Here is a 58322-nt window from a genome sequence, read left to right as displayed (position 1 = left end):
GCGCTTACTTTCTAACACCCAGTTTCTCTTTCACTCTTGTTCTGTCATTCCTCTTCACCCTCTCCCCTCTCCCTACCCCCTGCCCCATCCACTCTGGGCAAGGAACCTTTGGGCCATCCCAGAAGCAAGTCACAAAGTGCTACCTGGAAAGTATATCTAGACCCCTCTGAAGTAGCTGTGGTAACTAGGCCTTCCACACCCAAATTCCAGATATATAACTGCAAGGACTCCGAAAAGAAAACAACAGTAATAATCAGAATCTGAGCTGGATGACTGCCACGTAAGAGGTACTTTTAGCACAAGCTGCACCATCCTTGCTCTTGGCTTCTCCTCATGATGTAATGGCAAGTGCTGACCTGAAGGGCACACACGGCCCTTGCCGACAGCCCAAGCCATCAGCGCTCCCTGCTGCAGCAACAACGACCCACGAGAATGAGTGTGTCAAGTGTCCCTTTTTCCAGCATTGGATGACTCCACTTATCTCTCAATCTTCAAGTTCATTAATGCCTCTGATGCATCACTGCCATACTTCAAGTGTCCCCTTAGGCACAGTAACCCTCTTTTACTGATGGCAGAGGTTAGAACAGAGACTGCAAAAACTTAAAAAAAAAAAATCAAAAGTTTCCTTTGAGTTCATTGATACATATTATCAATTCCCTTAAAACACCACAAACCTTAACTTACTGATAAAAAGGAAAAAAGTCAAGAATAATTATCCAAAAGTCACACCAAAAATGTTCGGAGCTCAAATAAGTTGTCATTCATTCATTCAGAGATTAGAGAGCCTACTGATGCTCTCTGATGCCGGGCATGTTGGCAGCGTGGACTCTTTCTGCACAGTCCGGGGGTGCGTACAGACCGGCAGCCACATGCGCTCCACAGTGTGACGAGTGCTATGACACAGGGTGACAGAGGGGGTGACGGGAGCAGAGGCCACGCCTAGCGTGGAGCTGTGGGTACAGGTATTAGCAGGCATTTATAACCTAAGGGTTGCAGCCTGAAGGATCAGCAGAAATCACCTAGGGGAAAGTGGAAGCCCCACAAGGTGGAAGAACTCTGAGAAGTTCTGTGTGGCCCTGCAGCAGGTGCAGGGGTGTGGGAGGGTGACAGTGCAAGGGGAGGATGGAGAAGCACGCAGGGCAGGAGAGCGGGGGCTTTGTTGGGCATGCGAAGGAAAATCAGGGCAGCTCCAGACTTGAGGACACAGACTCAACTCGGAGTAAAGTCTAGGCCTTAGGCTGAAATCAGGGAGTTAAAGAAAGTTTGCTGAATTAAGTGAGGGGAACCCCAGCTCACTTCCCAGAACACTAGCTGGGGAATGTAGTCTTTATTTTTTGGACAGTTTTGTGTTCAGCTAAAGCTTAGAGGTCTCTTTCTAAGGAAAGGGGTGTGAGGGGTATTAGGGTAGGAAACCAGCAATCTACCACAGTCAGGATGGCTTGTCCTATTATTCTGTTGTTGTTGTTGATCTTGTCCCATGTATAGTCCAAGTGCTTAGACAACTGCCTGTACATAGCGCTTAATAAAGAATCATTGAGATAATAAAACAAAAAAACCTCATTTATGTCCTCAAAGAGATAAAGTTAGGGGAAAAAAGAAAGACCAGGATGCCATGCTAAAAAGTAAAAAGAGAGAGAGAAAGGAAGGAAGGGAGGACGGGAGGGAGGGAAGAAACGAGAAAGAGTATATCAAAATAACATTTCAAAAAGAATTTAAGATCCAATACTTGATTAATTGGAGTTTCAGAAAAAGAGAACAGAAAACTAAATGATGAAGCAATAGTACTACATAATACAAGATTAATTTCCCAGACTTTAAAGACACAAGTCTCTAGGTTGAAAGGGCCAACCACATTATGACATTTCTCAACACTGGGAGTAAAGAAAACATCCTAAATGTTTCCAGAGAGAAAAAGATGTCACATTTAAGGAAAAATCAGAAGAGTCCTAGACTTCTCAACATCAACTGAAGGAACTAAAATGAAACGGCATAACAGCTCAGAAGTCTGATGAAAGACAGTTTAAAACCCAGCCACGTATGTAAGTATAAAAATCAAGGATGGGGTTAGAATAAAGACATTTACAGACACATAAAAACTAACAAAATTCTCATGAAGTTCCTGGTGGGATGTATTCCGTGAAAGCAAGAACATAGAAGATAGGAGACTATAAAAATAAGGGACCCAACACTGAAAACAGCCAAGGGAGGTCTCAAGATGGCAATGCACAAATACCTAGAAAGTGACCAGTCCAGATTGGGGCAAAAGGTCAGAGGACTCAGTGGGGAGTGGGCTCCAGGAAAAATATGAAACTAATGGATTAACTGATATACCTGACCAGGGGTAAAAATACTGAATGGCAGATAAAAACCAATGGGAGAATTAGGAAAAAAAACCTTAAGTACATACACTGAACAGTTTTTTGGTGTTTTTTTTAAACTGGGCAATTATTATTAACTGTACAAAAACCCAGAAGTTATATAAGAAAATAATCACGATATACTACCTGGATCATAAGTGGATCATATTTATGCACTAGTAAGTTAGGAGTGACTACTGCTTTAACACAAAATTTTGATGTAAATATATTAGAACTGGGGAGGAGATACAGGACACAAAAGTGGGGTTAAGAGACCTAAATCGTCCTCTCCCATAACAGAAAATCCTTAAAAAAAAGTCTAAAAATAGAAAGTCAAGAAATAGCATTATTAGCAAGTGAGTTAGAGCCAGGGGAATAGATGCCATGAAAAGACAGTTATAAGAGTTGAATGTGTTCTCCTTGGGGGAACAGAATTGGCGGCGAAGGGGGCAGGTCTAATTTGCTATAAACCTTTGAGCACTTAATTTTACAATTTAAATTGCTCTGAAAATAGGAACAACAGCCCTGAACTTACTTTCCAACCCAAATTTTTGTAGTAATTATGCAAAATTCAGTTCAGAATGACTCAGGACAGTTGGTCCCTTGTAAACGACCCATAGTCATACCCGTATCGAAGGTGGTTTACTGACTGGCCATGCGTTTACTTCCGAAGTGACACAGAGCCGGCATGATCTTGTTTCTTAATTCTTGATTATGACCCTAAGAACAGAATTGCAAGAAACTGCAAAGTGTGTCTTTGCTAGTTTAAGATTTTTTGCCATATTCTTGCTCTGATTCCACTTGTTCCTTCTGTTTTTCCAAGATAAACCAGTAATGAATTCCCTTTAGCAACTTGTCCACCCATTTCCTCCCATCACGAGCTCTGGTTTCAGCAGGACACAGATGCACTCATGGGCTCTGCTCCAAACCCACCCCTGGGGACAGTGTGTGGCTTATCAGAACTTTGAAGACTTCATGTGTTCACTGCTTAGACAGACACTTACGGAGAGGGAGAAAAGGGCAACAGGAAGCAGATAACAGAAGAGATTTAATAAGAGGTATTTTTAATATCATGTGAGAGTGCAGAGGAGGGAAAAAGGTGGTTGCTAAAGAAAAAGGCCCAGCTGTCACCAAATCCAGAAGTTGCTGTTATCCTGAAACATATTTTAAAATATTTGCAGACCATATAACTTTTAAAGGGACAATAATGTAACAACACTCTTTCTCTATTATTATAGTTGTATGAACCCAAGGCGCTCTACATGTAAAATATTCCCCCCCAAAAGTTTTAGATTACGTTTAAAAAATTAAACTTATTTTGTGAATGTCTAGCTGATAAACGAAGGAAACTTACTAAACAGCATTTCACAAAATAGGGTCTATGTGTTGCCCTTCGTTTAGCAAATAATATCTATCTCTTAATAACTGAGTACTGAGTAAGAAGAACATACTTCTAAAAGGAAATTGCTAATTTTCCCATACTGTCAATATATGTGCATTTACATAAAACATCATTATTAAATTCATTGTTCTTCAAAAGATCTAAAAATCTTTAGAATATTCTGCTTAAAAAAAAAATAAAACAACACATGCAGCTCCAAAATTTAGATCCATCGTGACTCAAGGTCCAGGACTCAACCACTTCTGTACCTTACTGCCTTCAATCAGAGGTCAGCAAACAACAGAGAAAAGATAGAAAGACCAATCCAGAAACTGACTAATACAAGCTCCAGAAAGAGATACAATGAAGGAAGGGGAGGGAATTATCAAAGCAATATGTTGTGAAGAATTTCCAGGATATGAATTCAAAGGACATGAATTTCCAGATTGAAAGAGTCCGTCTCTAACACCCAGCATAGGCGTGAAGAGAGGCACATCAAGACACATAATCATGACACTTGAGAACAGTGGTTCCAAACCCTTCCAGAGAGAAGAAAACAAATCATAAAGGATGATATTGATTCTCTCAACAGCAATATAGGAAGAGAATAGTATAGCAACGCCTTCAAAATTCTGAGGGAAAATGGGTCTTAACCAGGGAGTCCCTATTTAGTCTAATTAGCAATTAAGTATGATGACAGAATTAAGATATTTTCAGATGCAAAGCTTCAAAAAACTGTATCTCCCAAGTTTCTTTTCTTAGGAAACTACTAGAGGATAAGCTCCAGCAAAAAGATAGAGGAAATCAAGAAAATGAAGATATAGGATCCAGCACAGAGGACCCAACACGGGAGAGACGAGAGAGAATTTTAATAATCCATTGACTTCCTGGAAAATGAAAGGGTCCAGGCTTCAAACACTCCTTCTAACCCTCTCTCTTCATTCTTTCAAATTAGTCATAAAACAACACTATAAACAATTCAGAAATTAGTATTTATATATATATTTTTAAGTATTAACTTATTTCTGGCTGCGTTGGGTCTTCGTTGCTGCGTGCGGGCTTTCTCTAGTTGCGGCGAGCGGGGCTACTCTTCGTTGCAGTGCGTGGGCTTCTCATTGCGGTGGCTTCTCTTGTTGTGGAGCACAGGCTCTAGGCATGCAGGCTTCAGTAGTTGCAGCACGCGGGCTTCGTTGCTCCGCAACACGTGGGATCTTCCCGATCCAGGGCTCGAACTCATGTCCCCTGCATTGGCAGGTGGATTCTTAACCACTGTGCCACCAGGGAAGCCCTAGTACTTATATTTTTAAGACATTCTGCATATTGTTCTCAGCTGAGCCAACTGTATACGGTGACTAATTTTCATCATTATACAACTTTTCCTGTGATTAACTGCATCAAGTTTTTCCTGGAACTGAGTCAGAGTATGTAATAAATCAATTCCATTCCCCACCCCACCCCACCAGACACATCGGTCTGAGAGCCCTCCTCTTCCTGCTCCAGTGGGGACTGAGTTCTCCAGGCCTTCTGCACGTCACAGCTACTGGACCAAGACTTCCTTTCCCATCATCCTGGGAAATACTTCTCCTTCTCTCCTGTGTTGGGTCCCCTGCTTCCCTGAGCCAATGTCATCTTTTCTGGATTTACTCCTTGAGCTGTGGTGGGAATTAAGGAGGTGGAGACTGAGTTCAGACTATTCTCCTTAGACGCCTGCTCAGGAAGAGAAGGATGAAGAATAGGGGCAGTGGGGGGGGGGCAGTATATTTCTAAATACACCCTCATGAGGGTATATTTAGAAATACAGAGGCAGACACCAGAAGCAACCAGCTAAAACAGTTAAAAGCAGTTACCGCAGGAGAGGTATAGAGCAGAGGACTGTTGTTTTCCATTATAAGCCTCATGGTGCCAATACCTTGCATGAGTAGCAATTCACTAGGTGCAAGGTAATTGTTGGAAGACTAGCGGGGAAGGGCCAGTTCTCCAGGCAGAGGGAAGGACATGAGCAAAAGCCCTGCCAGTGTTTCCACTGCTGGAACATAAGGTGAAGGTGTGGTGGGGAAGCGTAAGCACGGGGTAGAGAGAACTCCCCAGTTTACTCACTTACAGAGTCTAGAGTGGCTGTGGAGAATGGTCGAAAGACTCTGATATTTGGGGGTAACTTGAATGGCTGGGGTATCGCTTCGGCAGATTAGAGGAGGGTAAGATTAGAGCAGGGAGTCTAGTCGGAGACCAGGGTCTGTTACAGGCAAGAGATGATGAGGTCTGAAATCAAGGCACTCCTCCGGGTTAACATGAAAGATGGAAAAGAAATAGAATCAACAGGTCTCAACTACAGACTGGGCTGGATGTAAGGGGATGGGAGTAATCTAGGATGATGCCTAGGCTTCTGACTTGGGTGATGCTTCCCCCAAATTAGAGAACCTGGCAGGTATGAAAGGGGAAAAGTGAGTGAAGTTTGGGACAAGCGTGTGGGATGGGAAGGGATCATCTAATAGGCAGTTGGATTGAGATCTGAAGTTTTGTAATGACAACTGGCAGAGATAAAGATGTGTGTCGGCCACAGCAGAAACTAAAGGCCAGGAGAGTAGGAAAGAAACACCTAGGAAGAGGGAGAAGGGTAAGAGATAAAGGGAAACACTAACAGGAAGAGTGGTCACAGGCCTCAAGAAGGGAGTGGTTAACAGTGTCAAATGTCATAAAAGGTCAAGAAAGAGAACAGAATAGATCCCATGAGATGCGGGGCACAGTGATCTTTAACAGAGCAACTGAGGAGGAGGCCTGGTGGAAGTACAGGTCTAGCTTGTAGTCAGTTACAACCCCCGTTCCTTGAGTGTGGGCTGAACCGAAGGGGTGAGCAAAGTAAAGAGGAGGCAGTAGAGTGCAGGTGACTCTGAGAAGCCTGGCTGTGAAATGAAGAAAGAGCAGGGGCACTGGGGAGTAGCAGAGTGAGTTAAAATTCAAGGGTTTGACTTTTTTACCCCAAAGAAGCGAGAGATTTGAGAAGGCTTATATGATTCAGAAAAGTTGTCAGTACAGGGAGAGTGTGAAAATACAGGAGAGGCAAGAGTAAACAGCCCTACCATGCAATCCAGCATCACACTCCTAGATATTCCCCCAACTAGTGTACAAACTTACGTCCACAAAAAACCTGCACACAAATGTTCATAGCAGCTTTATTCATAATCGCCAAAACCTAGAAGATGTCCTTCAATAGGGGAATGGCTAAACAAACTGGTACATCCAGGTAATGGAATAAAAAATGAGCTATCCAGCCACAAAAAGACATGGATGACTCTAAAATGCACAGGGCTACATGAAGGAAGCCAGTCTGAAAGGCCGCGTACCATATGACTTCACTACATGACCTTCTGGAAAAGGCAAAACTATGGAGACAGTAAATAGAGGAGTATCTGGCAGGCATGGGGGAGGGGAGAAATCTGAATAAGTGCAGCACAGGGCATGTTTTTTTATTTTTAGGGCAGCGAAACCGTTCTGTATGATAGTGTAATGTAATTTACAAATTAAGCATTTGTAAAAACCCATAAAACTTTACAGCCTGAAGAGTAAGCCTTAATGTATATAAATTCTTACAAACTCATTTAGGAGGTTGGGGGATCCCAGGATGAAATGAAGAATGGGACAAATAAATCTAAATATATTACAAACAAATAAAACAATACTACTGAAGGTTGGGGTAGGGGAATAAAGTGCTGAGCTAAGTAACTTTGGAAATGTGTGGAGTCTGTAGGACTAAGGGCATGATAAACTGTACATAAAGCACTGTACTCTAGTTGATAGAGTTGTTTCCCACAGGGCATGGACGAACGATTCTGAAGGTGCTGGGTATGTATACTGGAATTGAACAAGTAAGTGGATGGCAGAAGTGGGGGCTTCTCCCCGTGGCAGTGTGAAGTTACTGTTGAGCAAGTGGAGGAGGCTAGAATAATCAGATCAGACATCAGTATGAACTCATGTTTACCTTAATATAGATACAGATGGTTACATATCTACACACATATATTTCCTTGCTCTATCAGATGAGAGGGCCTAGATGCAGTGACACCCCATTAGCAATGAGCACACCTAATGCCCAGACCTTGGTTCCTAATACCACTCTCCAGTAAAAGGAACCATGGCAGGAAACAGACAAGGTGAGCCTGGAGCATCGTGTAGTTCCAGAAAGTAAGGAAGTGCTAAAAAAACAAACAACACACAGCAATGGGACGTCGAAAGCTAAAGGGATACAGCTGCCAACTGCAAAAGCTTCCAATTGCCAAGGCTGGAACAATTTGAGCAACAACATAGAGTAATATTGGATTATAACCCAAAGTGTAAGATAAATAGCCATATGTTCATACTGATATAAATGGCTGAATAAGTAAACAAATAGATAAAACTTCCATGCAGAGCTCCAAATAACTTCCATAGCTACGCCACTCTAAGGAGGTGGAACATACCTCCTACTCCTTAAGTGTGGGCTGTGCACAGTGACTTTCTTCCAAAGAGGAGAAAGGAACCACTTCACAGTGGACAGGCCTGACAAACAAGACCTCAGCCAGGTGACCAAGTCAACATGAACAGGGATAAGTTGTGTTCATAGTGTGCACCCTTGATACAAAGTGATGGGAACGCACTTCACCTCTGTGGTCTTCCTCTCCCTAAAACATTACCCCAGTCTAACCATGAGAAAAACCCTGACAAATCCCAGTTGAGGGATGATCTACAAAATACTTGACCAGTACTCAAAACTGTCAAGGTCATCAAAAAACAAGGAAAGTCTGAGAAACAGTCACAACCGGGAGGAGCCTAAGAAGATAAGACTATTAAATGTAATGTGGTATCCTGAATGGGATCCTAAAACAGAAAAAGGACTTCAGCTAACAACTAGAGAAATTTGAATAAAGTACATAATATGCTAATACTATATATTCTACAGGTATATAATAACGTGTCAATACTGATGCATTAATTGTGACAAAGGTACCACACTAATATATCAGTAACAGAGGAAGCTGGGAGTGTATAAGGGAAATCTGTATTACTGTCAAGGCAATCTATAAATCTAAAATTCAAGTTATTTTTTAAAACATGGGAGAGGAATAACTAATAGAGCTGGGGATGTGAAATCCGAACTAGCCCAAGGTCAGAAGGCAGCAGTGAGACAGACGGGGTCACGCTGTCACTCCTCCATCCTTCCCCTGCAGTTCTGTCTGGAAGCCCCCCTGTTGCCTTTCCAGAGGGCAATGCCTCTTCTTCCTTCAAGCCCCAGCACACATCCCCTCTCGTTTATTGCCATCTTGGCCTTTGCCACACCTAACAGATCTGCTCGGTCATCTATGACCTCAGTACTTCACACACAGTCAGCAAATTTACTGACAATTTATTGTATACCAGACACGTGCTAGATGCTGGGACTAGTGATAAGTGCCATCCACCACAAACAGCTCAGTCGAGGGGCATCTCTGAAGTTAGCCTGTTTCACCTTGCACTGCTTTTGCTTCTCTCTCTCTGAAATAAACTGTGAACTCTTTGAAAGCAAGGATTACTACCTTGTTCATTTTTTTCATTGTCAGTGCTAAAAACAATACCAATATATACACAGCAATTCACAAAGAAATGCTTGTTGAAACGAAATGAAGACCTGAATTCTCCTTCAGTTTAGATACGGATAACTTAGAGGAAAAGCAAACTATGAGAAAATAACAGTCTGCAAGGTTTTATACTCATAGGTGATTTTTTAATTGTCTGCAAAATAATCTCCCCCAGCTTTTGAATATATTACACACATTGTGGAAAGCAGACCATCAGCGAGAGGTGGATGTACCTACAAGCAACAGAGAAACCACGGGTCCAGGGGCTCACGTGGTTTTCCCCCCACAAGAGCTGCACCCAGGGCTGTGGCAGCCCCTCACTGCCCATGACCAGGACTCCCCTTCCCACCACGCTTGGCATGTTGGCCTCAAGTTCACCAAATGGTTGCCTTGGCTTACTTGGAAAAGTGAAAAGCATTTCTAAAACTACCTCAATTGCCACTTACAGCTCATTGGTCGGACACATGGCCACCCCTAGTTCCACATTAGAGGTTCATTTTTTCCGGCCTTTAAAATAGAGGCCTAGGAATGAAAGGAGGAGCTTGGGAATAGGCGCTGGGCTATGCAGTGTCTGCCACAGCCAACCTTTTTGGCTCCCCACGAAGTATACATTGATCATCCCGTACATACACTTTAAAAGCACTCACCCCATCCTGAGGAAGACGACTCCGGTCTCTTGCTGTTGACTCCAGTCCAGTCTCTGGGTGATGTGTTTTCTCCATCAGGTCAAATGTGGCCCTCCATGCTGCGCAGCTATAGCTAGAAAGCCAGGCCATCTGCCCTGGACACAGTACCCAACACACGAAGGCTGGAAAGGACCAGGACACCGGCACATGCCAGGTCTGAATGAACAAGGACCTTACCTGGACGGTCTTTGATCTGAGCTCTTCGTCTTATAGCAGCTGGTCTCCGGCTGTCCAGTCCCTCCCATACCTCAGTGGCTACTATCTTGGGGCAATTCAAACCATCACTTGAAGTGGGAAAGCAACACCTTTAACCCCGTTTTGCAAGACCACAATCTCCAGTCTAAACTGCTGAGGCTGCTGCTGGACCCGTTGGTTGAGTCTTAGTTCTGGTAGGTTTTCCCAAACCAGCAGTACTCTAACTGTGGAACTCTCAACTGACTCGGACTTCAGGCCGCAGGCAGAGAAAGCTTCTCTGGGTGAGGCTGTATTTCTTCTTCACTCTGCTGTGGAACCAGCTCCCTTTAGTCTGATTTGATGGTACTCCCGCAGGACTTCGCAGCCTGTGTGTGTCCCGTGTCCTGTGATGCTGCTTCCCACGTATGGCTTGTTTAATCCTCCTGACAACCCTAAGAAGTGGGTATGATTATCACTTCCATTTTCAGCAGAGGCACCTGGTCACACAGCGAGTGAGCAGAACCAGGGTTTGACGCCATGTGACCTGGCACCGATACCACAGCTGCCTAAGAGATGACCAGCCCAAGCCAACGCCCTGCAGATTTCCCTATCCTTCCCCTCAACGTCAGTCTTGTCTGGACCCTAAAGTACAGTAAGTTTGGCAAAATGTTTTGCCACCAAATAACTCGGTTCATCAACTTTTCACCAACTAACCTAAGATGGTAGGCCCTCCATTCTCCATCTTTTAGGATCTGTCGTTTGCAATTCCAGATATCAACTTTTTTTTTTATCAGTTCTTGGTTGCAAATGAGAGAATTCACTCTGGCTTGTTTAAGCAGAAAAAGATTTTACAAACAAAAACAAAACCTAGGTAGCAAATGGAATCTCCAGACAGGAAGGCCCCAGTCAAGTTTGGAGGCTTTTACATAAAGAAAGAAAACTCCCACACCACACCTAGAAATTGCTCCAAAGCCTACCCTTCCACACAAGTGGCGCCGCCTCAAGACATGCCACTATGGGATAAGGTCTCTGCCCCCACCGTCCCAAAGGCTAGACAACGCTGGGCCTACTCTCGCCAGTGTGAGGATAGCTGACGGGAAGAGCCCAGGGCTGAACCCCTGCCCCTGCTGCCAGACAGGCTGGGAAAGCAAGTTCAGTCTCTACCTCAGGGAGGTGGTAGAATGCGGGGGACCCCCAAACACAGGAAGGGCTTTCAGATCACAGGTGGGCCCAGAATGACAAATGTCTATTACACAGAACCTTTCTAGTTATATTGTAGCTTCATTAATTTTCAATTTACACTGAAAATTTTCCATTGAAGTTACTTTGAATTTTAGTTAATACTGAAAATTAATTTCAAATTTCTCAAGCACTACATTGCAGATTTTAAATTATTCTAATGTTGGAAATTCACTGCAAGTAATGTACTAAGTGATTACTGCAATCATGGATAATTTAATAATTAGAGAGATTGGGGAGAAAGATATTCACTAAGTTGTACCCATGCCAATAAAAATCAAAGTAGTGCAGTCACTTGCATTTCTGTGGTTGATCATGAGAATGTTGGGAAAATCGACCTAAATGCAAATAAACAATGATGTTATTATAAAGCATAACAATAATAATGCAGGTATCAAAGGGGTTGGAACTTAAACTTTAAAACATTAGGGTTTATACAAATTAAACTAAGCCATCATAATAAATACTTAGCGTGAGCACATTTAGGTACCGGTAAGCCCAAGCCAGGCGCCATCACTGGTATTCTGGAGCTAAGTCCGCAGGTAGACCTGTTCTAGTTTCAGGCTGGCTGTTGATTCTCACATCCTACAAAATTCTGTCCAATTATGTAGTTCTTCTACCTTATATTCTTTAACCCAAATTTATTTCAGGGTATGTGCACTTTTATTTCAAAAGCAGAGTCTTAATTCACTTTTACTCAGTAAAATAATACCACAAAAGAGAAAATGTTATTCTTTTATTTATGTTAAATAAAAACATGAGAAAATCCTTTTTTAAAAAGGGTCAGAATATTCCTTATGTCTCCAAACCAAGTCCATGGATGCAAAGAAATGCTGAGTACTTTCCTCCCCCGCAGGGTCACAAGACGCTCTCATGTCATAAAGACCTAAAGAGACAACACAGGCGCACGTCCCGCAGCTGCCGCTTCAGGTAAGTCACATGCAACATTTGGGCAAGCAAGGAACAGAACACAGGCACAAGTATATTCTGGAAACACTTCCTGCTCTGGCCAATGAACCGTAGTGCCAAACATTTTTATCTGCTTTGTTTTGGGCCCTGCTAAATGTTTGAGCCACATACACCACTGCACTTCAATGATACAATTTTTCACAATTCCATAATTATATTAATCGCCAGTACAGCTTAAGTAACTGATGTGGCTGAATTTTATACATTTTAAAATTATGTATGAGAACTAACACTACTGCAAATTTTGCCAGTAGAAATGTGACCCCAGGGAACCACCATTTCCAAAACATAATCGGGCACACATTTACAATGTACCTGCGAGGTTTTGAATTAACCGGTCACTTCTGATCTACGCTAAAGACTAGGCTTGAATATCTGAAAACAAAGGCTATATTCATGATTTCTATACCCAAATACCCCTAAATCCATCACATACTCTATAGTCTGACTTAGCTTAACCGAAAATGATTCATCCAAACAGGTCATGGTAGGCTCACAATTCTTCAACCTTAGTTTAGGTCATAAAGAGTTTTTTCTACGACTGGAGTCAATAAGAAGAATTTCTCTGTTAGAGAAAGCAGAAATTTTCACCTTTGGCAGACTGCCAAGATGATACTTTATTATAGAATTTATGAAGCTACAGTTTAGTAACTTGCAGGTTTTATTAAAATGAATCAAAAAAAAAAAAAAAAGAAAGAAAAGCAAAGGGTAACACAACCCCATATCCCAAAACTTTCTAGATTTTTTTAGTGCAAGAAATGCCGTATCACTGAAGCACTTGAGAATTATCATGAAATCCTAGCAAAAAATGTAATCACCTCAGAAGTGGTAATAAAAAAGAGAAACAACCAGAGAGGCACACAGATCGTTTTTTTGTTTGTTTTTTTTTTAAAGGATTTTTATACTATATTAAAAAACCACAAAATAAAAAAGGGATCAGTCAACATATATCTTAGAAGTCCTTCCAGAGTCTCTGTACCCACAGCCATGCAGGCTGCCTGTCGCCTTGCTCTCCTCTGCTCAGTCTGTGGCTTGTTGAAGGATCCTTGGAGATGACTCAGGCTCTAGTTCTTACAATCACACTTGTTCTGCCAAATCCAAGACCCTGAATTTATCCAAATTGTAGAAACATGCTTTGACCACCCGTCCACCAAAATACCTCCCATTCAGATCAACAACAGCTAAAAGGCAAACAAAAAGACAGTCAGTTAAGGCAGGTATTCCATCAGACATTACAAGAACATGTTTTAATTACAAAGATTAAGATCACAAATTCAACTTTTTAATTCTTTATAGTTAGCTGTACAACTTACCTTTAATTGCTGATTCAACCCTCTCAAATTCTAAAAATATTCGTACTGCTTCATCATCAGGGGCACCAGGAATCTGGAAAAGAAATGAAAGCATAGTAGGTAAAGATATCATCAGAGATATCACTGAATGTGAGTTTTCTCCCATAAATGATTTTTAACAGAGTAAGTATTCCAATTATCATCATATACAGATAAGCAACGGTCAAATACCAAGGAAATAAGTATAATTCATTCATCATCAAAATCTGCTGAAGGTCCGTTGATGACAGGTCTTGTGTTAAGTGCTGGAACACACAGCCAGGCAGGACCTTTGGAGGTCCTATGCCATCTGACACATAAACAAATAATTATGCAGTCAACAGACAGCAACATGATATGGAGGAGAAGCTCAAGTGAGCAGAAATGAAGGCAAAAAGACCCGTATGCGTTATAACCGTCTTTCATACGAGGCCAAGCTCCTTGGTGGAGCTTTCCAGGCCCCGCTTCCATAGCCCCACTGCCACTGTATAAGCGCGGCTCCTGCTGACCCCCACTACGCCCAGCCACTCCATTTTGCAGCCCTCCTCGGTCTCCCAGAAGCCGTGACCCTAGTCTGAACACCCGTTCTCTCCTACCCGCTCATTCCAAAGCTTCGCTCACATCTGATACTGTTCACAAAGCCTCCTCTAACTATTTTGTGTGGATCTAATCCTTCTCTCACCTCCTGTACTTATAAGTCAACATTACAGAGTCTAGCAACTGAATGTTCTCTAATTTCACGTGTTTGTTTTGTGGTTTCTTCAACTGAACGTTATCACCAAGAGCACAGAATGTGTTTCCCCACCCACAAGGCTCTCAATGCAGTACTGGGTATGTGGGAGGCACTAACAAAACACCTGCCAAATGAATGAGACCAGAGGCACGTCCAAGTCACTAAACTACTGAGCACACTGTCATCAAGTCTAAACCTCAGTCACAAAATGAAATGTTTCTTCACCAAATAAAATTTGAAGTCCTTCTTGTGTTTATGTTTGAAATTGTAATAACTGAGTAAAAGCAGTGTTAACTAACCAACATCTGTCACCTTCTATGGTATGACAATATGTTACTTATAGCACACTCTGTCTCTATAGAAAATGTTTTGTAGTCTATCAATTATAACTTGGGTTTATAAACATCAAAAGAAACCCCTCTTACTTCAAATATCACACATTTTCCAACTTTGCCATATTTTTCACACTCTTCCTTGGTTTCAACTTCCAAGTCTTCATCTACCTCTCCTGCACCAACCATGTTCTATAAACAAAAATAAATACATAAATTCCACTGTGAAATATAATTTACAAATATGTAAAAGAGATGTATAAATAACTTTTTTCCATGATGGCAAACGTTCCTAATCCCAAATGACACGAAGAAAATCTTCATCCCTGAAATACCCCAAAGTTAGTATTAAAAAATATATAAAAAATAAAAGTATACTTTAAGCTTCATAAAGTGTTATAAGAGCAACTGTGCAAGCATCAAAATATATAAACCAAGTTGAACTTCTAACAATTTCAAATATTTTAAAGTAATTACTCACTGTAGTCTTAAATACTGTGTTTAGCGAAAAAGCATTAGCGAAAAAGGAATCTAAAAATCAGTCTTATATGGAATCTATCCAAAAGTGTCATTTTCAGTTTTCTTTAACTGTTCTGTCATCGGGGCGGGGGGGGGGGGGACTGCAAGCATGCAGGGACAGGTCAAGGTGGAGTAACACAATTCAAAGAGAGCAAACAGGTTTCCTCCTTCTGCGTCTTACCCTTAGTAGGACCACTTTAGTAGGACACTTAAGTATTTCAGTTAATGGATTTGAATCCGACTTCTTGGCTGCATCTGTAAGAAAACATTATCAGACATAGACATGTTACAGCACTGAGTCCACGTTACAATGAATAATTTAATTTCAATAGCAATCCCCACTATCTATGTCCTAGAGCCATCTATAAGCATCCACACAGTCTCTCAGCAAAAATGCAGCCTTATCTGGCTGAAAGCATCACTTTGCTTTGGTATAATTTTTACCATAATTTCTAGAACTTTTTAATATCCCCAATTACCTGCATTTTTGCTCAGCTCGCTTCCAAAAGGGCTCACAGGGCACAGTGATCACAACCCTCAGAGGTGAGTCTTGGCTCAGGCAGTGGCCGAAGGTCCCCAGCCCAGTGTAACAAGCAGTTAACTAGCCAGCCCCTAGCTGACCAATTTCAGACACTCCCACAAAGTCGAGCGACTGTTGGTTTTTGGTTCTAGCCTGTGAGGCTCACTGCTGCTTCCTAAAGCTGTGCGTCGACAGGGCTCCCAGGAAAGTTCTCTCCCTTCTTTAGGAAAAGGTGTTCAGCTAAGCTGACTCAAAACCACTCAGTTCCACTTAAAATGCTAAGTCATGTTTGACTCATTCCAATACGCCCTCACTACAGAACAGGCTGTAACAATCAAATGAAAATAAAACACCAAGTAGGCATCACCTACCAGTAGACTGCAAAATAACATTAGTCTCACAGAGCGATCAGTCAGTAAGAAAATTAGGATGAAAGGGCAGAAAAAAGAAAAGAGCAGAGAACCTTACAGGATGGAGATGTAGCAGACAGAATCACCGATATACTGTGTATGGCTCTGTCTTGCTATAAAAACATAACCATGGTTTTATCAATTGTAACAAGGCTCTCTGCTAGTAGAAGCAGGCATGACATGATTTTCTGGAGTCCTATTCATTTCTGCCAAAGTCTCTTGTCTTCTTTTTCTTCCATGGGCGTTCCTATCTGTCTGCGTGTTCTGAACTATTCGTAAAAACAGGTCTCAGGATTCAGTTTCCACAACGCAGAGCTGGAATGCATCACAATCAGGATGGCCTGCCTCCACCCTGCTCATCCCCAGGGACCCACCTTTCTCAGTGGCGTCGCCCACAATGATCTTGCCTCCCCGCTTGCTGGTCTTCTCCACTGACAGCGCTGTGCTCAAGCCCTGTTCGTGCTTCCCGAGACCCTGGCCTTCCCGGAAGCCGTACTTCTGCATGATTTTATGTGCTACTGTGCCACTGTGGGGAGGAAAAAGGGAAAGGTACTTGCACTCAAGGTCATCAGCTACAGCATAATTGGATTTTACATCACAGTAATCTCCTTCTGGAAAGAGAAAGTGTAAATTGCACAAGGGCTTCGATGAGGTCACATATAATTACCAACAGGCCATGAGATGGAAGCTGTGAAATGTTCAGGAGAAAGATAAAAAGTGAACGCTGAAAGCCTGGGCATCCTGAGATTACCCCTGAGATGAGGGGAACACTAGTTCCCCTAGTGAGATTTCCCCAGGGCCTGTTAGAAAACACTAGACTTCCTGTGTGCTCCAGTATCTGCTCTGCTACAGGGCTCATAACCAGTTTATTTTAAAGTGAGCCTGTCAAAAAATATGTATGGTTTCACATAATGAAGATGATTGCATTTTTCTAAATAGTACAGCAGAGTTTCCAATGACTGACTTCATACGTGAAAGGACACTTAGGGACCATCTATTTCAGAGCTAGAAATGAAGAAACTGAGGCCCAGATGGGCTGATGAGCTTAAGGCTAACTGAAAGCAAAGCAAGACACCACGTGAGAATTATTTCTGTAGGAGTTAATGGTAGGATTGAAAGTGTAACCCACCACTCCGGATTCTTAGTCCACTGCTCTTCCTCTAATCCCATGACAGTTTTCAAACTGCACCGTGAGGAGCCTCCTGGGTCTCAAGGGTGCCCCTACTGACCACTGCTACTTAGGGCTTAAATCACAAAACGCTGCTTCAACCAGAACTGTACCTACAGTATTTCATGTATGTAATTTCCTTAAGTATTTCATTTGAATAAGCTGTTCTAGGGCTAAAAAGACTGAAAACTGATGAACTGTACTACACTGTATCTTCCTTAGGCATAAAGATTTAATTCCTGTTTAAAGGGGATTCAGCAAAAGTCAATTCTTACCAGCAGAAGGTCAATTTTTTCATTAGAAGAAAAAAACAAACAAAACCACCCCAATGGCTTCACGTCTGTCCCCCTCTAGCATACACTCTAGGGCAGGCTTTCTGCAGTGAGGGAAATGTTCTCCATCTGCACTGCCCAGTACAGTAGCTGTTAGTCTGGTGAGCACTTGAGACTAGTGTGACTAAAGAAATACATGTTAAATTCTATTCACTTTCAATTAATTTAACAGCCACGTGTGGCTAGTAGCTACCACAGAGAGCAGCACAGGTCTAGAAGACGGACACAAGATGAGAAACTCCAAATCCTCCTGCAGTGTGCAAACCCTATGGTGGAGGACCCACCTCCTCCAACTCTGACTAGCCCAGCTCCGAGGACGCTAAGGATCAAAGCACGTGCACACAGGCGAGGGCAGACCAGTGTCACTACTACAATCACAGCATTGCCACCAGAGGCAGTCCTTCTAGAGGACACAGAACAAAAAAGGCCTTAGTGCAACGCTGCTTCACCCGACAACCCCTCAGAGCACGAGAGGAACAGAGTAAACAACATAAAACACTCTTTTAACCAAAACGCATGCCAAATCCAGTGAGACTTAAAATCCACAAGCCCCACCTGAAAGTCAACCTTAAAACTGATTTTCATACACCAACAAATTTCTAATTATAGTTAGAACGACTGAGAGTTTTTAGACCAAAGGTATAGAACCATGACCTTAAAGCAAAGGTCATTTTATCAAAAAAAAAGATGTCATTCATCTTTTGGACATAGCGTAAGTCAGCACTAATTCATATGACCTATTTGCAAATGTTATGAAAACAAATATAATGATCACAAACTATTCTTAACTAGAGAATATAATGTTCAGCATTTAAATCTTTCAAAATTTCCATTAGAAAGCTTTATGTTTTGTACAAAACATAACAGTGTCATGCTGGGATACCCTCCATGTGACTTGAACCCTGATCCTCAAGAAGGAGGCTGCGTGACTGAGCGCACTGAGCATCTCCCCATAAACCCAAAAAAGGCCCCATCCCAAAACATGCTGCACCTCCTGGAAGGGCTGACAGTGCCTCCCATTCGGCCCCGCCCTCCCTGCACCTGTCGAGGTGAGAGCACCCAGACCATTACCCCATGTTGGCGAGGAAGGAGTTGCCGGGGCCAGTCGGGGATCTGGGTCTGTCTTGTTCCTCGTACACTGGGGGAGGGATAGCAGCTTTGGAAGACTGTGAGCGAGGTCTTGAATCCTCTTCATAAGGAAAGTCTCGGGGTACTGTTGGATGAAAATATAATAGGTTTACCAAAATGTGACAAAACAATTCTGAACTGCACTTGGACCTTCCGTATGTTCCAGGAGATATGATCAACCCCTCTTTTGACTCCCATAGCATCCTGTGTACCTGTCTTAAGACGCTCATCTTACGATCTTATTACCCTGGCAGACAATAAAGGTCTTTGAGGTTAGGGACCATATGCCAGTTCAGTGATCTGTAACCCTAGCTACACATTAGAATCAACAAGGAAGCTTGCTGATCCAGATGCCTGGGCCCCACTCCCAGAGACTGGTTTCAACTGGGGTTTACGGTTCATCAGGTATTTTCACACAAAAGGTATTTAATAATTTTTTAATTACCTTCTTTATAAAAAGGTACCATTCATGGTGCAACAGGTATTAAAAAGCACGAGGGATGACTATATGTTCTTGGGGTAGTTTAGGTATGGTCCAACCCAGAGGGCAGGAAGATGAGCTTCATGACTCCTCAAAGTCCAACTCCAACCCCAAATTCTAGAACAGATCACTGGGAGAAGACTGGGCAATCTGAGTAAACGCACACAACCTGTGCACTGACCTAACCCAGGAAGGTGCTGCCACCTTGTGGAGGGTCACAAATTTAACAGCCCCTAGACCACTGAGCACAAAAACTCAGCTACTGTTTGTTTTTTACCTAACTCCAAATAACGAAATGCTGGAGAAGACAAAATGAATTATTTTTAAAAACAAACAAAAAAAAGCATCTCATGAGAGAAAAACCCACGCCTCAGAGCCTGGTATTAAACTTAAGGGTAGAAGGGAGCACTTGGCTGAGGGTTAGAGCAAGGCTTCCCTGCACTCAGGACACCTGGCTGATTCCAGCTAAGACTTCCCACAACTGGGTTAAAGATGTGTATCTGAACAGAGAGGGGAAGAAACAGGTACGTACACTCTTTGTCTTTCTCTACAAGAGAAGTGGGTGGTGCGATGGCAGCTCCGCCCATACCTGCAGAAAACAGAAATTCCACCAATTAAAGGAGGGAAAGCATTTCAGATGCCGGATCCTCAGGAATGTGACGCAGGCCACCTGTCACATCACACCACCCTCCAAAGAAAGAAGTAGGAAGGGATGCTACTCCATCCCTCCCACTAACATCTGAAGACTTCAGTATTTGAATCCAGGATCAAAAATACAGAAGTAGGTTATCACTGCTTCCATCTTCCAGATGAGAAAATAATCACGGGAGAGTGAACAGGCAGGGACAGAATGAAACCCAGCTCCCTGTGAGGCCAGAGCATCCCCCACAAGACAGCACCCTTCTTTCCAGGATGCAGACCACTGGGACTGAACACCTATTTGGAAGTGCCAGTAGTTCTGGTTACAATCTGTTTCGTGTTGTCACCATTCCTGCTCATGTTTCCTGGACAGAGAATGGTGGACACGAACAAACCAAAGTAGACTCCATTTTCTTTCAGACAACCAGAGGGAAAGCATGAGCAGAGAACATAAGGAATTTTTCACTAGGGAGAAGTGCTAACATATGTATTATAACCTCCTCATCAATGAAACACTCCAAAAAAACCGATACATTGGAAAGAGACCAATTACAAAACCATGCTGCACCAGCACACAACGTTTCACAAAAGAAATCCCCCGAAGCCAGTGTATGTGCATAATGATTAACAGGCCTAGACTAGAAAAAATACTTACAGAGAAATATGAGTCTTAATAAAACTTCCATGTCTTTTGACATACCTATTATCATTTTTCACCTTGCCACTAAGACCTAAGTGATTATTAACTGATTCTGAAAAGATCAGCTCCAATGAGTTTAGTATACAAAATTCAGGTTGTTTACTGAAAATTTGCTACTAATCATGTTAAAATATGACCATCAATATTTAACAGCAGTACACATAACGGATATTAACACCATTACTTCCCTAATATTAGATTATATCGTTCCTGCTAATGTTCCAAAAAAAAAAAAAAAAGTCCTCAGTATAGAAGGCACACCTCACAAAAAGGGTAGCTGATTTGTAAGTTGGAAAGATGAAACCAAGAAATATTCAACCTATGTACTGGATTCTAAAACAAGTTAATAAATCAGGCATTTGCTGATTAGGAAGATAATGAATCTGAAATGTTAACATAATGCCTGACACAGAGCACACTCAAATGTTAACTCTATTCCTCCGCAGAAAAACAATGCAGGGTCTGATAGTGCTCAGCACGCAGTAAGCCTTTTTTCAGTTGAGGTATAATTGACATGTAATATATTGGTTTCAGGTGTACAACATAATGATTTGGTATTTGTACATATTGTGAGATGATCACAACAAAAAGTCTAGTTAACATCTGTCACCACATAGTTACAAAAATATTTTCTTGTGTTGAGAACTTTTAGGATCTACTCTCTTAGCCAACTTTCAAATATGCAATTATTTTATCCCCAAAATGTAATGGCCTAAAACAATAAACATTATGTAAAAAAATCCAAAACTCTGCAATTATTTGTATTATTAACATAGTGACCGTGCTGTACATTACAATCTCATGATTCATTTTGTAACTGGAAGTTTGTACCTTTTGACCCTCTTCACCCATTTCTCCCAGCTCCCCACAACCCCTGCCTCTGGTAACCACCAATCTGTTTTCTGTATCTATGAGCTTGGTTCTTTGTTGTTGTGCAGTAAGTATTCTATAAATCTGTGTAACTCATATCTGCATTGAAAGAGTAAGAATTCTAAATTAGTACAGACCCACTCCTTTCCAACTCATTCAGTATTTTAAAGTTTAACCTAAGCCCTGAAAAGCCTTGGCTGTACACTGGGAAGACCAAGCTTGCCAAACTGCTGGTCACAACAGAGTTCATGTATGTGGAAATACACTCCAGCTTCATGGTAACATTCTTCTTAGGTCTCATGGTAAAGGTGACCACATCGCAATGAGGTTTTCAGGTAAAGAAAGATCTTGGTTAGATGCACAATGGACCCATTTCATACACAACGCTATTCCCACCAGTCCACTATAACAAGTATTATCACAGTTATCTGAGTTGTGTGGTACAAAGTTGTGTGGTGTAAAGGAGGTAATCCATCAGAGTACTTAGAACAGTGCCTGGTATCTAGGAGACAGGAAGATTTCAATTTCTCATTTAAATCTCAATCTGTCAACCAAAGTGGTGAACTAAATCCAGGAAATCCCAGCAATCAAACATGATGAAGCTAGATAAGTAGCATTCCATTCTCTCAAGAATGAACACTGCTTAGCTATCTAGTGATCACTAAGAATTTGGCTCTAACACAACTACAATGCTGCTCTTAGAGACCTCTTAGAGATGGAAGAGGTCTTACGAAGCACCTAGTTCAAATGCTTGTCTCCCTGCTCCCCATACAACACTGAAAGAAACCAGCGTCTAGGGAAGCTCAGTCATGCGTGTTAGTGGCAAAGGTTCTGGAAATGAGTGCCTTGACTCTCCATTCAGTGCTGTTCTTAACAGAAATGTAGCTGGATACAGAGAACAGGTTGGTCCGACTGTGCTGAGGGTAAAGACGAGAGTGGGCATGTATTTTAAGGTATGCTCCAAGTGTCCAACAAGTAAATGTTTGAAAGACTGTATGTGAAAACAATGTAAATTTACACTGTCATGAACATGTGGGTTGCTGAGATTCTGGAGAGAAAATTACCCAAATCAGTGTCAGATGAACCAGTTATGAAATTGAATATGAAACGGTGGAACTGCACCATGTTTGAAACATAGTATCTGTGTTCATGCCTTACTTCTCTTCCTCCTCTCTCGCTCATAATCTTCATCTTCATCAGAATCTGGATCTGGTCGCCTGGAAAACCCACTAGCTTCATGTCTGTCTTTACGCCTCCTGTGATAAGAGGAAACAAATGTTCACCACAGATGAACCAATTCAGAGATGTGAACTCAAGGACGTCACCTTGACTTTTTTTTGGGGGGGGGCGGTGGGGCATGCAAACTGGTTAAAGACTAAAGTAGCAAAAGTATGAGAAGTGAGAAAAATCCAGAAGATAAACCAAACAAATTTAAGAGGTATATGAATATAAATAGCAAGAAAAAAGTTTCCTTAATATTTACCTCTTTCAATTTTAAAGCATATCAACAATAGGCAATAGTTAATTAAATAATTTTGATTCTCTAGAACATGCTTTCACTTCATGAAGTGATTCAATAAATAATAATATATTAATATTTTATATAACTATTTAACAATTAATAGTATTTTTAAAAGAAGAAATGCAAATAAATCCTTGTTGCCCATACTTTCAAAAAACATAAAAGATGTATATGAGTTTTAAAAAACTCCATCTGGCTCAAAAACAGCAAAAGTTAAGAATAACATTTTAAATACTTTAAGCAGTTATGACGCTAGCAGAGTCACAGCATAAGGAAAAACCCTATTATTCAACATCACTTTGTAAGTCATTTCTCCAAGAACTCACCCAAAACGTATACTGTAAGTTTTCTGCAACTGTATATGAAATTTGCTCTGGAGTTTGTTTTCGTGCTGGGATGTAACGACCACACATTGTTAACAACAACCTGACTCCTCCTGACAACTGCTCAGACCAACCAGGAAACTCACTCAGCCTTACAGACAGCACTAAAGTTCATTCACCAACATCTGAACGACCATTTCAAACGTAGAGCACCTCCACATCCGCGCGAGGCCTTACTTTTCTCTCTCTTCTATTTCCTTCTGTCTTTCCAGCTCCCGCTGTCTCTGTCGCTCTTCTCTTTGGCGCTTCACTACTTTCTCATAATCGTTAGGAAACATGGGATCATATTCATCAGCTAGGGGAATCAAAACTTCTCCTGCAGAAAACCCACTGGGAACCGGGTCCTGAGGAAGGGAAAAATGCCAAAGTAAGTATCATCCTCTGTCCTGGAATTTTATTCACAGAATTAAGGTCAAAAAATACGAAGGCTAGGAGGGGCCCTGAAGACCACCTGTCTGCCTCTGCTTTACAGATGAGGGAGCAGATGCCCAAGGAGGTTCAGGGACTTGACGCGGCCACACACCTAGCAGCAGAACATGACCAAGAATTTCACCTCTCAGTTCAGTACTAATTCCATAAACACCCTACAGCACTTTCCTGGAAGTCTTAAACAAGCTGCCACCACCTAAAATTTTAAGCAATAAATTTGATTATAGCAAACACAGAATACTTCTATCTATCTATCTACCTATCTATGTATATATATATATCTGAAAACTTAAAATATGAAACAACTCATGAATAACACATTCTTATAGTCATTTAATAGAATAACTTTAGATTCTGATTACATGGAGACATGACATTTTAAAATTAAAAAAAGAAAAAAAAAGTAAAAAGCATCCTCTTGGGCTTTGTGAAATCCTCTGGAATGCACACCCTCCCCAGTCATCTGCATCTCAGGCCTGAGTCTGCACAAGTGGAGGTAACTCCCTTCACATCATCATTCATTTTTTAAGGTCCACTAAGTCAGGTTCAGGTGACAACATTTTGCATTTCTCTTCTGTACATTTAGAAACTGGGGTTACTCTTTGAGAGAAAAAGAGGTAGTAGCCTTAACAAAGAAATCGGAAAAACAAAAGGCAGACAGCACACAGTCAACTAGAAACACACAACGAGAAGGGGGCTTTGCCCTAGGCTCGTGGTCTTGATCTCCATGGTTCTCGTAAGCCCTGACCTACTGCGTGGTCTCACGTTCCTAAACCTCCATACTTCCTTCTGTTAGTTTTCCTAGCACGATGCCTCCTTATTGTCTGTAAAAGTAAGATGCCTTCCCTGGTCTCCGCAGATCCCCCAAATGAGCACAGGTCAGTGTCCCCGAGCGCCCACTCTGCACCTCTTTCAGGAGGAGTATGCCCAGCACTGCCAAAGGCAGGAAGGTTGTTTGTAGAAGGTACTTTATATATGAACACAAAACTGGCATGATAAAGAGAGCTTATGCTCATCATCAATGGATCTAAATCCAACAATTCCTGGATTACACTGTGCAGTTTGATGTTTTTTCATCATAAAACAAACACTTCATGGTTTCCTTACACCTAAAACTCAAAAAACACTTTGATTTGATGAATAAAAGAAATTAGAAAAGTAACTGTAATCACCTCCCAGGCCCTATCACTGGAAATCTTACAAAAATCTATTTAATGCAGGGCTCCCAAAGGGCAGTTATTCATTTGTGTTCACATAAAAGACATTTTAGAAACACAAAGGCGGGCTTCCCTGGTGGCGCAGTGGTTGAGAGTCTGCCTGCCGATGCAGAGGACACGGGTTCGTGTCCCGGTCCGGGAAGATCCCACATGCCGCGGAGCGGCTGGGCCCGTGAGCCATGGCCGCTGAGCCTGTGCGTCCGGAGCCTGTGCCCCGCAATGGGAGAGGCCACAACAGTGAGAGGCCCGCGTACCACAAAAAAACAAACAAACAAACAAACAACACCAAAGCACATGAACGACATTTCCTTTCAGTTATTAGTAAGATAGGAGAAGCTAACAGTGAGCCCCTCGATTTACAGAACACTGCCATCACAAAGTTTCTAATTCGGAGACCAGACTGTCAGCATGAAGGTTAATTTTTTGTCATTTCAATATTTGACAGCAAACAACTTTTACTGTATAAACCCTGCTTAAGTTCAACAATGAGCCATCCTTCTCTAAATGCTATAAAGAATAAAGCATCTTGCTTGATTTTAAAAGCCTGAATGTTAATACCCAATGCTGGGGAGGGTAGGAAAAACCCAAACGCTCACGTGTTACAAGTGATACTATTTACTGATACAACTCTGCCGGAAACAAGCTGGCGCTAAATAAATTGCCCATAAAAGTGACTGATCTCCTAATGTCACCTCAGGAAATCTATCCTAAGAAAATAATTTTAAATGCATAGAAAGCACTCTGCAGAGGTGTTCACGAGAGGTCTACTGGTTCTACAGTTAGGAAATAGGTGTGTAAATCACCATACATATTCACCTGATGGGAATGCTTTACAATTAAAAATTGGCTATGCAGCAAGAAGGAAAATGCTTACTGATTAAATTTGGCAGTGATATTATAGGTTCTAGAGCCAATATACAATAACAGAAGATGATTAACCAGTTTTTCATTAGATGTAGCAAGAAAAAATTAGGCAAAGAATTTGTGGGAAAAAATGTTGAATGACTAAGAATCCTCAGAAAATTTCCACTGTGGGGTGCCTTTCCCTCTGGACAGACTATCAGCCTTGCAGGAGCAAGACCACTTCCTCTGGTCAAGAAACCCCACCAAGAGCTTCACAGCAAACCCACACAGGGGAATATTGTGAAGTCAATAAAATGATCATATGGTCCTAGACTTTTTGACACAGATGGACACTCACAATATATTAAGTGACAAATGCAAGTCAGAGAACAGAAGGTGGAGAAGGCGAAGGATAGAAAGCTATTCCAAAATACAAAGTTTTTAAATTCTGGAGGGTAGGACCAAAGTCATTTATTTTTCTTTTTGCCTACCTCCAGTTTCTGATTTTTCTATAATTAACTACTGTGTTTTAAACAGATGAACGTGTTAAACTTGATAAAACTGAAGTAAACATTAAATTGAAAATGATACTGCCTAGAGTGCAAGGCCTACTGAGGAGGTGTGTTCAGAGTGATGTGTAAAGCGCAGCCTGTGGAAAGCAGGAGGCCCACCCAGCTGGGGGTGGGGAGTGTACCTTGAGGCCCGCCGCCACGTGCGGCGGGGTGTCCACGATCTGCCGCTCGTCTGAAGAGCCACCTCGCTTCAGGTCGATTACTGGGGCAAGGACCGTACTTTGTTTTGTCCTCTGGCTCTAAAATCATCAAAATATAAGAAAAGTGTACTGAGGCTTCAAATTAAAATTCATACTGTTTGTAACAAAGCTTTTTTTGGACTCTGCAACAAACCTTTCAGATATGAGAAAAACAATCTTAACAGCCTTTTAATTCAGTTATTACAATAACCATATACTAGTTTCTTTAGCCCTTTTTTTTACAACACAAATTTCCTCCATTTTTGTAAAAGCTTTACAGAAAGCTTGGTCGCTTTTATTTAAATTTGCATATGAAATAATATAAGAAAAAAGCTCTACATTAGATTCTCCGCATTACACTTCAACTAGTGTGGATCCTTCACGAGGAATGGGTATGTTTTTATATCTTGGGCATACACTTGTGGATTAGTATACCTAACCTGTATATCTCTACTATATTTCGACTTCTACTTTTCTATTTTATCTTACATTTAACCAAGACTGCCCACTAATTATGTCCACTTATAGTCTAACTGAGTTTATGTTATTAAGTATGAGAATTGTTCCTAGGAGTCAGTCACTTTACAAAAGAGAAGACTGAGGCCTTCAAGAATAGAATATATGAAATAGCATTATCATTAGAATGTAAAACCTTATTTATACATCTTATGTCCAAAGCAAAAGTTACGAGAAATGAAGATTTAAAAAATTAGACCAACTTAAAAAAAATTAAAACAAAAAAACAAGACTTGGGCTTCCCTGGTGGCACAGTGGTTAAGAATCCGCCTGCCAATGCAGGGGACACGGGTTCGAGCCCTGGTCTGGGAAGATCCCACATGCCATGGAGCAACTAAAGCCATGCGCCACAACTACTGAGCCTGAGCTCTAGAGCCCACGAGCCACAACTACTGAGCCCGTGTGCCACAACTACTGAAGCCCACATGCCTAGAGCCCATGCTCCGCAACAAGAGAAGCCACTGCAATGAGAAGCCCGCGCACTGCAACAAAGAGAAGCCCCCGCTCGCCACAACTAGAGAAAGCCCACGTGCATCAAGGAAGACCCAACACAGCCAAAAATAAATTAATTAATTAAAAAAAAAAGACTTGTTTTGTTAATCTTTTCATGTGGGATGAAAGTTTGTTTTAAAAAGACAGAATTCTATCTCTTTAAAAAGGAATAGTACTGGCATACAAAATTTAAATCTGGTAATGATATATGAAAAAGACAAAAACTCTAATCAACAGAACTGACAAAACCAATTTAAATTTTAAGACAGTGTTTTCTCTACCTGTGGGTATCCTAATCCTAAAAACCTTTTATAATACTGAGAAATCAAATGTAAACATTTTAATATTAATGATGTAGTGAAGGAAAAGAAAATAATTCCAACTTTAAAAAAATTTATTGTGTGTATTTTCAAACATTAAGGAGAATGATTAATGAACTCATGTCTCTTTAACCTGGCTTCAACAACTACCAACTCGTGGCAAATCTTGTTTCGTGTATCTCTGCCTCCCCTGTCAAAGACTGGAGTATTTTGAAGTAAATCCCAGAAATGATGTATCATCTTATCAGTAAATATTTCATCTTACTGGTAAATATGTATCTCTAAAACAGTTCTTCTCAACTTCTTTTTTCATTATTGCCTCCTCCTTCAAGGAACCTTTTAATACATTTTCTTCTCCACCTATGAAATTTTAATACCACAGATACACTACACACCTGTTTATGTATTCTGTGTATATCTGGCCTTTATACATAAGAAGAGCAGGATTTTTTTCACCCCTTAGAACCAATATTTGCCCCATCTGGAGGGGATACAGCCTCCACTGGGGAATCATGTTCTAAAACAACAAGCAAACCATAATACCATTCTCATTCCTAAACGTATTTGATAGGAACATTTTAATATCTAATATCCAGTAGACAATTATGTTTGTTTTTTTAATGTTTTACCTGGTGAATGATTTCAAGGATGTTGCCAACGCCCAACACTACACAACAGAAACAAAAACAATTACCCCAGACTACAAACCCTGATACGTTCACAACCAACCCCAGCCTTCAGTAACACACACATCATCACAGCTCAGTCAATAACGCAGAGCTTCGTTCTCAAAGTGCCGCTTCCAAACCACCTACAACAAACAGCAGGATTGCTCCCTGAAAATGCAGCCTCCCCAGGCCCCACCCCAGAATCAGGATTTACCAGAGTATCAGGTGTTATATAGCCTTTTAACCAAATTCTCAATCTTGGACAACCAAGATTGACAACCTGCATACTGAAGTTTGACAACCAGCATCATTGCTGGAAACCAAGAGTATGCTTTTCCTCATTCTGATTCCCTGAAACAGTTCTATTCCCAGGAGAAGCGAAATGACCTTCAACACCTATTCCTCTCCCTCCCCCACCCCAGCCTCTCCCCTTACAAATTGAACCCTACATATTCAACAAACCCTACATATTCAACAAAGAGGCAGAGCAGCAGGTTACTCTTAATCCTTAGGAGGCACCTGCCGGTACACCTCTGCTCTCAAGCTGGGCTTAGCTTCTCTTACCTTTGCCTGAGTGAGAGCTGCCTTCTTCACCTGGAGCTGAGACTGCAGAAGTTTGAAGTTTTTGGACCAGCCTTCCGTTTTTGAGTCACTGGTCTCCACTCCCAGGTCGTCGTACAGGGACATCTTCTCAGTTTAATGCTGAAAGGCAAGAGGGGTAGGGGTTAAAGAACGCAAAAATGTAGTGAAGAGTTCCAATCTTCCCATGTTAAAATAATGCAGTATCATGGAACTTCAGAGGTAAGAGGTATCTGAAGAGATCACCTGGTCCAGTAACATTCAGTGACAGAAGCCAAGATGCCTGATATCACCAGTCAGCACCCTGACACAATAAAGCTACATCCATGTACTATTTTTAAAATAAACCTCTAGAATGAATTTTCCTACATATAAGATCATGTGGTCAAATAATTCACAAGTGAAATCCTTCTGTTCTATAGAATGAGATAAGATGGAAGTTCTAGATGCAGGGCATTATTAATTACGTATATTCAATTTTTTAAAAACTCTATTTTGTGTCAACAGCAAAAAGTAGAAGCCTTACAAAAACACCTATTACAAGGCTGATTTAGCACAATTAACTACCGTTTTTTTTTGGTGGTGGTGGGCCGTTATCCTTTTATAAAGAAAAAACCGTAATATATGCCCCTAATTAAGGGGAAAAAACCAGAAATGACCTCACAGATGTGACAGGAAGTTAGATCTTATTAATAATAACCAGGTTTCCTCATATCCCACCAAGAAGAAATCTGTAATTTTTAATGACACTGATTACAAAGACAGAATCAACAATCTACATGTGAATGATCAATATATACTATCCCTGGCAGAATAGAGCAACGCAAGAGGATGACAACAACAAAACCAAGAGTTACCACTTACTAAAAGCCTTATCACACACCAAGAGCAGTCCAGGAGGGAAATGGGGACTTTCAGAGAGACACCTGCCCCAGGTTACAGTGGCAAGACCCATCTCAAATGCAGTCAGGAGAACTCCACAGCTCATGCTGGTAAATCCTTACTGCCACCTTTAAAACACCTCAACGTTCTGAAACCCACAAAATGGCTCACTTCTCAAAATAAGAAATCAATCTCTTTCTCACAGATGGAAAGAGGAAAAAAAATTTGATTAAAATCCCTAAACTGCAAAGAAATGCTTAACATGGGTAGTTTCTAACATATGGACACATTCCAAAAGTCTGTCAGTTCCCAGGCTCAGACAGCATTTTGCCACTGAAACTGTGTTATACAAATCCTGTTTTGCCTGCGTCTGTGTCTCAGGAAGAGAAGGTGATATAGACGGGAAGGGAAATACTTAATTTCCCCCCGGGTCACGTCTGACCCCGGGCAAAACTTCGGTCTGTCTGCTCATTTCTCCACCCTTCTGTGCATGGATTCTAAGACCCCAACACCTCGGCCGACCAGGTTCTACTGTGCTTGGGGCGGGGGTGAGGGTGGATGCCGCCTCCCTCCCTCAGTATAGCTGTTCTGGTCCTGAGCAGAAGTCAGCCCCGGTCAACTGCAGTCGCCTTCCACAGTGTCTTCCCTTCTTAATATCTGAAACGCAGACTATCTGAAAGCTCTGTTTTGATTTCTAAATGAAAGGCCCCAAAGCAGCACAGAAGCAGGGTGAATAAAAGCAGAGCCCAGGGTACTGGTGGCTGATTGCTCCAATGAGTCACCTAAAAAAATCAAGGAATGCCTATACTTTCTCCTCCTCAAGGCTCCTGTGACAACTCACCGGCTCAGGTGACGGCAGCATGGGCAGAGAATTTCCTAGAGAGCACATCCCACCGGGAAACGCTCACTGTCTTCAGTGCCAGACAAAGTGAACTTGGCAACACCTTGTCATGTTAAGCTTGAGACAAGTTCAAGTCACTGAGGCTAAATGGAGGGAAATTAATGACTTCCATTTCTTAACTAAGTATGGCTGAAATTTGACCATGTCTCCAAAGTTTTGTAGGGCATGACCCCGGGGTTCGCTTCAGAATCTACAATTTTAATCACAGTCAGTGTAAACTCCATGAAAACCTACATCAGTCTGTGGAGGTCACTGCTCTACCCCCGGACTAAGACCAATGTCCACCCCAGAGCTGAACAGGCAGTTAGGCCGACTGCAGAGTTAACACTCTATTTGCAACCCCCTCCCAGGCCGTGGCTTCAGAAATTCCTTGCCCACAATGACTGTGGAAGACAACTGCACCAAAAAGCTTTAGAGGCTGTCATGCGCTTTTCTCCCAGCCTACCTTGTATTCAAAACTAATCCTTCCTCTCTAGATAACACATCTTTAAAGTTTCAGTTTAACCTGAAAAACTCAGAGCAACAGCAAAGGAAAACAACGTTGAGTGTCCAGCTTAGTACAGTGGGCCCGTGAATGACGCAGGTTTGAACTGCACAAGTCCACTTACATGCGGCTTTTTTTCCATAGTAAATACTACAGTGCCACACAATCCGTGGTTGGTTGAATCCACGGATGTGGAACCGTGGATACAGAGGACCAACTGTACAGTTGTATTTGGATTATCGACTGAGCAGAGGGTGGGTGTCCCTGACCCCTATGTTGCTCAGGGGTCAACTGTAATGTGGTTCTCAAGACACTACTTCAGAAATGACCATGCATCTTTCATCTAATCTAGTTTAATTTTTTGAGACCTCTGCATTCAATTGGTCACCAAACCAAAGCCTAGTAAACAAACTACGGGTTCATTTGTTTTATCTTTCTTTAATCTTATAAAAGCAAGGTCAGACTGACACATTCTGGGAAACAAATATAAACAACGCATTCTGGGAAATCATAAAGCTAAATTATCAAAATTTGTTTGCAAATCTAACTCCACTTTAATTTTCCCAATATCACTTAATAAGAAATTTGAGAAATTCATTAAAAAAAGTATTTACAAATAACATTGGTGCCATGGAAATAGAGTACCCAAATGCCCACTGAACTCTGAAGGGAAAAGACCAGCTTATTCACTTTTGCAGCTCCAATTTCTGGCACAGAGAAGGCATTTAATAAACAGTTTTGAAATATTAATAATTAAGTAAATTCTATTTCGCCACATGAATCAGCAGTGAAACTACACAATGCCCACAGGCTCCACGAGAAAGTAAAGAGCAGGCAAAAGGTTCTGGAGGTAGATGGTGGTAATAGTCGCACAATGGTACCATGTACTTAAAAATGGCAAATTTTTATGTATATTATATTATGTTATGTATATTTTACCACAATAAAAATTTTTTTAAAAAAGAAAGAAAAGAATAGGTAAAAGGGCGGGGAGAAGCAGCAGTGGGGGAGGGGGTGTGAGGTAACAGGCTGCTGGACATACCCTGCCAAAAGAGTAAACTGATGCAAACATTTTCCCAATTTCACGGTTACAAAATCAAGCAGCGCAGAGGCTCTCTACCTCCAGCAGAGTCCTTCTGGCTAAGAACCCAGTACTTAACAATGTCATCGCTGCTGGTGAGGTTTCACAAGACCACACTTCCTCCGACTCCAGTCTACACTGAAGCTGGCTGTTGACAATTCCACCTGATTCACCTCACTCTGCAAGCTTTGGAAGTCATTGTGCAGCAAAATCTCATGTTCCTTAAAAGTTCCTTGTTTCTGGTCTCAAAACCTTCGAAAACACACTTTAAATATTAGAAACTGATGTCATCTCACCAGCATCTGCTAGTTTTCTTTAACTCGGAGCTTATAAATCAGATCTCCACATCCCAGTAAATGCAGAAGAGCTTTCTTCACTTTTCTCCTTCTCACTGATCTTCAAATTCACAGAAGTGCATTAACCACAGCAATGACACACTTCTATGGCCTGCTTCAATTAATTACTATAATGCTACAAGCACCAGTGAATTCACCACCCAAAACAAGAGACAGGATCTGGACAAGAAACCACACTCAACCCACATGGCCCCCATCCCATTCCACCCAAGTGATCTCCCGGGCCCAGGGGTGAGCAGCAACCTGAACCCCATTCTCATTAATTCCATGCTTTCCACTTTATAAAGTTACTTTTGGGAATGCACAATTCTCCAGATTCCTATTTTCCATAAAGGCTCTCTTTATCCGTCACAGAACTCCACGATCAGAATACCTCAGAGGACCAACACCTCTGTGACACCTTGTTATATTTCTAACTCACAACCTACTCTCTACTGTAAACTGTACAGCAGACAGCACACTTCTTAATAAAGTTCTAAAAATAAAACACTCTCAGTTTAAGTTACTAATGTAATACCCCATATTCCCTAAATATCCTTACTATAGTCAAAACATCTGCTGCATTTGCCCCATAAAATTGTGGAAACTGAGTAGCAGCCTTTAAAAACTCCACCTGTTGCAGGGACACACAGTCCTCACCTACATGAGAATGTGCAGAATTTTGCCCTGATCCAGAATATCCTACCTTCCACCCAACTGCCTGCCTCTAGCAGTAAGTGCCTCCCATGTTTCTCCTTTACTGACTTCTCAAAGAACCTTCTTGATCTGACCTGACTACTCCTCTTCACACCTCTGCCTTCCCTGCAGTTTCCAGAATGCACTAAGGTGCCTCACCTCTGGTACCTTTACATTTATTTCCTTCCTCTGCAGGAAATATTTCCCTCATCTTGCACATCTAACAAAACACCCCCAAGACTCAGTTTCAAGCCTCACTCCTTTTTGGAAGGCTTTCCAGACCCCGCTCCGGTCAATCGGATCAACCCAGGCGTGGCTTTTTATGCTCGTTTCCCCGGAAACTAAACTCACAGAGCGTGGGGACAGATTCTTATGCATCTTGCATACGCTGTTACTAACACATGGTCTGGGCGAAAAGAGATGCTCAAAAAAAAAAAAAAAAAAAGCTGGGTGATTGGACATCGAAGCTAAAATACCGCTTTAAAAGGACAAGGACCGAGGTAGTGCCGTAGTCACGTCTTCCTCCACCCGTCCAGATAAAACCCCCGTCCCTGAGAGAAGTCCACACCTGATTCCCCGTTCTGCAGCCTAAGAAGGAAAAGGCTTCCTTCCTTTGCAACCCCGGGCACAGGTGACCCAGGCAGGCCTACGGGATCCAGAGGCCCAGCAACTTTTCCCAAAACACTACCGACGGTGGGGAGGAAAAGCCGCCCTCGGGTCCAGAAGAGATGTGGACAGACAGACGGGAAAGAAGAATGGAAGACTAGGAATGCGAAGGCCCGGCGACCCGAGGCAAATAAAGGAGCGGCGAGGCGCGAAGGGAGACACGGAGGGTCGGCCGGGGCCGGGCCGCCTGATGCGAAGACACCGGCGGCTCGGGGACGGCCCGGGACACCAGCCTCTAGCGGCGCGGCCTAAAGCCGCGGCGTCGCGTCCAACGCCAGCCGGGGAGGCGCACCCGCCCCGGTCCCCACCTGCCCACCCACCCTTCCGGCCCGCCCAGGTCGCCACTTACCCGGCCCGCCCGGCCGACGCTCCCGGGCCGCGGCGGCGCACAGGGGCCGAGGCGCCGCGGACTCGGCGGGCTGGGCGCTCGGCTTCAGCCCCCGACGGCCGGACCTCTCCGGCGCCAACCCCTACGCAGAGCCCGCGGGGCGCGCGGCGGCGCGGAGTCACGGCGTGTGCGGCCGGGAGAGAGGCGCGTTGCTCCTGCGCCGAGGACGGCCCGCTCTTGCGCGCCCCCTGCCTGCCGGAGGACCGCGCCTGCACCGCCCCCGCGCCCGCACGGCCCCTACGCCCGCGTCCTTCTCTCCCGCCAAAAGGTGTCGCGGTGGCGCAAGGTTGCGACATTTCACACTCGGGGAAGCCTAGCAGTGACCGCAGATGGGGAGGAGGAGGACTGGTGCAGGGCTGCAAAGGTCCACTTCAGAACCATTCATCAGTGTGCACAAAGCTGAAGATAAATCACAGTAGAAGAGATGAATGGGGAAACGGCTGCAGAAGAAACGGCCAGGAGCGATGAATTAAGTGTAGGACTAAGGAAACCATGGATATGAAGTTAGGGTTACAGGAAAGACGTACATGTTATAAAGCCTCACAATTTAAGAATGATATGACAAAAGTTGGGAGAAAAGAGAAAATGGGATTCCGTGTGAATATGATTTTCACATCTATATTTGAAACCATATACAACCCCTGTGTCCCTGTCCTTTGAAGTAAAAGGCTTTTGCTTTAGTCTCCCAGGCTCCCCTGAGTCTCAGAAGGCTGGCTCAAGAGATAATGATTAGGAATGTGAAGATGTAGAAATAAAGAATAGCTATTGGGTCAGAAAACAGGTAACAATTTAGACTATAAATCCGCCACAGAGCAGAATCGCCAACTCCCAGTTCCCTGAAAGAAAAAGGTCTGACACACATTCCTAAGTTGTTTTTACAGGAAGCAGACCTCCACCAGATGAAAACTTCTGACTGCAAGCACTTAGACCTTGAAACCGGAAGGTTGATAATGCTGGAAACTTCCCCCTGATTCCAGCCAATCCGAAAATTGTGCACAAGCTGATCAGGTACCCTGCAGCCCCCTCCCTCACACTATCTTTAAAACCCCTTCCCTGAAAGCCATCAGAGAATTCGGGTCTTTTGAGCATAAGCTGCTAGTTCTCCTTGCTTGGTGCCCTGCAGTAAATGCTGTACTTTCCTTCACCACAACCTGGTACAGTAGATTGGCTTTACTGCACGTGGGCAAGTGGACCCAAGTTTGGTTTGGTAAAATATTTGAGGGTAAAAACATTTCAAGCTAATAACTCAAATAGTCAGCATTTAAATTTACATCTTAGTACAAAGGAACATATGAAGAAAGAATATAATTAACTAAAATCTGGTGATAAAGAAAAGGGAGGAAAAGGGACAAAAGAGAGAAATATCATAGGGAGTCAGTAGACAATCTAAAGAAATAGATGGTTAAGGACATCATGTAACATTCTAATTATCACTAACCCAGAACTAAAATATAAACCTTTCAAATTTGCAAAACACAGGCACACAACTACAGCAAATCAAACAAAATCACTCATATTTGAAATATTTGAAAAAGTTGCAAAACAGAAACCATCACAAAACAACATGACAGAACTAAGACCACACATCTTACGGGAATAAACGTAAATGAGTCAAACTTACCTACTTAAAAAAATGCGACTTCAGACTGGAGCACAAACCATAACACAACTCTATGCTGTATACAAGAAAATGCATAAAATAGAGTGATTCTGACAGTTTGAAAATACAAGAATGGAAAAGATATACCAGGAATATGCAAACATAAAGAAATCAGGGATCACAAACTTATTATTACTCAGGGTTGATTTCAGGGCAAAAAACATTAAATGAGGTTAAGAAGGGCATTTTATAACCATAATTTACAGTGAAGAAAAAATAGGAATGTCTATGGAGAGAGACCGACTAGGTAAATCCCAGGCTGCCTCTTCACCCAGTCTGTGGCAGGAGGTGAGTAGACCAGATCACAGGAAATGGCACTCACCCCTGGGGTCCAGAGACTGGTGAACAGATGAAATAGACGTGAACAAATGTGTTTGTCCAGGCACTGGGTGAATTTTGGGAAAAGAACCCAAGCTGAGCCCATGATGGTCTGCACACCTATCCATGCGGCCCATCAGCCGGCCAGCCGTTCTCACGGTGCTTCTTTTCTTCTTGTTTTTTATTTTCCAATCTGTTATTTATTTGAATGCAGCTGGAGGACCATACAGGGCGCTGCTGGATAAGCAAGCACTGCCTGATGTTTTAGTCTGTCCTCTTATGTCAAAAGGGGTGAGGGAGCTCTCTGGGGTCTCTTTTATAAGGGCACTAATCCCATTTATTAGGGCTTCACCCTCATGACCTCATCACCTCCCAAAAACCCCACCTCCTAACACCATCACACTGGGAATTAGGATTCAACATATGCATTTTGGGAAGGACAAAGACATTCAGTCTCTAGCACCTGGTATTTTGCACAGTATGTGAGAAGAAGCAAATCCTGTAGAAATCATTTGATAAAGACCTAGTGCTCAAAGGGAAACAGAGAATGGGAGTGATCTGCCACTCAGGGCCTGGACATAAGGAAGTGAATCTTTCCACTCCACATCCTACAAGACTGGCACCAAGCGAGGATCCACCTCACCCAAGAGAGGCAGATTTCTACTGGGAAACAGACTATTCTCTTAGCTGCTCTGGTTAGGCAACACTACCAATCTTTTGATGAGCACTAAACGGGTGATTCAGAACCCTGGTCATGTAGGGCTTACAATTTGCTTATATTACTGGCATTTGACTTACCTTACCTCACCTTAATCCTCATGTAATATGGTGGAGACCTACATTCATCAGAAATTCCCCATAGAAATTGTTTGAGAAAAAAGCAGTGAGACTATCTCAGTCAGCCCAGGCTGCTATAACAAAATATCACAGGCTGTGAGGCTTAAACAAGTTCTTGAGGCTGGAAATCTAAGAGCGAAGTCTGTGAGGCTTAAACAAGTTCTTGAGGCTGGAAGTCTAAGAGCGAAGTGCTGGTGGATTTGGTTCTTGGTGAGGGCATCTTCCTGGCCTGTAGGCGGCCACCATCTTGCTGTGCACTCACACGGTGGAGAGAGACAGCTCTGGTCTCTGTCTTCGTATAAGGACACTAACCCCATCTTGAGGACCCCATCCTCACAACCTCATCTAAACCTAATCACCTCCCAAAGACACCACCTTCCAATGCCATCACCTTGGGGGTGACGGCTCCAACAGGTGAGCTCTCAGGGGACACAAACATGCACCCCATGAGAGAGAGAAAAGAGCCACACTTCTCAGGGGCTCTGGATGCTTCTGGATGCTTCCTTTTGAGGGGACTGAGCGGGGAGGAGGAAGCATGGGCTGCCTGGGCCCTTCTCTCTGTCCGAAGTCAGGTGGGGCCATGATGTGGGCTCTGGGAGGCTTCCAGAAAGGGGACAGGGCCCAGAGCAGCACGGCAGCGACAGAAGAAAAGATTTTAGCCTTTTCGCTTTCTGGAAACACTGAGGGCGGGGAGAGACGTCCATACTGGAGCCTGAGGAAACTTTCCATGTGAAAGAGTGTAAAATGCTGAACTGTGTCCTTAAAAGGAAGGTATGCTAATGACCTACTTTTTCTTTTTTTGGTCAAAGTTTCCAGAGTAGGGTCCTTTGGCCCTGTTACCTCACACAGAGACCGGGCAGGGGAGGAGGAGCCTTTATTTGGGTCACACTGAACAATTCTGCATGGTTGCAGTATTATCCCCATTTTACAGATGACGCCTTGTGAGGTGAAATGACTTTCTCACAGGCGCAGCCAGGAGGTGAACACACACCTGAGCACCAAGGAGTACTCTGTCTCAGCTGAGGCCAGACAGGAAGGCGGCTCGGACTGAGTGTTCAGGCTGATTTAGGGGAAAAGGAGCAGGGAAGTCATTCTTGCAATAGGATGTGTCCCTTGAACATTTAAGAGATGAACTGAATTTGCTGAGTGCCTCCTCTCCACCAAGCTCTGCAGGAGAAAGGGCCCGGAGAGAGGACAGAAGGTGTCCAGCCTGGTTGTCCCCACCCCGTGATGGAGGCACAGGGGATGTGCAAAGTCCCCACTTCTGAGGCCCAGAGCCTTCGGGGGGGGGGGGACTCTCCAAGTGGAATCAATTGTCCCCTGGGGCCTCCCTCAACAGCTGGACATCTCCAATTTGAAAGCTGTTTACTACTCTCTCCACCTCCTTTTTCAGTTGGAGTTTTGTGCATTTCCAAATCATTGTCACACATTTTTAAAAATAAATTTACTTATTTTATTTATTTATTATTGGCTGTGTTGGGTCTTCGTTGCTGCACGCAGGCTTTCTCTAGTTGTGGCGAGCAGGGGCTAATCTTCGTTGCAGTGCGCGGGCTTCTCACTGCAGTGGCCTCTCTTGTTGCGGAGTGCGTGTGGGCTCTAGGCGTGCAGGCTTCAGTAGTTGTGGCACGCAGGTTCAGAAGTTGTGGCTCACAGGATCTAGAGCGCAGGCTCCATAGTTGTGGTGCACGGGCTTAGTTGCTCCGCGGCATGTGGGATCTTCCTGGACCAGGGCTCGAACCTGTGTGCCCTGCACTGGCAGGCAGATTCTTAACCACTGTGCCACCAAGGAAGTCCAAGTCACACATTTATAGACAGCTTTTTGGTTTACAGACTGTAGATGCAGTCACCTCTGTTGGGAATTTTCTAGCTTAATCCTCAGGAGGAAATCTTTTTTTCTCCTGATTTCTGAGTTTATTAGAAACATCACTCTTGAATCTACTTCCTGTCAGTTGTAACCAGTATTCCATTTATTTTACAAACTGAAAATCTGGGGCTTAATGAGATGGAGGTATATAACCCAGGCTTTGCAATTAGCAGGCAGGATAAGCCAACTGTGGAGATTGGGGCCAGACAAGAGGCACGAGGGGGTGGGGGCCAGGGGTGAGGGAGGGCCGGTCCAGCAAGGAGAGAAAACTTACCTAGTGATACCTAGCGAAACAAGTTGTGGGATTGTTCTCCAGCAGTGCTCAGCAGCATGGAGGGAGGAGGGCAGAAATTAGATGGCAGAATTAATAAAGAAAACTAGAAATTAGCAGGGCAGATGTTCTAGAAAGAGAGGAGGCCCGGGAGGTAGTAGTTGGGACGACAGAGCCTGGAGGGGGCCTTGAGGAGTGAAATAAAGGGACGGATGCACAGAGAGGAAATGTTAGTTAAGGTGATAGTTGGACCAAAATTATAACTTGATCAAAAATTAATTCCCAGGGACCCCGTGTGTAGTGATACTTTTGATAGTCCACGGAGGATGATTTTTGTTTAATGTATCTCTAAGCAGTTTTGTCCGTTTTTCAGAAAAATTTTTTTGGCTTTTTTCCCTTCAGGTTTTTCCTCTCTAAGTCATTCTCTACAGTTATCCCTGTTCTGTAATGTTGATAATAGAAAACATTTAGAAACAAACTAAATAGTCCAATAATAAAGACTTAGGGAAATTCAGTTATGTGGGGTCGCAATTTACATGCAAGGATCCCAGTTTTCTCTTAAAAATACGGAAATATACACGGAGATGGTATTTAATGGATATTTACCAATATGGTTTTCTCCAGATAAATGGGATTATAGCCGCTCTTTATTTATTTATTTTGTTTGTATTTTTTCCCAGTAAAAAAAAATGTTGTTAAGTGTGTAGAATTTTCTGAATTTTTTAAAAAGTTTTAATTCATTTTCTACCAATCGATGTCTGTTCTGCTTGTTTGACAAGATTTTCCATAACTTTTAACTTGCTTTGATTGGTTGAAAACTAATCCTTCCAATAAGATATTTACGTTTTTAAAACCATGATTTTTGTGCATGTTTTATGATTTTAGTGTGGATAGTTTTTAGAAGTTGAGTTGACACATGCACACACCTAAATCTGCCAATGAGTTATAAAATGTCTTTATCTCTTTCCAGCAGCGAGGTTCCCACGCTTTGAGCAGTGATACCAGCTTGAGCTGTGAGCCATGACTCGTGGGGGTCTTATCTTTTCCATCGTGTCGTTGGGTGCCATCCCCAGAGTGCGTGGGCAGAAGCAAGCCTGGCTCCAGAACTTTGATCTTGAGTACAGCTTTGAGTGGCAACCTTCATGTGGTCCTCACTGTGTGATCGGGTCATCAAAGCCAGATCGGTGGCTTACGTGGCAGGATCGGGAAATGAGTTTATCTGTGATCAGAGGGTTTCGAGGGATTAGCAACCCTTTCAAGTTATACTCTCTGCCTCTCTGGAGCAAAAGCATTGCAGAGAGTAGGATGACAATTCAGTACAGAGGTTAAAACGTTCATAGAAGAGTAGAGGAGAATTAGTGCTGACCATGTACTGGGAATTTTAACATAAATCATCTCATTTATCCCTAAAAACCCAGTGAGACAGGTGTTATTATGAACAGGAACTGAGGCTCAGAGAGACCGAGTAATTTGCTGAAGTTACACAGTTAGTAAGTGGCTGAACCACGTGAGAACCCAGATCTGTTTGACTCTGTCTGAGGTTAGTGTGCTACTATTAAAAAATACCAGAGACTGGGAGGGTCATAAACAACAGAAACTACTTCTCACAGTTCTGGAGGCTGGTTAAGTCCAAGATCAAGCTGGCGGCTAATTCAGTGGCAGGCGAGGACCCTCCTCCTGGTTCGTGGACAGCCGTCTTCTCGCTGTGTCCTCACTTGGTGGAAGGGGCAAGTTTGCTCTCCAGGTTCTCTTATAAGGGGACAAATCCCATCAAGGGAGCTCCACTCTCATGACCTCATATCCTCCCAAATGCTCCATCTCCTGACACCATGATTTTGGGGGTTAGGATTCTAACATACAAATGGGGGAGCACAAACATAGCAGATACACTGTAGCAGATGGCTAGCACTAGGTTCCATGGTTTTTTTTGTTTTTGTTTTTTTGCGGTACGTGGGCCTCTCACTGTTGTGGCCTCTCCCGTTGCGGAGCACAGGCTCCGGACGCGCAGGTTCAGCGGCCATGGCTCACGGGCCCAGCCGCTCCGCGGCATGTGGGATCTTCCCGGACCGGGGCACCAACCCGTGTCCCCTGCATCGGCAGACGGACACCCAACAACTGCGCCACCAGGGAAGCCCCGGTTCCATGTTTTGATGTCTTACAAAAAGGAAATGAAAAGCTGTGGGCGTTTAGCAAGCAACTGAAAGCCAAGTTTGAAAGCCGGAGGAATTCCCTAGATGCTTATGAAGGGCCTCTCATATCCTGAGTGAGCGGGAAGCGGAGAACACTGAAAACCATGCCCAGTCATCATCCCTCTTGTTTTAAGAAAATGCTGAACAAGACAGACAAGACAGAACCACAAGACAGGACCACAAGACAGAACCACCTCCCTACTTCCTCCTAGGCCACTAGACTCTAGCTAGCGTTGAGAACCAGCATAACCTGGCCAGGGTTTTTGCCCCGAGGAATGCATATTCCAACATGCGTCTCCATAACTCTGCGGGTCAGGCCTGCCTGGCTGCCACTCCAACAACCCTGCTGTTCACTGTGGTCTTTGTACCCCCCTCATTCCACTCCCTACCCTGTCTTCTGGTGATTAAGAGCTGGCACCTGGCCTCTATTATAGGGGTATCACCTCCATTCTTATCAGTGAGCCTAGCTGGGCAGCTCACCTGGGTACTACTCAGTTTGTACCCTCAGAAGTGAAGGATGGTTGACCAGGAGGCTGAGAGAAGTCATCCCAATGGAAAGTCATGATCTCTTGTCCAATTTCCTGATCTGAGCCAGTTATCAGACCCAGAATCCATTGACCAAAGAGGAGGCTGGTTCTTCCTGCAGCACTGCTGCAAGTATACATACTAATAATTCCCCCAGGCCTTCCACCAGGGGACCTGAGGTCCTTTATTTGGGCAACCGTACTGGGGAGAGAGAAATAACAAAAAATTTTGAGGATTAGTGCTGACACTGATACCTGGAGACCTGATGGGCAATCATGGCCCCCTTGTCCAAGCTGGGGTACAAGAGGACAGATAATAAATCGAGTCCTGGCCAAGGTCCACCTTACATGCACCTACCCAGTGGTGCATTTTCCCAGTTTCTAGATGTGTAATTGAGATGGACATACTTGGTTCCTTGGCCTATGGGTGAGGGCTGTTATAGTGGAAAAGGCCAGGGGGACATTTCTGAAGCTCCCTCCTCCTGAGTCAAGATAGAAAATCAATACCATGCCCCAATGAATGGGAAGCATGGCAGAGATTAGTGCCACCCTGAAGTCTCTAAAGCAAGAGTTGGCAAATCTTTTAGGCTTTGCAGGCCATGGTCTCAAGTACAACCATTTAGTTTTGCTATAGTCGCACAAAAGCAGCTATCAACAATATGTAAATGAAGTAACATTGCTGAGTTTGAATAAAACATATGTATACTGAAATTTGAGTTTCACATAATTTCCATGTATCACAAAATATTATTCTTTTGATTTTTCCCAACTGCTAGCTCACAGCTTGTACAAAAACAGGCAGTGGGTTGGATTTGGCCCATGGGCCATAGCTTGTGGACCCCTGAGAGACCTAAATGATGTAGGGCGATAGTCGCCATCACACTTCCATTAAATGCACCAGTCCGACCTTAGAAAACATCAGACAGATCCTGAAAAATAACAGTAGATTACCATAAGTCAACCAAGTAGAAGCCTCAATTGCGGCTCCCATGGCAAATATGGGGGTTTTGCCAGAGCAGATGAATGCAGCCTCAGGCACAGAACGTGTGGAATTATGGTTTGGCAATGCGTTCCCTTTTATTTCAGTCATAACTAGTTGCAAGAGACAACAATCTACATTTACGGTTTTGCCCCAGGGCCATGTTGACTCTCCTACCCTCTGTCATGTGCTTGAAGAGATCTGGAGGGTCCAGACATCCCACAGAGCAGCCCGTTGGTACTTTGCAATCAGGCCGCTTGAGCAAGAAATGGCTGGCCTGCTGGAAGCCTTCGTAAGACATGTGAGGCACAGAGAGTGGGAGATACACCCTAAAAATATCCTGGAGCATTCTGTGGGTTTGGACAAATGTGTAATGACATGTATCCATCACTATAGTTCCATACAGAGTAGTTTCACTGCCCTAAAAATCCTCCGTGCTCCACCCATTCATCCCCCACCCCTGCCAACCACTGGTCTTTTTATTGTCTTCATAGTTTTGCCTTTTCCAGAATGTCATATAGCTGGAATCATAGAATCAAGATTGATTCTAGATCTTTCTTCTTTTCTAATATACTCATGCAATGCTATAAACTTCCCTCCAAGCACTGCTTTTCCTACATACCACAAATTGTCATCCCACCAATTGTGTTTTCATTTTCATTTAGCTCAAAATATTTTTAAAATTCTCTTGAGATTTTTTTGACCAGGTGCTATTTAAAAGTCTGTTGTTTAATCTCCATATTTGGGGGCATTTCCAATTATCTTTTTGTTATTAATTTCTAGTTTAATTCCATTGCAGTCTGAGAGCAGACATTGTATGATTTCTATTCTTTTAAATTTGTTAAGCTGTGTTTTATGGCCCAGAATGTAGTCTACTTTGGTGAATGTTTCACGTGAGCTTAATGTGTATTGTGCTGTTGTTGGATGAAGTGGTCTATGAATGTATTATATCCAGTTGATTGAAGGTGTTGTTAAGCTCAGCGATGTCCTTACTGGTTTTCTGTCCGCTGAATCTGTCCATTTCCGAGAGAGGGGTGTTAGGTCTCCAACTGCAGTAGTGGATTCATCTATTTCTCCTTGCAGTTCTATCAGTTTTTGATACTGTCGTTAGGTGCATACATGTTATATTTTCTTGAAGAATTGACCCCTTTATCATTATGTAATGCCTTTCTGTATCCCTGGTAACTTCCCTTGCTTTGAAGTCTGCTCTGTCTGAAATTAATACAGCTACTTCTAATTTCTTTTGGTTACTGTTAGTATGGTGTGTTTTTCTTCAACCATTTACTTTTAACTATATGTATCTTTATATTTAAAGTGGGTTTCTTATAGGCAACGTAGAGTTGGAAGACTTTTGATTTAATTTTAAAAACTTGAAAGGTTGAGGTGTTGGAAATATTTAGGAACAAGTAGAAGAGAGCTGAGGACTCTCACCTTTGCGCTCTCCTGGTGGGCAGGTGGTGGTTCTTTAAATTGCTCCTGGTGCTATTAAAATGGTCTATACTGCTACAGCCATTTTATGACAAGGGTGTGCATATTCCAACTTTCCAGGGTTTCATCATCGTCAGTAGTAACTTACTTGCACTGTGCATATGACTCAGTTCTGGGCTAAGTACAGAGAAGGAATTACAAAGGGGTATGGGGTGCACAAAGGGGCCTATGGGGTGGAGGAACCCCAAGTGCATCATTTGGGTCACTGAAATGGACATGTCACGACACACATGTAATACACCAAAATATACCCAGACACATTTTCAGGAATGGGTACCAGTTGCCATTTCACTCACTTTCTCTCAAGAGACTAGCCATACACAGGTCAGTCAGAAGGAAGTTCTAAGGATATCTGTAGGCTAATTTATGAGCCTGGTGAAGGCTGGGATTTTTTAACTAAGTACTGATACTTGTCACATTCCTCACCACAGGTAAAGACCCACCAGTGTGTCAGGACACCACTATTTCAAATCATCGACTAGATGACCTTAAGACCTCTTCAACTTCTGAGGCTCTACATCTAATGTCCTTTTAAGGGACAGGAAATGAGAGGAGGGTCTAGAACAGAGACATTTGAAACCTAGGAGGATAAGGTAAGGCCAGTCATTGGCCAAGTTATCGCGAGCTGACTCCTACAATATCACCTGTGTCCTCCCTCGTCCACAAAGGAAGCATGCACGTTGCACGGATGGAGCACTCCCCTCTTGGACAACAAAGTCTTGCTCTTTGGGCTCTTTTCAGAAACTCTCTTTAAACAACCTCCCTCCTGTTAGCACATGCTTTCAACAGGCAACTAAAAATATATCAGATTTAAGTTTTTAAAAATTAAATTCATATCTAGGTATCACCTCACACCGGTCAGAATGGCCATCATCAAAAAGTCAAAAAAGGGCGGGCTTCCCTGGTGGTGCAGTGGTTGAGAGTTCGCCTGCCGATGCAGGGGACACGTGCTCGTGCCCCGGTCCGGGAAGATCCCACATGCCGCGGAGCGGCTGCGCCCGTGAGCCATGGCCGCTGAGCCTGCGCGTCCGGAGCCTGTGCTCCGCAACGGGAGAGGCCACAACAGTGAGAGGCCCGCGTACCGCAAAAACAAAACAAAACAAAAAAAACATTGAGATACTGTGATCTTCATTTTCTGTTATATTAAAAATAAAGCTACAGGGCTTCCCTGGTGGCGCAGTGGTTAAGAATCCGCCTGCCAATGCAGGGGACACGGGTTCGAGCCCTGGTCCGAGAAGATCCCACAGGCCGCGGAGCAACTAAGCCCGTGCGCCACAACTACTGAGCCTGCGCTCTAGAGCCCGAGAGCCACAACTACTGAGCCTACGTGCCACAACTACTGAAGCCCACGTGCCTAGAGCCTGTGCTCCGCAACAAGAGAAGCCACCGCAACGAGAAGCCCGTGCACCGCAACGAAGAGTAGCCCCACTCACTGCTCACTGCACAGCAATGAAGACCCAACACAGCCAATAAATAAATAAATTGCCATCTTTCAAACCACTTTAAAAAAAAAAGTTAAAAAAAGTCTACAAATAATAAACGAGGGAGAGTGTGTGGAGAAAAGGGAACCCTCCTGCACTGTTGGTGGGAATGTAAATTAGTGCAGCCACTATGGAGAACAGTATGGAGGTTCCTTAAAGCATAGAACTACCACATGGTCCTGCAATCCCACTCCTGGGCATACACCCAGACAAAACTCTGATTTGAAAAGATACATGCACCACAATGTTCATTGCAGCACTATTTACAATAGCCAGGACATGGAAACAACCTAAATGTCTGTCGACAGATGAATGGATAAAGAAGATGTGGTACATATATAGAACAGAATATTACTCAGCCATAAAAAAGAATGAAATAATGTCATTTGCAGCAACATGGAGAGACCTAGAGATTATCATACTTAGTGAACTAAGTCAGAGAAAGACAAATATATGATATCGCTTATATGTGGAATCTAAAAAAAAAAATTGATACAAATGGACTTATTTACAGAACAGAAATAGAACTCACACACATAGAAAACAAACTTATGGTTACCAAAGGAGAGAGAGGGAGGGATAAATTAGAGGTCTGGGATTAAAATATATACACTACTATATATAACATAGACAATCAATAAGGACCTACTGCATAGCACAGGGAGCTATACTCAATATCTTGTAATAACCTATAATGGAAGAGAATACAAAAAAGAATATATATATTTATGTATATGTATAACTGAATCACTTTACTGTATACCTGAAACTAACACAACATTGTAAATCAACTATATTTCAATAAAAGTTAAATGAAAATAAAAATTACATTCCTATTCCAGCTCTGCCCACTTCTTACACACATTATCTTCAATGGACATGTGTTCCCAGATTTTCCCAGACATTCATGGCAATAATTTCTGATTTTACTTCATGGGGGCTTACACTCCCTTGCTAACTTTTATTTCAGAAGGGAATTTATTTCCGAGCTCTAGGCTTTTGTGTACTGACCACATGCATACTATTTAGTATCTCATATAAAAATGTCCTCTGTAATAAAAATTTTAAGAAAATATCTCTTACCATTTCTTTTTTTTTTTTAACATCTTTACTGGAGTATAATTGCTTTACAACGGTGCGTTACTTTCTGCTTCATAACAAAATGAATCAGCTATACATATACATATACATATATCCCCAAATCCCCTCCCTCTTGCGTCTCCCTCACACCTTCCCTATCCCACACCTCTAGGTGGTCACAAAGCACCGAGCTAACCTCCCTGTGCCATGCGGCTGCTTCCCACTAGCTATCTATTTTACATTTGATAGTGTATATATGTCCATGTCACTCTCTCACTTCATCCCAGCTTACCCTTCCCCCTCCCCGTGTCCTCAAGTCCATTCTCTACATCTGCATCTTTATTCCTGTCCTGCCCCTAGGTTCTTCAGAACCCTTTTTTTTTTTTTTAGATTCCATATATATGTGTTAGCATACGGTATTTGTTTTTCTCTTTCTGACTTACTTCACTCTGTATGACAGACTCTAGGTCCATCCATCTCACTACAAATAACTTAATTTCATTTCTTTTTATGGCTGAGTAATATTCCATTGTATATATGTGCCACATCTTCCTTATCCATTCATCTGTTGATGGACATTTAGATTGCTTCCGTGCCCTGGCTATTGTAAATAGAGCTGCAGTGAACATTGTGCTACATGACTCTTTATGAATTATGGCTTTCTCAGGGTATATGCCCAGTAGTGGGATTGCTGGGTCATATGGTAGTTCTATTTTTAGTTGTTTAAGGAACATCCATACTGTTCTCCACAGTGGTTGTATCAATTTACATTCCCACCAACAGTGCAAGAGGCTTCCCTTTCCTCCACACCCTCTCCAGCATTTATTGTTTCTAGATTTTTTGATGATGCCATTCTGACTGGTTTGAGGTGATAACTCATTGTAGTTTTGATTTGCATTTCTCTAATGATTAGTGATGTTGACCACCCTTTCATGTGTTTGTTGGCAATCTATATCTTCTTTGGAGGAAGGTCTTTTTAGGTCTTCTGCCCATTTTTGAATTGGGTTGTTTGTTTTTTTGATATTGAGCTGCATGAGCTGCTTGTAAATTTTGGAGATTAATCCTTTGTCAGTTGTGTCATTTGCAAATATTTTCTCCCATTCTGAGGGTTGTCTTTTTGTCTTGTTTATGGTTTCCTTTGCTGTGCAAAAGCTTTAAGTTTCATTAGGTTCCATTTGTTTATTTTTGTTTTTATTTCCATTTCTCTAGGAGGTGGGTCAAAAAGGATCTTGCTGTGATTTATGTCATAGAGTGTTCCACCTATGTTTTCCTCTAAGAGTTTTATAGTGTCTGGCCTTACATTTAGGTCTTTAATCCATTTTGCATTTATTTTTGTGTATGGTGTTAGAGAGTGTTCTAATTTCATTCTTTTATATGTAGCTGTCCAGTTTTGCCAGCACCACTTATTGAAGAGGCTGTCTTTTCTCCATTGTATATTCATGCCTCCTTTGTCAAAGATAAGGTGACCATATGTGCGTGGGTTTACCTCTGGGCTTTCTATCCTGTTCCATTGATCTATATTTCTGTTTTTGTGCCAGTACCATACTGTCTTGATTACTGTACCTTTGTAGTATAGTCTGAAGTCCGGGAGCCTGATTCCTCCAGCTCCATTTTTCTTTCTCAAGATTGCTTTGGCTATTCGGAGTCCTCTGTGTTTCCATACAAATTGTGCAATTTTTTGTTCTAGTTCTGTGAAAAATGCCATTGGTAGTTTGATAGGGATTGCACTGAATCTGTAGATTGCTTTGGGTAGTAGAGTCATTTTCACAATATTGATTCTTCCAATCCAAGAACATGGTATATCTCTCTATCTGTTTGTATCATCTTTAATTTTTTTCATCAGTGTCTTATAGTTTTCTGCATACAGGTCTTTTTCTCCTTAGGTAGGTTTATTCCTAGGTATTTTATTCTTTTTGTTGCAATGGTAAATGGGAGTGTTTCCTTAATATCTCTTTCAGACTTTTCATCATTAGTGTATAGGAATGCAAGAGATTTCTGTGCATAAATTATCCTACTACTTTACCAGATTCATTGATTAGCTGTAGTAGTTTTCTGGTAGCATCTTTAGGATTCTCTGTGTATAGTATCATATCATCTGCAAACAGTGACAGCTTTACGTCTTCTTTTCCTATTTGGATTCCTTTTATCTCTTTTTCTTCTCTGATTGCCGTGACTAAAACTTCCAAAACTATGTTGAATAATAGTGGTGAGAGTGGACAACCTTGTCTTGTTCCTGATCTTAGAGGAAATGGTTTCAGTTTTTCACCATTGAGAACGATGTTGGCTGTGGATTTGTCATATATGGCCTTTATTATGTTGAGGTAAGTTCCCTCTATGTCTACTTTCTGGAGGGTTTTTATCATAAATGCATGTTGAATTTTGCTGAAAGCTTTTTCTGCATCTATTGAGATGATCATATGGTTTTTCTCCTTCAATTTGTTAATATGGTTTATCACATTGATTGATTTGCGTATATTGAAGAATCCTTGCATTCCTGGGATAAATTCCACTTGATCATGGTGTATGATCCTTTTAACGTTCTTTGGATTCTGTTTGCTAGTATTTTGTTGAGGATTTTAGCATCTATGTTCATCAGTGATATTGGCCTGCAGTTTTCTTTCTTTGTGACAGCTTTGTCTGGTTTTGGTATCACAGTGGTGGTGGCCTCATAGAATGAGTTTGGGAGTGTTCCTCCCTCTGCTATATTTTGGAAGAGTTTGAGAAGGATAGGTGTTAGCTCTTCTCTAACTGTTTCATAGAATTTGCCTGTGAATCCATTTGATCCTGGGCTTTTGTTTCTTGGAAGTTTTTTAATCACGGTCTCAATTTCAGTGCTTGTGATTGGTCTGTTCATATTTTCTCTTTCTTCCTGATTCAGTCTCAGAAGGTTGTACTTTTCTAAGAATTTGCCATTTCTTCCAGGTTGTCCATTTTATTGGCATATAGTTGCTTGTAGTAATCTCTCATGATCCTTTGTATTTCTGCAGTGTCAGTTGTTACTTCTCCTTTTTCATTTCTAATTCTGTTGATTTGAGTCCTCTCCCTTCTTTTCTTGATGAGTCTGGCTAATGGTTTATCAATTTTGTTTATCTTCTCAAAGAACCAGCTTTTAGTTTTATTGATCTTTGCTATTGTTTCCTTCCTTTCTTTTTCATTTATTTCTGATCTGATCTTTATGATTCTTTCCTTCTCACTTTGGGGTTTTCTGTTCTTCTTTCTCTAATTGTTTTAGGTGTAAGGTTAGCTTGTTTATTTGAGAAGTTTCTTGTTTCTTGATGTAGGATTGTATTGCTATAAACTTTCCTCTTACAACTGCTTTTGCTGCATCCCATAGGTTTTGGGTCGTGTTTTCATTGTCATTTGTTTCTAGGAATTTTTTAATTTCCTCTTTGATTTCTTCAGTGATCTCTTGGTTATTTAGTATCGTCTTATTTAGCCTCCATGTATTTGTATTTTTTAGTTTTTTTCCTGTAATTGATATCTAGTCTCATACTGTTGTGGTCAGAAAAGATACTTCATATGATTTCAATTTTCTTAAATTTACCAAGGCTTGATTTGTGACCCAAGATATGATCTATTCTGGAGAATGTTCCATGAGTACTTGAGAAGAAAGTGTATTCTGTTGTTCTTGAATGGAATGTCCTATAAATATCGATTAAGTCCATCTTGCTTAGTTTATCATTTAGATCTTGTGTTTCCTTATTTATTTTCATTTTGGATGTTCTGCCCATTGGTGAAACTGGGGTGTTAAAGTCCTCTACTATGATTGTGTTACTGTCGATTTCCCCTTTTATAGCTGTTAACATTTGCCTTATGTATTGAGGTGCTCCTTTGTTGGTTGCATAAATATTTACAATTGTTATATCTTCTTCTTGGATTGATCCCTTGATCATTATGTAGTGTCCTTCTTTGTCTCTTGTAAGTCTTTATTTTAACGCCTATTTTGTCTGATATGAGAATTGCTACTCCAGCTTTCTTTTGATTCCATTTGCATGGAATATTTTTTCCATCCCCTCACTTTCAGTCTGTATGTGTCTCTAGGTCTGAAGTGGGTCTCTTGTAGACAGCGCATATACAGGTCTTGTTTTTGTATCCATTCAGCCAGTTTATGTCTTTTGGTTGGAGCATTTAATCTATTTACATTTAAGGTAGTTATTGTTATGTACGTTCCTATTACCATTTTCTTAATTGTTTGGGTTTGTTATCATAGGTCTTTTCCTTCTCTTGTGTTTCCTGCCTAGAGAAGCTCCTTTAGCATTTGTTGTAAAGCTGGTTTGGTGGTGCTGAATTCTCTTAGCTTTTCCTTGTCTGCAAAGGTTTTAATTTCTCCATCGAATCTGAATGAGATTCTTGCTGGGTAGAGTAATCTTGGTTGTAGGTTCTTCCCTTTCATCACTTGAAATATGTCCTGCCACTTCCTTCTGGCTTACAGAGTTTCTGCTGGAAGATCAGCTGTTAACCTTATGGGGATTCCCTTGGATGTTATTTGTTGTTTTTCCCTTGCTGCTTTTAGGATTTTTTTCTTTGTATTTAATTTTTGATGGTTTGATTAATATGTGTCTTGGCATGTTTCTCTTTGGATTTACCCTGTATGGGACTCTCTGTGCTTCCTGGACTTGATTGACTATTTCCTTTCCCATAATAGGGAAGTTTTCAACTATAATCTCTTCAAATATTTTCTCAGTCCCTTTCTTTTTCTCTTCTTCTTCTGGAACCCCTATAATTCGAATGGTGGTGCATTTAATGTTGTCCCAGAGATCTCTGAGACTGTCCTCAATTCTTTTCATTCTTTTTTCTTTATTCTGCTCTGCAGTAGTTATTTCCACTATTTTATCTTCCAGGTCACTTATCCGTTCTTCTGCCGCAGTAATTCTGCTATTGATCCCTTCTAGAGACTCTTTATTTTCATTTATTGTGTTGTTCATCATCGTTTGTTTGCTCTTTAGTTCTTCTAGGTCCTTGTTAAACGTTTCTTGTATTTTCTCCATTCTATTTCCAAGATTTTGGATCATCTTTACTATCATTACTCTGAATTCTTTTTCGGGTAGACCGCCTATTTCCTCTTTATTTCTTTGGTCTGGTGGGTTTTTACCTTGCTCCTTCATCTGCTGTGTGTTTCCTCTGTCTTCTCATTTTGCTTAACTTACTGTTTTTGGGGTCTCCTTTTCACAGGCTGCAGATTCATAGTTCCTGTTGTTTTTGGTGTCTGCCCCCAGTGGCTAGGGTTGGTTCAGTGGCTTGTGTAGGCTTCCTGGTGGATGGGACTAGTGCCTGTGTTGTGGTGGATGAGGCTGGATCTTGTCTTTCTGGTGGGTAGGACTGCATCAGTGGTGTGTTTTGGGATGTCTGTGAGCTTACTATGATTTTAGGCAGCCTCTCTGCTAATGGGTGGGGTTGTGTTCCTGTCTTGCTAGTTGTTTGGCATAGGGTGTCCAGCACTGTAGCTTGCTGGTCGTTGAGTGGAGCTGGGTGTTAGCATTGAGATGGAGATCTCTGGGAGAGCTTTCGCCGTTTGATGTTACGTGGAGCCAGGAGGTCTCTGGTGGACCAGTGTCCTGAACTTGGCTCTCCCACCTCAGTGACTCAGGCCTGACACCCGGCAGGAGCACCAAGACCCTGTCAGCCACACGACTTGGAATGACTCTTCACACCAGCTAGTAAGAATGTTTACGTGAAGATCTCTTTCCTTTTTTTCCCCTTTGTTCTTCATCTGGTTTTACTGGCTCACAGGGTGCTGTGTGTGCAGGGGCCTCGCCCTCGGCCCTTCAGACCAGAGCTCCTGGTACAAAATGGCTGCCCCTGCACCTCAGCTGGGGGGCCAAGTCTCTTACCATTTCTTGATTTAATTACAACTCAGTGATGGATTGTTGATTTATTCAATCATTTATTTATGATCCTACTCGAATGCAGGATGCATTTCAAATTCTTTTTCTAGTTTTATAATTCCAAATAATGATTCCCACACACTCTCATATTCCACAACACACATTTTTAAACCAGAGGATTGTTTCCTAACAGAGAGCATGGGAATCAAAATGAAAGTGTGGAGTACACATATATGGTTAGAAAATGATAAAATGACTTTGGAGACAATGAAAAAAACTTTTCTTCTGTTTTCCCCACCTCATCTCTTCTACCATATTTCAAGGTAATGTGGCAGCTCTGTGACTAAACAGTACCAACTGTATCTCCCCCACCAAGTGAAAAGCCCACAAGCATTAAAGAGGATGTCTTTATCAAAATACCTGTAATTGTGACCTTCAAAGAAACAGAACAAGAAGTGCTAGTGAATTGTTTTTTCACAAGTATCCTTCCTTCATTTCCTTTAAAGCTAAGACCTCTTCTTTAAGCAAAAACATAGTTTCTCTCTATTACAAAAAAGTTGAAAAACATAATTTGTTTCCATCCATTTGTTTTCCTCTTCTATGATAGTTGGTTTTCACTCCTCTAAGAAGAGACATTTTGTTTGTCTGAACATCATCCCAGAAAAGAAAGCAAATCTGAAACACCTTCTTGAAATCTGATTTGGGTCATCCTCTTGTCAAAGGCCATAGAGGGACTTGCCTGCATGCCTCTATGCTTTGAGTGAGAGAAGGGGATGGAATTGAACAATCATTATAGGATCATATAATCTTAGGGCTGAAAGGGACTATAGGCCCCATCAGCTCATTCAGTGCGTAAATCTTTTCTATTGATACTATACCCACAGTGTTGGGATTTCAGGGTGCTAATTAATTTCACCTCTCTCCACTCTGAGTTCTGACTTCTTGAGGCCTGGTTGTTCAGCTTTCCTTGGATTCTGTGATATACCCCATATCTTTCCATAATTCTCTCTCCTCCTGTTCACTCTCCTCTTTCTGTTTACTTTGAGTGGATTTCTGTTCATTGCAATTAAATGTTCCTTAAGACACTCTGTCTTTGAAAAGGTTTATTTATTAGCCCCAACTGTTACTCTGAAAAAATCAAACCATATGCCTCCTCTACTCCCAAACTCTTAATCTCAAATCTTAGTAACCATTTAAGCCATGCTTCTCAACCTAAGCCTACAACAGAAAATTACCAGGAAGTTTTCTCAAAACTGCCAAGGCCCCAGCCACATCCCACGCTGACTGAGTCAAACTCCAGGTGCAGAGACTTAACATCAAAATGATCTAAAGTCGGGCTTACCAGGTGGCGCAGTGGTTGAGAGTCCGCCTGCCGATGCAGGGGACACGGGTTCGTGCCTCGGTCCGGGAAGATCCCACGTGCCACAGAGCGGCTGGGCCCGTGAGCCATGGCCACTGAGACTGTGCGTCCGGAGGCGCGTGCTCCGCAACGGGAGAGGCCACAACAGTGAGAGGCCCACGTACCGCAAAAAAAAAAAAAAGATTTAAGTCTCTCGAGATAATTCTAAGGATCAGCCAAGGCTGCAAACCATTGGAATGTGGCAAAAATCACACATTCACCAGCATATCTAGCCTGTGGTGCAGTTCACATTCACCATGAGCTTTGTCTAACGATGATTTCTACTTTAAGAAATCAGACATAGAAACACCCATTTTCTTTCAAAACAGAAAAATTACCAAGTAATTCTTCCTCTTTAAAAGGAAACCTTTTCTTGCCTTCCAAAATGATTTTTTTTAACTTTTCTTAAATAAACATTCCCTGTTGATTAAAATATATGCTTTGATTGATTCAGCAGCCATTAAGAAAGTGAAAAGTCAAGCTACAGACTAGGAAAAGTATTTGTGTTACCTATAGCAGACAAGGGATTCGTTAATATAAAGGACTCAGAATATACAAAGAATTCCTAATAATCAATTTATTAAAGAAAACAAACGCAATTTTTCAAAAATGAGTAGAAGACTTAAAGAGGCACCTGACAAAAGAAGATATCCAAACAGCCAATAAATATATGAAAATGTCCTCAACATTATTATTTCATTAGGAAAATGCAAATTAAAGCTACAGTGAGATACCACTACACATCCAACAGAATATCTAAAATTAAAAAGATGGACAATACCAGGTGTGGTGAAAATGTAAAGCAACTACAATTAGAATCTATACATCTTCGCTGGTAGGAGTATAAAATAGTAAAACCACTTCGGAAAACTCTTTGACAGTTTCTCATAAGGGCAACATACACCTACTCAATGACCCACTTTTCCCACTTGCATGTATATGCCCAAGAGAATTGACTGTCTGTATCCACAAAGATGCTATCAGGAGCTTTATTCGTTGGCAGTATTCAACTGGTTGGCAGTTTTAGAGTCAACACACCATATGACTCAGGAATTCCACTCCTATATATACCCAACAGACTTGAGAATGTATGTCTACAAAAAAAGTTGTACAAGAATGTTCACAGGGGAACACTCCTACACTGTTGTTGGGAATGTCAGTTGGTGCAGCCACTATGGAAAACAATGTGGATGTTCCTCAAAAAACTGAAAATAGAGCTACCATATGATCCAGGGATCCCACTCCTGGACATATACCCAGACAAAACTGTAATTCAAAAAGATATGTGAACCCCTATGTTCATAGCAGCAATATTCACAAGAGCCAAAACATGGAAACAACCTAAATGTTCATCAACAGATGAATGGATAAAGAAGATGTGGTACATATATACAATGGAATATTACTCAGCCATAAAAAAGAATGAAATAATGCCATTTGCAGCAACATGGATGCAAGTAGAGATTATCATACTAAGTGAAGTAAGTCAGAAAGAGAAAGACAAATATCATAGGATATCACTTATATGTGGAATCTAACATATGGCACAAATGAACCTACCTATGAAACAGACTCACAGACATAGAGAACAAACTTGTGGTTGCCAAGGGGAGGGGGACTGAGGGAGGGAAGGACAGGGAGTTTGGGATTAGCAGATTTAAACTATTATATATAGGATGGATAAAAAACAAGGTCCTACCATATAGCACAGGGAACTATATTCAATATCCTGTGATAAGCCATAATGGAAAAGAATATAAAACGAGAATGTCTACATGTGTACAACTGAGTCGCTTTGCTGTACAGCAGAGATTGGTACCACATTGTAAACTAACTATACTTCAGTTAAAAAAATAAAATAAAGAATCTTCACAGGAGACATTCATAATAGTCAAAAACTGCAAATGTCCATCAATAGAAAAATGGATGAGCAATTTTGGTATATTTATATGGTGGAATACTATACAGTAATAGAAAAAAGAGAATAGCTTACTCATATATGGAATGACATGAATAAATCTCAAAAGCATTATGCTGAGTAAAAGAAACAAACCCCCTGAAAAAAAAACAACACACTGTATGGATTCCCGTTATATGAAGCCAAAGAACAAGCAAAACTAGTCTATGGTGATAGAAATTAGAAAAGTGGTTACCTCTGGCAGGAAGGGGATATTGACTGGGGACACTTCCTAGGGGGTGGAAATGTTCTGTGATTTGGTTGGGATCGTGGTTACAAGGGTGCATATGTGAGTTAACATTCATCAGCCTGTACATTTAAGATTTGTGCATTTTAGTGTCACAGATGCTAAAATTATACTTCGGTAAAAATGTATTTAATAAATATTTACAGAGCCACTGTTATGTGCCATGACCTGTGCCAGGCACTTTGGATTCAAAGATGAATAAGATCTCAAGGAAATTTCTATCTAGAAGGGAGCTGTTGAAGCTTTAGACAATTCATAAATAATAGATAATACCTTCTGTTTCCCTCCTTGGTTGACAATGAAAACTAATAATTTTTTTAAAAAGCAAAGGGACTTCAGGTATCAGAATATCAGCATTATTACTAAGTAAGGATTAGAGAACATGGCTTTAGATTTTTCACCTAAATCTAGGCGTGATTTGGCAGACCTTGGGCTCTCAAGAGTCCATCCGAGGAGGCCGGGTCTGCAGACAAGACCTACTTTCCAAGATTGGGAAGCTTCTCATCCTGACATTTGTGACAACAATGGGTGGACCCTGAGGGCATTATGCTAAGTGAAATAAGTCAGACAGAGAAAGACAAATACAATGTGATCTCACTTACACGTGGCCTCTAAAAAAACTGAACTCATAGAAACAGAGCAAAGTGGTGGTTACCAGGGGCTGGGGGTTGGTGAGGAAAATGGGAAGATGTTGGTAAGAAGTTACAAACTTCCAGTCATAAACTGAATAAGTTCTGGGGATCCAGTGAATAGCATGGTGATTACAGTTAATAGTACTGCATCATACACTTGAAAGTTGCTGAGTAAATCTTAAACGTTCTTCCCACAAAAAATAGAAACGGTAACTATGTGACCATTTAGAAAAAAGAATGGTAACTATGTGTGATTGAGGGTGTTAGTTAATGCTAAGGTGGTGACTATTTTGCAATATATTAGTGTATCAAATCAACACATTGTACACCTTAAACTTACACAATGTATATACAAATTATATTTTAATAAAGCTTGGGGGGGGGAAAGGATTTCTGTCTTAAGATTGACACAGAGTAGACCCACTTCCGAAGATTGCTGGCTCAGGGAATGGTAATAGAAGAAAACAAGAGTGAATCTTTAGTGGTCTTGAATTTCCAGTAGATTGGCTCCAGCCAGCTGAGGAGCAGAGGTCAGATCGATGTCACCCATCCATCAAGTGGGTCAGTTCTCCATGGAAAGGAGGAAGTTGGGGGTGGGATGAGAGGCCAGCTGCTTGCTCCAGCAGGAGACCCTCCCAATGAAAACATGAGGCCAGGTGCTTCCCCGGTGGCGCAGTGGTTAAGAATCCGCCTGCCAATGCAGGGGACACGGGTTCGAGCCCTGATCTGGGAAGATCCCACATGCTGTGGAGCAACTAAACCCGTGCGCCACAACTACTGAGTCTGCGCTCTAGAGCCCGCATGCCACAACTACTGAAGTCCACGTGCCTAGAGACCGCGCTCTGCAACAAGAGAAGCCAC

General features: G+C 42.1%; 1 protein-coding gene across 1 annotated transcript; it reads right to left on the bottom strand.

Annotated features, from left to right (window-relative positions):
- Positions 1 to 12126: 12126 nt before the first annotated feature.
- RBM17 (RNA binding motif protein 17) lies at positions 12127 to 34809 on the bottom strand. The gene is made up of 12 exons (XM_060005999.1): positions 34672 to 34809; positions 29263 to 29400; positions 26646 to 26762; positions 23640 to 23806; positions 22716 to 22813; positions 19881 to 19937; positions 18811 to 18952; positions 16614 to 16765; positions 15491 to 15564; positions 14884 to 14982; positions 13708 to 13780; positions 12127 to 13575 (listed from the first exon to the last, which is right to left on the bottom strand). The coding sequence occupies exons 2-12, from the start codon at positions 29383 to 29385 to the stop codon at positions 13472 to 13474; spliced, it is 1206 nt and encodes a 401-aa protein (XP_059861982.1). The 5' UTR covers positions 29386 to 29400; positions 34672 to 34809; the 3' UTR covers positions 12127 to 13471.
- Between the last annotated feature and the right edge of the window lie 23513 nt (positions 34810 to 58322).

The sequence above is a fragment of the Delphinus delphis genome, chromosome 2 (assembly GCF_949987515.2).
Source record: "Delphinus delphis chromosome 2, mDelDel1.2, whole genome shotgun sequence".
NCBI lineage: Eukaryota > Metazoa > Chordata > Mammalia > Artiodactyla > Delphinidae > Delphinus > Delphinus delphis.
This window is presented reverse-complemented; position numbering and strand designations above follow the sequence as displayed.

Coding starts and splice junctions, on each gene's coding strand:
- RBM17 (XM_060005999.1), bottom strand. CDS start 29,385: ATGTCCCTGTACGACGACCTGGGAGTGGAGACCAGTGACTCAAAAACG. Junction 23,807..26,645: donor ACGTGGCGGCGGGCCTCAAG/GTACACTCCCCA, acceptor TCCCTTCCTCAG/GACCCGGTTCCCAGTGGGTT. Junction 16,766..18,810: donor TCCTTCCTCGCCAACATGGG/GTAATGGTCTGG, acceptor TCCTCCCCACAG/TGGCACAGTAGCACATAAAA.